This window comes from Phycodurus eques, chromosome 1 (genome assembly GCF_024500275.1).
Source record: "Phycodurus eques isolate BA_2022a chromosome 1, UOR_Pequ_1.1, whole genome shotgun sequence".
Classification (NCBI taxonomy): Eukaryota; Metazoa; Chordata; class Actinopteri; order Syngnathiformes; family Syngnathidae; genus Phycodurus; species Phycodurus eques.
The window spans coordinates 14,226,753-14,298,841 of NC_084525.1; the positions used below are offsets into that span (position 1 = coordinate 14,226,753).

The following is a 72,089-nucleotide window of genomic DNA, read 5'->3' on the forward strand; positions in this document are numbered from 1 at the left end:
ATTTCAACACCCTTAGAGATGACCAGGTCCAAGATGTGACCTTGAGTGTGGGTTGGACTCTTAATATGAGAGAGGTCAAATGTGTCTAGTATAGCAGAGAGTTATTTAGATTTTTTTTCCATTGTTATTGTCAACATGAATGTTTAAGTCTCCCGTTATGACAAAATAGCTGTAGTCAATACAAATAGACAGCAGTTCTGAAAAGTCCTCCTTAAATTTTCTATTGTATCTTGGAGGCCTATAAATTTTAAAAACACTAATCGTCTGTCTCGGTGGTAAGAGTGAGTCTCACCGGAGACTGGGGTGCTGGGGGTCATCTTTTCATGGCGCCAGGACAAGGGAGAGACGTGGGAGAGTCAAAGAGGGAGGGTGTGACTCTCGAGTTGGCGCTGCCAAATACAGAGCAGGGCCAGACGAAGCGGCAGGAGTCCTTGACACCATCGAGGGGCCTCATGACCAAATGCTGGATAGGGTTTGTAGAGCCTTGGTCGGTGTCTGAAAGGTGGCGTCTCACCGGTTTCTTCCGAAGGTGCCGGCCCCATGGAGTACTATTGTCGGTCGCCAATTAATTGGCGGGCCAACTGTGCTTCACGTCGGACGAGTGCCAACTCACCTTTGCTGTTGAAGGCGACTCTTGTCGGATTCCTTTGCTGTTAACTGTAAAATAAGTTTACACAAATGCTACTGCTTTTGGAGCATTCATCTTGTGACGTCTCAATTGTCGCTTTGAGCTGTCTGATGTCCTCAGTGGAGTTGCGCAGAAACCGCTCTGCGCACTTGTTCGCCACTTTGGTTTCGTGTAATTTGCCTTCTGAGGGGTGTTTTGTCAACTCCAGTGGATTGCTTCTGAGTTGCAAAATTTCAGCCACTGTGGTTTGCAACAGTGCTTCTTGCATGAAATTAGTTTGCAAAAAGCAATCACTTGTTTTAGCTCCTTCTTCTCACGGGCCAGCGTGATCGGTGCCGGCATTGGGGGTGAGGTCTGCAATGTTTGCTTCTGCATCCTCCAGCTGCATTTCAACCTCAATGAGGCCGGCCTCTGCAAGGTTCAAACAAGTGTTGGGCATTGCCAGCTGTGCCATTAAATTGACTTGTTTCTGCTGTTCAGCCTCGAGTCTGCGTTTCATTCGGTCATCCTCCAAGTCGCTCCCTTTTAATTGTGACACTAAGTTTAAAACAACGCACCCAAGCGTTCGAGGGAGGTTCTTATCTTTCAACGTTTGGTGTTCGGCATCGCTCATGAGTTGCGTTATGTTAGCATTGACGACCTCGAGGCAAGCGTGTTTGTTGGCTTGTGCATAGCCCGGGATGAGGACCTTTGTCAGTTTGCTTAAGAGCTGTTCTAAAGTTTCAAGTTTGTCATAGTGGCTGGGGTTTTCCGAAAGTCCAGCCATGATTGTAACAGGTGTGCTGTACCTGTTAGTTATATGCAACTAGGCTGTTAGTGTTGTAAGCTCGGTTAGACTTGTGAGTCAAATTGAGGTCTGATACACATGTTTTGTGTTCAACTAATTGTTAAGTAAATAACGTAGGTTTGAATTGAAGTGTGAAATAAATGGGGTAATTACTTGTTAAACAATTAAACATGGTTCACAAGTTCTGCTGCAATGGTTTATCACGTGACCCAAAATGCGACTGAGAATGTGAGTTGAAACAGTAGTGGAGTTACTGTGTTGAGAAATAAATGCAGTTATTTTTCTACACACAAAGATTTGTCGTGTGGGTGTTGGCAATTATTTTAATCGTTGAGGATTTAAACCAATTTCGATGGACACCATAGTGTTTTGTTGAGTAAATTGCTTCCGCTTGTTAAATTAATTTGAAACTTTGACTAATCTAATAAATGAATTAATTTAGTTTCAGTAAATAAATAAAATGTATTGATGATTAGGTAAGTAAATCAATTTAAATGTTTGTAATGAATTACAAATAGTGTGGACTTTTGGGTTAAAATTTAAAAGATTACCAAATAGATTAGGTGTAAAGGAGCTGTTTGCCTTTTGTCAAAGTGGTCAAAGTGTAGTAAATTCACAGCCTCGAACAACAGTTAATAAACTTCGCTCATGAGTGAGGTAATTCATTAATTAATTGTGCTGAATTATTAATAAATTATTATTGTTAATCATGGGTGGACTCCACACATTTTCAAAAACGATACCCAGCTTTGAAACTGTCTCAAGCAGTGATTAAGTAAACGAAACAAGTTTCTTTCAATCTTAGTTCGGGCATATCAAATAATATTGTTCAACACAATGTTATTTTATACGTTAGGCTTAAAACACTGTTGTACAGTCCTCATGAAAAGACTCATCACCAAACCTGCAAAATCAGCACATTAATGGCACAGAAATCAAGGTGCACATTCAGGGTACTCATGCAGGCCTGTACACATTCGTACAGACGTGGGAGTTCCTTAATTTCATTGTTCATTCTCGACACATATAATATCGGGTTACAAGGGGTCCATCTTGCAGTGTTCTTGGTCACCATTGGGTGGGTGATCGTGTTCTGTCAATGAGGAGTGACCCCTCGTTCTCACTGGATGTCTGGCCTGCTTCAATTTGCTGTGAGAGCATTTTGACTGCAGATCAAAACGGGGATCGTTCTTTGGTGAACAGTCATCACTCATTCTTCCTGTTTAAGTGTCCTGGTGAGTCAAGATAGACATCCTGCCGACCTGTGGGCCCCATTCAACCAATGCATGCTGAGTGGATTTAGAAAAGCAGGGCAGGCCAGTCTTTTGTAGTCTTTGTGTTGAGAGTCAATATCTGTTACACTGGCGATTGCCAATTTGACAGACAGGTCTGCGCCAAGCTGGGCATATACCGACACAATGAGGGTGTGTCATTTGGCATCTGCCTGGTGCATGTGACAATTTGGTGACTGTGGGCTGTATTTTCAGTGGCAAACACAAAAAGGGTCTTCCCTTGGAGATGCGCTTGCTGTCATGAGATCTCAGTGTCAGAAAGGCCGTCTAAACTTACACGTTCTCATACCATGTCTAAGTTTTGGTACAGGGTATCTAACATGATTTTGGTGTATCTGATTGGTGTACATGCAGGCAGATAGACATGCAAGCTCCTTGGACGTGTGGTGGATGTTATATTTTAACAGTGGACATCCAAACCCCTTAATCCTTGTCAAAATCAATTCATTGAATGCATCACTATTATTATCATCATTTTTATATATTTTTCAATCATACCACATACTGGCCGTTGCACCACTATAGGGGTCGTGGGGGCTGGTAATGAAGGATCCTTGGAGACAATACACATTTAAGTCACCAGCGGTTTTCACCAACTCATTCTGTATTTAAGTATATGCCTCTAAAGTTCAATGCTCCAGTCACGCATGAATTGCTGAGTCTTGTTCCGCATATGACATCACCATGCCAGACTATTTGCGGCGCTTTTAAAGGGGAGGAAATTACCCACTTTTAATTGAAGAGGATTGAAGTCGGCTGTGATGACGAACAGACCAGATATCCTATTTTAAATGCACTGGGTGTATGCTGGTCCACAAAATTACCAAAACCTGGTCTACCCTGCCTCCTCACAGAGTGTGACCACGTCTAAGTTCACCGTTGGTGCATTTGATCGAGGTACAGGCAGACAGATATGCGAGATATGTGGATGTGAGGGGTGGATCAGATGTATTCCATTCCTAATGTAAATATGTGAACAGCGGACATCGAACCCTCTGAATCCATCCATCCATCCATCTTCTGAGCCGCTTCTCCTCACTAGGGTCGCGGGCATGCTGGAGCCTATCCCAGCTGTCATCGGGCAGGAGGCGGGGTACACCCTGAACTGGTTGCCAGCCAATCGCAGGGCACATAGAAACAAACAACCATTCGCACTCACAGTCATGCCTACGGGCAATTTAGAGTCTCCAATTAATGCATGTTTTTGGGATGTGGGAGGAAACCGGAGTGCCCGGAGAAACTCCACACAGGCGGGGACGGCGATTGAACCCGGGTCCTCAGAACTGTGAGGCTGACGCTCTAACCAGTCGCCCACCGTGCCGCCACCCTCTGAATCATTGCAGAAAACAATTAATTGAACACATTATTATCATCATTATTATCACCAGGTTTAGCGTACTTTTATTTTGAAATCACCCCACTGGCCAGCACGCAGCTATAGAGAAAAGTGGGACACGTGCACAAACGATCATGCACGTGTGGGAATCGATACGTGGTCCACGGACATATTTAAGTCGCCTATCACCAGCTCATGCTGTATTTAATTACATTGTCTTTTGCTACACCGGCCAAGTGCCAATGCTACAGTCACGCACAGATCGCGCTCTCCATGCGAGACCGACATTGCACCTCACTTAATAAGAATGAATGAAAGAAGCTGTTTTGATTGGCAACGAATAAAGTCGGCCATGTTCACGCCCATGAGGCATTTTTAGGAATCCCACTCATCTTATAGGCATGACATACCCTGCTGCAGGATAATTGGCTGCAGGATACGTGCTTCTGCACTATGATTGGCAACTGTATCCGGGAAGCCGGCTTCCAAACGGGAAAAGAAAGTAGGTGTCTTTAGTGTGACGGCTTTATTATAAATCCCACTAACTGTAACTCAGCCTAACCCTTCATGTGTTTGCTTACATTCAGGGATTCTTAATGTGCAGCCAAACGCTAGTATTTATTGTAACGAAAGCCGCACAAGCCAGCAGCCAAGCAGTATGTTGGGAGGGATGACGGCTGGCTCATTTGCCGCCGTCTCAAATAATCTGATTTCAGCAGGACAAGAATTGGGTGCGTGAAGTGTGATATAGCACATGTTAAAACACCTGTGAATTGCTTTTAATTGTCTTAATTAATGCATGTTTACTATAAAGTCCTCAAATTAACACTAAATTCATCTTGTAGTCTAAGTTCTAAGTACACTGTTCTGTTTTTAACTCAAGTTCACATATCCAGGTAAAACATGCATGGAAAAGGACAGTTAATTGGAAAAGGCACACTGGGACATACTCAACCCATCACCATGCTGGATTGGGTTGTATGCGTTCACACTTGTGTGACACAAAATAACACTACCTGGAAATCGATATGTTTTGCTTCCATGTAGAGGGTCATCTATAAAAAGTGTGACCCAGAAAAGCTCACACTTCAACAGCAAAATGTGTTTTTGCCCAGAGGAAATAAGTACTGTACCCTTTTGCTATTGTGTTATATGTATTTTCTGGCAAAGAGATAGCAACTCCTTCACAATCTTGGATAGTAGTGTGAATAGTACCTGGTTTTAGCTCAACCGACCAGTAGTTGCTTATGATTGCAACCACATTAAATCTTTGTACTTTACTTTCATCCATCCACTCATCAATCCAAATTTCTGGCCACCGTCTCAGTCCCAGCCAACAATAAACAATAAAAGAAGGAATGAATGTACCCATAAATGGTGAGCTGCGTTAAGTCTCCGTGATGCAAATTGAGGTTTCGCCTTGTTGAAGCTCAGGCAAATAGGCAGGTGGACCCAACTGCAGGGAAGCAGGCAGAGACGTCGGGAGTTCATGAGAAATTCATACAGTATTTATCACAAAAAGCCAAACAAGTACAGAATCAAAAATCTATTAAGCAAAGTACAAAACAACTGAAATGGGAAAGTCTCAAAGGCACCTTATGGTGATATTGACTCAATTCATCAAAAATGAAATGATGCGCATTAACGTCGAACAAAAAGATGAACAACACAGATCCTGACATGTTCATTGTATTTTTTTTGCATTTTATTGCCATGTGTCGAGCATCTGAGGGCCCTCTGTCACAGTGAGGGGTGATATAACTGAATATTGTACTGCGATGTAGAAGCAGTAGTCATCTGAAATCTATGGTCATCTAGCACAACAGACACTCTAATCAAGGCTACACACACATCACTGTCACCCTCATTAATTTCCTTCTCTATTGACCTCATCTTGCACTGCTCCAACCGCACAATGGCCAATTAGTCTCTTACACTCACAGCACCAAAGATGAATCATTACTGTGGCTGAGGTGAGATGTACACTACTCTCAAAACATCAGGGATTAATGCGCTTTTAGGGGAAATTTCCGAATGAACCTATAATGCACTATAACCTTTACAGGTGAACTTAATTTGAACTTATCTTTTGAAGGCACATGTGGAACTGTTCAATGTTTCTGTACTTTTTGCACAAATTGCTGAATGACAAAATGAGAACTTTGTGTGACAAAAGTGTTTGATCAATGAACGCAGCATTACATTTCCTGGTTGACTTAGAATTGGTATTTAAACATTCCTCTTCATTATGCTGCTCAGATTTATATTTTTATTTTGGTATTTGTACAATGATAGAGTATTTAGGATTCTGTCACCACAATCAAATGTGATTAAACCATAGACTTTCAGCTTTAATTTAAGCGTTTTTACAGAAATATTTCACTTTTCATTTTGAGGAATTAGAGCCATTTTATTATTACTTATTATTATTTTATAAATACATACATTTACAAAGGATCCCAAGAATTTTGACTTTTGTCATATTTGTAATTATAACCTTATTTATATAATAATAAATACTAATAAATAAATATAATAAATATACTGTATTTTGCAATCAACAGGTGCATATAAGTCTGGAGCCCATAAGCATCACCAAATGCTGACTTTCCTTCCTGGAGATGTTTTACCAGGCCTTCACTGCAGCCACTTTCATTTGCAAATGAAAATTATTCTCAGTTGGGTTGCGATCTGGCCATTGAAGAAGATTACATTTATTTGCCTTGAGAGTCTTGAGTTGCTTTCACAATATGTTGGGCGCAATCCTATCATTTTAGAACGAGTATACTGCAGTACTGTCGTGTGTACTGTGTCCACTAGCCCTCACATCATTTTACTTTCATCAGCAGTCACTTAAATGAGTAAATACCAGTGAGTTTGTTCAATTAGCACCCATGCCTATTAGGGTTGGGCATTCAGAATCAAGAACCAATTGGAACTGGGATTAACGTTCCGGTTCTCCCGGAATCGTTCAAATTTAAAAATTGGGGTTCCCAGTTTCAATGCCTACAGTCCGCCCACCCCGAAGAAGAAGTGGCGAAAACCAATGAAGAAGCGGGAGGAACCAATGAAGAATGCGCACGAAGATGTGCTTTTGCCCAACGACGGCGGCGGGGAACAAAAGTGTCTCTTAACTTTGTTAAAATTAATGATCAGTCGCCTCAGTGCAACACTTGGAATAAGATTATATTGTGCAAAGGAGGCTTTCACGATGTGTAGCATCTGATGCGCTCCGAGGCTCAGCCTACACTGCGTGGAACTTCAGTGAAGTCAACTCTCAGTCAATTGGCTGAGTGAAACAATAAATACATCTATACCAACACTGAGGCAGCTAACAAGGTAAACGGTTGTTTGCACTTTTGCACTGATGGTTTTTAGCATTTATTTTACTCTTCAAACCAACGGAAGCACCGATGACAGAAAAAAAAGCATTGAGCTAAAAACTGAGCTAAAAACATTGAGCTAAAACTTCACCATAGCAACTTTACATCACAATGAATTGGAACATAATTCACATAAACGGCGCCTACCAGTGTGGTCGCCTCGGTAGCGCGCTCTCTTGTATTGTTTTTGTTTTTGTGTTTTTCGTCCGTCTTTGGAGACCTTACACGACTCACTTACACAAGTGGGGACCTGCTAACCATCAAGGAGGCTACTCCGGACTTTCTGTCACCAACTTTTGCAAATCCGCTCAGTTTTTTCCCCGAGTTACTCACCGGAGCAGCATCTGCTGTTTTCAGCACATGGAGACAGAAGCGGCGCCACAGAGGGAAGCGAGCTGGCGTTCAGGTGAAACTCCGCAAGTGAGGACACAGATTGGCGTTCCCGTCGATCCACCTCGCGAATGTACGCTCCCTACCCAACAAAATGGACGAGCTTCATCTTCTGTTAAAGACCAGTAAAGACTTCGGACGTTCCGCGGCCATGTGCTTCACGGAGACCTGGCTTTGCGACGCTGTACCCGATGACGCCTTCCACATTCATCGAGCGGACCGCGACATGGAATCATCGGGGAAAACAAAGGGCGGCGGGATATGCCTCTATATCAACGAAAAATGGTGTACGGACGTCAAGGAGCTCAGCACACACTGCAGCCCGCATTTGGAGTCACTGTTCTTGAACTGTAAACCATTCTACTCGCCACGTGAGTTCGCATCATTCATACTGGCTGGAGTCTACATTCCGCCTCAAGCTAACACGAACACCGCATTGCTAACGCTCGCCGAACAAGTCAACGAAATTGAAAAAAAAACACCCAGACTCACCCCTCATTATTCTCGGGGACTTTAACAAAGCTAAACCCAACCACGAACTCCCTAAATACAAGCAGCACATCGATTGTCCTACCAGGGAAAATAATACTTTCGACCACTGCTACACTACGGTAAAAAACGCATACCGTGCTATACCTCGTGCAGCCCTGGGCTGATCATTGCTTAATTATACCGACGTACAGGCAAGAACTTAAATGTGCGAAGCCTACAGTGAAAACAGTGAAAAAGTGGACCAATTAAGCCAAGATGGAACTTCAAAGCTGTTTAGACTGCACAGACTGGAGTGTCTTTGAAAATTCAGCTGGCAGCCTGGATGAATTTCACTGCTAAACTTAAGCAGCTTCGCCAAGCTAAGGCGGATGCATATCAGAGCGGGGACATGGCCCTGTATAATCGAGCTAGAAACCATCTGACTAAAGAAATTAACATTGCAAAGAGGAACTATGCAGCAAAGTTGGAAAAACAGTTTAGCGCAAACGACTCTAAATCAGTCTGGCATGCATTCCAATCGCTGACTAATTACAAGCGACGATCCCCCCAAGCTGAGAACAATAGCACACTCGCCAACGACTTGAATAACTTCTACTGCAGATTTGGAAAGCACAGTTTCAGCTGCCTTGTGTCAACCGTCGAGACCTTCAAGTTCCTGGGAATTACAGTCTCTCTGGACCTGAAGTGGGCGACCAACATCAACTCCGTCCTCAAAAAGGCCCAGCAGAGGATGTACTTCCTGCGGCTTCTGAGAAAGCACGGCCTGCTACCGGAGCTGCTGAGAAAGTTCTACACAGCGGTCATCGAATCAGTCCTGTGTTCTTCCATCACAGTCTGGTTTGGTGCTGCTACAAAAAAGGACAAACTCCGACTGCAACGGACAATCAAAACTGCTGAAAGGATTGTCGGTACCCCCCTACCCACCATTGAGGACTTGCACGCTGCCAGAACTAAGACAAGGGGCACGTATCCTCTCATATATAAAATCCTCTCGGACCCTCCGCACCCCGGTCACCAGCTCTTCCAGCTCCTTCCCTCAGGTAGGCGCTACCGATCGATGCAAACTAGAACTAGTAGACATTCCAACAGCTTCTTCCCTCTTGCGATCAACTTCTTAAACACCTGACCTACAATTCCATTACAACATGCTGGCAATTTTTTGACTTGAGTTCGTTGTCACATTTCTGTGGGGCCAATTATGTATTACTCGTGCACTCACTGTAGTTGTCTCGCCATGCTGCATATTTGCATATACTGGCCAGAGTAGCATCTGGTCCATTTGCACACTGATTGAGGAGTATCTGTAACATTTGCACAACCAACATTGTCCCAGATTATCGCACTACTCGTCACTTTAAACCGCATACACTCCTTGAAGTCTCAGCGCCCTTTGCACATTGGTCATTGGACCGGACTATTGCAATATTAGTCATTCGAACTTCTCTAAGTGCTAGAGGACTCGGCATCTTTTTGCACAATTGTCAAAACAAAAACAAAAAACAAAAAAATGAACCGGCATTACCAGAGAACTAGCAACCCTTTACTGCTCAGTGACTGTTTGTTTTTTTGTCAATGTCTTTCTGTCTCCAAAGTGTTCTGTCAATTGACTGTCTGTTGTCGTACTAGAACGGCTCCAACTACCGGAGACAAATTCCTTGTGTTTTTTGGACATACTTGGCAAATAAAGATGATTCTGATTCTGATTCTGATTCTGATTCCGAATTGGGTTGCGATCTGGCCAATTTTTTGGTTTTATTATATAATGACATTATTTGATAACAGTTTTTTGGTTACCTGGAACCAAAAGATTCTCCTGTCTCACTGCCTTTGTATTCAAATTACAGCCCCATCTTCCTCATAATTGCAGCTCTACCGAAGCAGAGGGCTGTCATTTGAGCTTAATAACATTTTTGTAGCTGTCAGAAATGATCAGCTCTTTCTAATTGCTTTGCATGACAATTATGCATGTGGTTATCAGGTCTTCCAATATGTATTGTTCTTTGAGAAGTTGTGGCAAGAGATAATGTGTGTGTCAATTCTGTGATTGACTGGAGACTCCAGCTTTCTTGTAACCTTGAACAGGATAAGGAGTAGAAAATGGATGGTTGGAGAACTGGATTTGGATTCCTAAAATGGGAGCAATTCTGCTCTGTTGTTTTACGAGCCCAGCATCTGTAGTTTTATGAGGCCAAGCTGAGCTAAGCCACTTGTGCCGGCTTAGCTCCCTGCATAGTGAGTAGAACGTTTTTAGTTGAACTTCCAGAGACCTGTATGAAAGTGTCCTTGACTGAGCTTCGTATTTTATGGAGCTGGTAGGCCCCATGTATATTATTTCTACCAGTAGTCTATTAATGCGTGTCAGTATGGGAACACGGTAAGGTACTTTGGGCTGCTAAGAGAAAAACACCTTACATATTTATATTCCATGGGCTACACCAGGGAGTAGCAGTCAGACATATTCCAGAACAAATTTTGATTTCATGGAACCCTATGATCCATGAATGAAACAAACTGTTAGCAAAAATGAATGCTTCCCATGTATGCAGAAAGGCAACTACCAATGTAACATGGACAGAATTATAGTAATGATCATTTGTGTCCTGTACTTTGACTTTCCCCAATAAATGCTTTACTCCTAATGATGCAGTGAATTAATTTAATATTTATTATTTTTATTTGGTAACTGTATCAACCTTGGTGACTTCTGTATTTTTTAAGTTTTCCTCACTTTTGATGTATACTGTATGTGGAGTCTTCTAACACCATATTGAAAACAGATTTAAAAAATTATACTGTTTTGGGCTGTCGTTTTTATAACAGCAGTGTTTTTGAAGCCTTAAAATGAACTGAAATTCCTATTTAGATGCTAGGGGTTGAACGACTAAGATTAACTGCAATTTGATGAAAGTCAAAGTTATAGTCGATTTTTTTAGCACAATATGGTGATCCCCAACCTTGTTTACGCCATGGGCCAGTTTCATGTATAGACATAGTTCAAGGGACAGGCATAGAAATGAATTTTTAAAAAAGTTTAAAAATGCAACTCACCATTACGCTAATTATAGTTGTACTTATTGGGCGCCCTGCGCATGTTTATCTCCAACAAACTTGGTGGTCTTATCTTGTGTTCCATAGAGAGGACGAGCTGGTGTGAGTTGTAGCAAACAAATTCAACGTGAATAAAGTTCTTATTAGTTCTTATTAACACACAATTGTATGTGCATTATTGTTTGCACACAAAATTTGGGCAGCGACAATGGAGTTTCCCTCGTTCCTCGATGACCATCCTGAGGTACCACTGGTATGAGTCTTTTAAGACTAGCAGTGATCAGAATAGCCGAAAGTAATAAGGCTAAAGCGATTCCCATCCACCACCAGTATATTTTCATACTTTCCGACCTGCATGTATGTACAACGTATGAGGACTGTGTGGCCTTATTGGCCTGACATCTCGTTGCTCCAGAGCGTTAGACTCCTTTGACGGCAACAGAAGAGCGATTCCAAAGTCCTCTGTAAATTGCCCCATTGGAAGACGAGATGCCAAAACCTGTGATGAGTTTTCTTCAAGTTTAAAATGTCGACACGCATTACTAAAGTCGACTCATCGACTAGTCGACTATTTGGTTAAACCACTACTAGACACTAAAGACGGTAGTCTGTAAAACATGAGTTCATCATTTGTTTGTGGGGATAAAAACGCAAAGAAATCTGTTTTTTGCTTGATCGTTGTTTTATTTATATATATATATATATGCAAATGCCCTAAGACAATTCTCCGTTTGATTTTTTTCTCCTCTGCACATGAAAACACAAATACTTGTGTTTTGCTAATCCAAGCCTGCGTGTCACTGCCACGATTGGCTGAAAGCTGATGACTCATTTGAAAAGGTTTGTGAGGGCCTGGCAAAATGAAGGCGGATGGGTCGGGGGTGCGAAGGGGGAAAAGGAGGTGGGTGTGTAGACTTCACCCACAGCCTCTCCAGTTAGACACCAATGTTGTTTGAACAATCACACACAGGGAGATTTGCAAATGGAGAGAACTTAATGTAAATACATATTTCCAGACGTGAGAGAAAGAGAGAGAGAGAGAGAGAGACAGGGAGAGGGAGGGATGGAGAGAGACTGATGACAGCCTGCAGCCCCAGCTTCCCCTCTGCTGTTGCGACACTTAGGTGCGAGGGAGCCCCGGCACAGCTTCTCCTCGTCTCCGAGACTGGAAGGAGGGAGAGAGAGCTGTGAGCTGTGCGTGCGTTGCGGTGAAAAGCCAGTCTGTCCATGGGTATGAGTCCAGTGTGAGCGACTCGCTCCAACCCACTGCGCCTCTCAGTCGCTGGGAGCTGCCATACAAGCAGGTGAGTCTCCGCAGCATCTTGACACGCTCAGCAACCTCAGCCTCACTTGCCGATTCAATAATGAAGTGTACATTCTGACATTCTCGCAAATAGGGTTATTTACAAGCATGCCTTCAGTTAGGAAATGACATTGCTGAAAGTTTTCCCATTGAAACAGGTGCATCCATTATAAGGTGAGAAAAGGAGGCATATTTTTTCATGTGAGTGTGAAGGCTTGTTTATCTCATGAGTGACATGTGAAAAAGACCAGTGGGACTTTGGGAAAAGCATGGCCTCTGATAGGAGTGAATCTGTCTGATATCCCGTTTCCCCCTGTGTAAATCCATGTGTCCCTGAAAGAGGGAGTGAGTGGAGTGGGAACGATTTCAGCAGTGGCTCTTCCACTGTTATCCCAGCTTTGCATAGAATCCAAAAGGGAAAACATAAAGACTGCGCTGTTTTTAATGCTGCGCTTTAGGCAGAGAACATTGTTTGAAGCATTATGCACACACACTGCAGCTCACAGCGTGTGGACACAGTAGTAAAATCGACAACTGTCTCGGAAATCTGGAAGTGTTTACATTTCAGATTTTGCCTGTTATTCTTCAGCTTACTGCCTTTAGTCAGAGATACACAAGAGAATAGTTGGATTCATCCTTGTTTGTTGTTGCATCGACAGGACACAATCTGTTTAGTAAAAGAGTATCTAATCTAACAACCTGCCCAAAAACATTGGCTTTATTCCATTAGAGGGACAAAATGACCCATGTGGTATGGAATATCTTGTTTTTGTGTTTTTAATGCATGATATTGCATGTCAAAGTCCATCCATTTTCCACACCGCTTATCCTCAGTAGGGTCACGGGCGTGCTGGAGCCTATCCCAGCAGACTTCGGGCGAGAGGCGGGGTACACCCTGAACTGGTGGCCAGCCAATCGCAGGGAACATATAAACAAACAACCAGGCAATTTAGAGTCACCGTCTTTTTTGGGGATGTGGGAGGGAACCGGAGTACCCGGAGAAAATCCACACTAGCACGGGGAGAACATGCGAACTCCACACAGGCGAAGCCGGATTTGAACCCGGGTCCTCAGAAATGTGAAGCAGATGTGCTAACCAGTTTCCACCGGCATGTCAAAGTGACATTTGTTAATTACATGATTGAGCTCATTCTAACACTCACTGTCTAATTCAGCCTCTTCTCCTCCATGTTAGAATTCTTGTGCTGTTGCATCAAGGGAAATAATGGTGTGCAATGACAGTCTATCAGTGTTGACTGCAGAGAATCGAGCGGGTGCAGAAAGAATGGCTTTCAGCTTGCAACTTGTCGGAGTTGGCTCTTTTTGAACTTGAATGTGTCCTTATTTTGTGACAGGCACAGAGGAAAGAGTGGTGGGAGGTACAGTATTAGTAAAAAGGTCCACATGGCAGGATGAGATTTCACAGGAAAACCTGATCCTGAAGGAGTGAACATTACCCCTCAGTTTTTGTGACTCAGCGGATGCCCTTTTGAACGAGTGTGCCAAGCTGTCAACGACCATGATGTCGGGGAATCAGTCGCAGCTCCCTGTTGACCCAGCCACGTCCTTTTATCAAGGATCCATCCATCCCGCCATCATGTTGCTTCCACCAGATTTGGAATGTTTGTCTCTTCACTTTGAGCGAGCACTACACCCCCTCCCACCCCCTCTCACCCCCACCGCATCACCACTCTCATCACCACAGAAACGGCTGATTCAGGAAGGGTGGGCGGGTGTCTCAGCGTTCTCGCTGCTGTGCCCCATACGGTGCTTTCACAGTGCGCTTGTGCTTGTGTGCTGCTTTTATGTGCCTAATATGCTGAAAGTTCAGGTGGCTCACTCATATGTTACACAATTATCTCAATACAACAAAGGCTATTTGTTCACCTCTCTCAAATGACGTGTTTGGTATTTGGTTGAATTACCTTGTCAACACTCGGTGTATTCTGACATATCCCAGATGAGCTCAGTTTGTCTTTTCCTTGTTATAGTGGTTATTGGAGATAATGACAGTATCTTTCTTGACTTTTTTGTTGTTGTTTTTTGCTTGATTGAGAGTGCTCAGGTTGATTTTCTAATTCTTTTAACACTTATGACATATGGATCTGGGGTCACCCGGTGTGTGTGTGTGTGTGTGTGTGTGTGTGTGTGTGTGTGTGGTGGTGGTGGGGGATGGGTTGGGTTGGGGGGTTGGGGTTAGAGACGACACTGCGGTTATTAATAATGGATACTCCTATGACCTGGACCTTTAATAATAGATATACCATGACCTTTTGCTTTTATAAGCAAGATAAATCAGAACATGTACAGGTATGACAAATGAGATTCAGTTACAACATCTTGCATTTGCACCATGAATGATAAATAGCAGCTGGAATTGCCTATTGTTTTTTGTCATTGTTGTTTAATCCAGGTAGCACGGTGGATGACTGGGGCGGCATGGTGGTTAGCTACGACTGGTTAGCACATCTGTCTCACAGTTCTGAGGATCCGGGTTCAAATCCGGACTCGCCTGTGTGGCGTTTGCATGTTCTCCCTGTGCCTGCATGGGTTTTCTCCGGGTACTCCGGTTCCCTCCCACATCCCCAAAACATGTATGGTAGGTTAATTGATGACTCTAAATTGCCCTTAAGCGTGAATGTGAGTGCAAATGGTTGTTTGCTTATATGTCCCCTGCGATTGGCTAGCCACCAGTTCAGGGTGTACCCCGTCTCTCGCCCAAGGTCTGCTGGGATAGGCACCAGCACGATAAGTGGTTCAGAAAATGGATGGATAAACGTTTAATCCTTGTTGTGGCATGTTTCAGATTGCTTTTGTTGCCATGGTGATGGTTGTACAGTCACTTGAAACACAGCATTTTCTTAAAGGTTTCAGAACAAGAAATGAAAGTTGTTTCCACCGCATCTTAGCCAAGCAGGACCCCAGGAGCTCGTCCTCCAATGCCAGATTAAATTAAATTGGGAATTTGTTCTCACCAAGGAAGTTATGATGGAGAGCAACTCGGTCTTCACATATAAGCTATGCTATAAATTCAGTTCTCAAACCTTCTCTTGATTGGAGTCACACTGTTGAATAACCTTCTATTAAACTTCTTATCTACAATTGCATGTACAGAAATAGAGGACAATGTCTAGTGGCTCTCAGTCTGTAATTTAAAAAACAAAACTAGTCAGAGAAAAATTGGATATGTTTTCTCCCGAGTATTAATATGTAGGTAGAAATGTAAGCAAGCTGTGAGCAGAGATTTCTCCACACTGCAGTGTTCAGCAGCGGTGACGCAGCCCGAGACTGCAGACACACCACGAGAGTGCTAGAACAAAGAGCCCACACTGTCATCTCGGAGACAAACTCACCACAGATGATAACAAAGATGGAGCTTTTTCAAAGTGTATCAAAGAGTTGCAGATTGGGAGAGTGTGACATGACACCTGGATGCACCTGTTGCTATCAGCTCGGATACTGGAGGGGCCTCTCTGTGTCCCCCCCCCCCCCCCCCCAGGGTCACTTTGTTGTTTGTGCATCTACGTTCACAAATAAATATGCAGAAGTGGATAGAGTAGGCAAAAATTACACTCAAGTAAGAGCACGGACCCTGGGAATACTATGACTCAAGTGGAAGTAAAAAGTAGTCCTCCAAATAATTACTTGAATAAAAGTAAGTACTCAGTAAAAGACTGAGTAGCTTAAAATTATTTTTTCAATCAGAGAATGAACAAATACACAAAAATATAGACCAAGAATGTGCAGCTTCAGATAGTGGCCAAGAATTTCACTTTAACAAACACAATAATGAAATCTATATTTGTACGATAATATAAATTAAGTTGAATTCAGCCACACGAAATGGTATTAAATTCACTTTATTTGTTTACACTCAGCACAACAGGCACACCAGCGAGAGGCGGGGTACACCCTGAACTGTTCGCCAGCCAATTGAAGGCCACATATAAAAAAAAAATAATTTAAAAAACATTCGCACTCACATTCACACCTACGGGCAATTTAGAGTCTTCGATTAACCAACCACACATTTTTTGGGCATTTTTTTAAGAGGAAACCGGAGTACCCGGAGAAAACTCACGAAGGCACGGGGAGAACATGCAAACTCCACACAGGCGAGGCCGGATTTGAACATTTATCATGACTTATCATTTGTAAATATTCAGTTTTGCTTGTGAATTGTTGAAGGTGCGTTTGTGCATCAGCTGGCACGTGCGTTTATAAATACATAAATTGACCATGGCTGACCAAGGTGGACAATCAGCAGCCCCATCATTAGCCAGTAAAATATAGAGAAATCACTTCCCTCATCTGTCAGTAAGATACAAAAAAAAAAGCTTATTATTACAGCGTTTCAATAATAACATGAATATATATATATATATATATATATATATATATATATATATATATATATTCATTCATTTGCAAAACACACATGTGAATCGGGGATACATTTATGGATTTTAAAAACATGTGCGAATAATTTGATCTCTCCCCATTGATAATTAGGTAAATGTAATGGAGTAAATGTTGTGCAATACTGCCCACCTCGATAAATTTGAGTTTTGTGGAGGAAAAATTCTCAACTTGCTCACACTCCTATATAGAGCGCTTGATGGATATACAGTAGGATTGCAGTCTTAATTTGTAAGACACACAGGACCTGATTTACTAAGATCCATCTATAGCCATCATATATATATCATATATTTTTGGGGAAGCCAGCAAGCGCATAAAAGCTATGCTTTTTTGTGTGTTTTTGAAAATCTATTCCATCCCAAATGCGTGGCAATTTGATGTATGTGACCATCCTGCGTAGCACTACATTTAAAACTTGGGACAGCACAAAAGTGCAGTGGGAGAGGCCAGCACCAACTGTCACAGAGCGCTGGTTGACCCAGACACAAGGAAATTGTAAGGAGTTGTAAGGAATTTAGTCTTAGGAGATGTGGCATGACTCCTTCTTGTCATTGTCTCCAAGTCAGCCCTTACATCATTCATAAGCTCCAAAATGTCATTGCTGAAAAGATGTGTTGATATCATTTTAAATCTGGTATTTCAAAAATGTTTTCCACAAGTGAAAGGTTCTCCAACCTCCACCCCGCCTCTTATTTTGCCTACCCGTTAAAAGACGCCTTCTGAGAAGTCACAATTTTAGTTGTAATTTGTAATTATCTTAGGTTTGATAAATCACATCGCATGCTAAATTCCTCCATTTGCGTAAACCCCTCGCAGAACACGCAAAATGAACTTTGTGGCAAATTTGCGCATTTGGCAGACGCAATCTTGGTTATGCCCCGTTAGTAGATGATCCATTTACATGAGCAATGAAGTTTGCGTCTGTTATCGCACGTGTAAACCTTTTGCCAAATCTTGCCCTTAGAATCTAAGGACTTGCTCAAGAAAGGGGGAGAAAAAAAACAACCTCCTGTAAGAGAATTCCATAATTTGACAAAAAGCTCTGTGTCCCAAATTATTTTGACCCTCTCTCAATAGATGCATAAATGTTCTAAATGTATGGTTACTTAAAAGGCTCCATATCAGAACATCCCAAAGTGTGAGGTGTGACCCCACATAGAGCTATTGAAGAAAGCGTACATCAAGGCTGGAAAAGTGACATGATTGAGTCATTTGCAAATGTGGCAAAAGAAGATGGAAGTGGAATCTGCAAACAAGTTAACAGCCTTTGCACATATACTGTTTGAAATCATTGATATTTGCTTTGGGAAAAGTCGACCTTTAGACTGTGTTGGTGTACATGGGAAACAAGAGGGAGTGCACTTTTGCATTTCCAGGTTTTTTGAACATTAATCAATGAGCCTAATCATTCTGTTGCATAGTTGTGTATACACTGGGCATGGGCAAGTTAAGCATGTTTTTAAAAAGAAGAAACATCTTTATCATCGTGTATTTTACACCTACTACTGTATCATATTAAGGTCATTTTTCCTTGAGATGTCTGCTGAAGATTTTGGGCTATCCATCTGCATTTTATATTATTATACACTTTGAGTAAGCAACAACCACAACAACATAATATTCGTCTTTTTCAGTGTATGAATGTGATGCCGAGGAAAGAAGTTAGGCATCCAAACTTTTGCAATTTCTGACTTCACTGAGAACTTGAACCTGTTTCTTTTTTGTGACACTGTTTTGTCTCTCAGGTAATTTGAAAAGTCCTTTGCTCCTAGGACATTTGTGCATCAACGTTACTACTCCTGGCCGCTATGCCCATCTGGAATAGCCCTTTGAGCCATCTCCCCCTCTCCTCGCCTACTGTCTGACCTCAATGACAGTTGATGGTGGCCCCTTTACTCCATTTTTGGATGAACAGAAGAAAAAGAGGTGAAGCTAAAGTACGGGGAAAGGATGGCATAGTGTCAGAAGAAGTGCTTAAGCCTCGGCTTTAAATGTGATTGACCGCAGCGTGTGGCAGTGTGTGTATCAGCATTTTCCAAACTATCTCTGGAGCCCAGGAAATGCTGACTGGATCAATGTGCAGTTTATGCATGGTGAGAGGGAGACTACCCCCGCCAAAAAAATTACAATTTGCATCCAGGGAGGAGTTGAGCGAAAGCAAGGAAGCCAACACAATTGTGCTCCAGTCGTAGCACAAATGTGGTTTGATCCACGCTCAGCCAGCCTGACAGTGGGATGTAAATATTTTGGCTGCCTCTGGTCACACAGAGTTGAGGTAATCTTCTGCTAGTGCTACGCTGCCCTGAGGTTGCGGACTCACTCTATCTTCAAACTGGTGACATCATTACTGGGGTTCTTTTAGACATGTAGGCACTCTCATTCCAAAGGTCATTCGAATAGCCCACAGCCAGAGAACACGTCATCACCCAATGAACCGACTGAACCACCCACAAGATGCGTGTACGACCGCATGTGACAAATACCAAAATACAGCCGTAGTAGCATTTATCCTTCCACCCCAGTCAGCCAGAACTTTCTTGAATGTCTACTTAATGTATCACTTTATTCAATCTGAGATTAGGTAGAGATTTTTACTCCGTTTATGAAAACTGTCATAAAAGATGTGAGTAAAGGTAGATGATTTTAACCCTCCCCCTGGTGGCTGCCTTTATGAATTCCATCCCCGAGATGATTTCTACTGATAGCTGCATCCTACTGCCACTACACAATATCTTGTCACTATCATATTTTTTTTTATCTTACCCCACGCACTGTTCATATTGAGTTGGGAGATTTATGTTGGTAATACATTTTTAATAATGGCTGCACGGCCGTCGAGTGGGTAGCAGATCCACCTCACCGTTTTGAGTTTGGGGCTTTGAATCTGGGCTGCAGCCTTACGTTACGTCTTACGTTAGTGGAAGATTGTAAATGTCTATCGATGTGAGTGTGGATGCTTGTTGTTCTATATGTGCCCTGCGATTGGCTGGCGACCAGTCCAGGGTGCTCCCCAATTCTCACCCAAAGTCTGCTCACCCTCAGCTCCAATGACTCGATAAGCATATAGAAGGTGGATAGATCAATACATTTGTACTAATAAGGCTTTTACCTTTCTGTAACTATTCAGGAATTGCGCCTTGTTTTTCCCTTTCTGGAAATAATAGATTACTCGCTGCTAGTTTGACTTTATGGTTTGGAGCTGTAGCACCTGCTGCTTTGGCATGTGCTTGATCACCTGCACATTTTTTCACATGGACATTTTTATTTATTTATTTTTTTCAATTCAGTGTCTGGGCTTACTTTGTTTTTTCAAAAAAAAAAAAAAAAAAACTAACTCATGTTGCTGTGGACAGCCTTGTAAATATCTATGAATCACTCAGACAACAAATGTAGATTATCACCAACACCAGCATAAGCCATTAAATACGCTATTTGAGAGGCTTTTGAGAAAATGACTAAACTTTTTTTGAGGGGCTTCCCTACTTGAGATTTTAATTACTCTCGATGACTTTGATTAGTAATGCGAACAAAGATGCTCTCAGCTGCACAATAAGATCACTGTTCCCACTGTTCACATGTCAACCTCGGGTGCACTTCCTCTGCAGCATTCCTTCCTACACATCAGCAGTCTAAAACCTGGCCTGCAGCCTCTCTAGTGCTAGGTTACTCACAGTGTACCCCACGTTTTAGGACAGAAGGCAATGTGTTTTGAGCTTTTCGAGCTAGCCCTCTCTCCCCTCCTTGTAAAAGCAGAATTCTACAAAGTCACTGTGACCTCACAAAGGCTGCCGCTGGCCATAACTTTGCATCTAATAGGATAAAGTGTGAAATTGATGATATTTGATTCCCAAAAGGTCAGCTCATAATGTTCCACAAAACACTTGGCTGGCTTCTATTTTGCCAGGGAAAAAAAAGACGTTTAAAACATTTTAATCTGGTCTTTGAGTCTTTCGGGGACAAAAAGTAAAACCAGAGCCATGATAAAACTGGAACACAGTCAGAAATCAAGGCTTTTTTTTTTTTTAACTTGGGCTTGATTTGTCCTCGTGCTATTTTATGACCCCTACATGTGGCTCAGACTCACTCTGATTGTGTTCCACCATCTTGATGAGTGCTCCTTATTCCTCGTAGCTTTGCGGCGTGGCTAGAAAATGACCAAGACAAAGCCTCAATCATTTACTAATGGCTTTGGAGCAACTATGTTCTGCTCATTGTCTGTACAGCAAAGATTTAATTTCACATTTGTGCAGGCTTCACTGAGAAGATAGAACCTAAATTTATTTCCTCTAGATGAGGTCCTCATTGTTCATTCCAAATGAATAGATTAATCAACATGGGCAGTGAATGAAAGTATCATAAAAATTGTTCAAGTAGTCTTTTTTTCCTACATCAGCTGATTTTTTTGACATATACAAGCGATTTTGGTCATTTTTTGAAAGAACAAAATGAGTAGAGTGTGTCCCTAAGTCGTGTTAAGGCGTCCAAATTTAGAAATCAAACGCGCTCAGAATATAGAGACACATTTTAATTGATTTTGATACTGGATTAATTGAGTGTGTAGGAAAATACCGGTAATTGTAAAATGTTAAAGCTTTTTTCTTTCGTGGCCCCAGACAGACTGTGGTTTGCAAAGCTGCTCTCATATTCAAAAGCTTCAAGGATGACTGCCTTCAAATCTGCAGTTGGGTAATGAACGAAAACTTTCCCCCTTGGACCCTTTTGTCTCTTCACCTCCATTGTTATCCTTTTACCTGCTTCATGTCACTGCACGTAATATGAATCTCACTTGCCGTCCTTCCTATCGGCAAAATCCCTCATCTATTAACTTGCTTTGTATATTGATTTATTTTGCTCGCTAAAAGCAGTGCCGATCAGCAAATGAGTGGGTATGATAATTGTTCTTCTTTTCTTCATGCTCAGTTCACACACACGCACACACACACACACACACACACACACGCACGCACACAACATACTGAGCTGCAGCCCAAGTCGGTATGACATCTTGTTGTTGCCCTTCAGCTGTACAGATTTGGTTTTTCTCATTAGTAAAAAAAAATGTTGTGTGATCATGTCAACAGCTTTTTGCTTAAATGGTTTATAAGCCACAGGCGACCAGCCGCCTCTGTACAAATATATTGTATCTGAATCGTCTTCTCCGCTATTTCTTCATTCACTCACTCAGTTTCATGATTGTCTGGTTGAACTTTGCCACATCGCATTTTAACGTGATACAGCTCACAGGTCAGTGAAAAGGCTCCTTTAGAGATAATGGCCGTCTGCACGGATGTTAGCCTCACGAGTTCAATGTTCTTTTTGTCAGTCATTGTGGTGTTGATGTTTGAGAATTTCAGTGAGATAGCAGATAAGCGTGTGGCCCGTGAAAGCAAATCATGTGCCAATTTCATGTTTCTTGCTACAGTAGCAAATTTGTAAATTGTCAACCTTTATTCATGTTGAGACTTGCCAGCCTTTTTCGCTACCAGTGCCCCTTTTAAAATAACATTTATAATATTGCAACTGTTTTGATTAGTTTCTCATTTCAAAAGTAGTTATCCATCAATTTGATGTGTATTTGTAAGAATATGAGGCAATTATACATTTATATGGTTTCACAGTCATAGAGGCCCTCTGAGGGAAACAGTCACTTCTATGTGGCCCATGACAAAAATGAGGTTGACACCCCTGCCATTAAGGTTTTCATCCCTTCAAAATCTTAGTCTGACTTTAGCTATTTAAATCTATCCTACGTTGTCTTTTTTTTATCCCTTTACAGTCAGGTTTTTGCCTTTGTTCATTTTGCAACAACTAGTGTGAGTCATTATTCGATTGTTGATTACTCTAATGCACAAAAGAGCTTGTTTTAATTTTTATTTTTATTTTTTTTAAACAGGATTCAGCAATGACAGAGGGAGTAGAATGAATCATACCAAGAGTGGCTCTCCACTCATTTTCATTTTGGGTTCATTATCATGAGTATTTCAACCTTTCTGAGAACCTGAAGAGGTGACTTGTCTTTCAGTAGATCATTGGGACAGAAGTAACTTTGCTTTACAGTAGCTACATTGAAGTAAGCGAAAATGTAACCCATCTGGTGCACATCCACAGAGCTGCCGAGATGACAAACACATCTGCAGCTGGTGTCCCTCTGCCATTTGTCATAGCTTTTTGCCCATATGAACTTCACACATTGAGTCACAAAAATAAAAATATTATTTGGTCTCAAAATAAAGCACAAACAAATGTGTAATTATACAGTAGGTCAATAATGTCAAGTAAGAGCTGCTCTATTAGCAAACCCAGCTTTATTATTATACTGTATTGGGTTGGTCTAGTTCAACCTTTAATGAGCTAAGGCACATATTTTACAATGAAGAAAAATCTCAGGGCATATCACCAAACAAAAACCTCCTGCCATTTAGTAGAAGAAGATTTAATTGTTCAGCCTGTCACTATATGTTAGCGGAATAGATACAAACCCCAATTCCAATAAAGGTTGCGTAAAACAAATAAAAACAGAATACAATGATTTGCAAATTCTTTACTATGTATATTTCATTGAATACACTACAAAAACAAGATATTTAAATTGTTAGAATTGATACACTCTATTGTTTTTTTGTTTTGTTTTTGTGTTTGTTTCCAAATACTCGCTGCAACACGTCCAAAAAAGCTGGGACAGATGCATGTTTCTCACTGTGTTACATCACCTTTCCTTTTAACAACATTCAAAAAGCGTTTGGGAACTGAGGACACTAATTGTTAAAGCTTTGTCGGAGGAATTCTTTCAGATTTTTTCTTGATGTACAACTACAGTTGCTCAACAGTTTGGGGTCTCTATTGTCGAATTGTGTGCATATTAATGCGCCACACATTGGGACACAGGTGTGGACCTCTAGTACTCACACTCTTTTATTACAAAGCTACGCTGTTGTAACACGTTCAGAATGTGGCTTGGCATTGTCTTGCTGAAATAAGCAGGAACTTCTTCTTTTCCTTTTGGCTTGTCCTGTTAGGGGTCGCCACAGCATGTCATCCTTTTCCATGTAAGCCAGATGTATCTCCTGCCTCTTCCTCTCTAACACCAACTGTGCTCATGTCTTCCCTCACGACATCCATCAACCTGAAATAAGCAGGAACGTTCCTGAAAAAGACATTTCTTTCAGCATTAATGGTGCCTTCACAGATGTACACGTTACCCATGCCATGGGCACTAGCACACACCCATACCATCACAGATGCTGGCTTAAGAACTTCAGATGGTCCTTTTCCTCTTTGGCCCGCCGGACACGACGACCCTGACTTCCAGAATCAATTTGAAATGTGGACTCGTCACACCACAGCACACATTTCCAAATTGCATTAGTCCATCTCAGATGAGCTCGGGCCCAGAGAAACCAGCAGCGTTTTTGGGTGTTGTTGATATATGCCTTTTAACTCGCATTTGTAGATGTAGCGACGAACTCTGTTAACTAACAATGGTTTTCTGAAGTGTACCTGAGCCTACGGGGCTTATATCCTTTACACAATGATGCTGGTTTTTAAGGGGATCGAGGGTCACCGGCCTTCAATGTTGGTCTTCTGTCTTGCTGCTTACGCGCAGAGATTTCTTCAGATTCTCTGAATCTTTTGATGATATTATGGGATGTAGATGATGAAATCCCTAAATTCCTTGCAATTTTACATTGAGAAACATTCTTAAACTGTTGGATTGTTCACAAAGTTCACCCCTTTCTCGCCCCGTCCTTGTTTGTGAACAAGTGAGCCTTTTGGGGATGCTCTTTTTATATCCAGTCATGACACTCACCACTTTCCAATTAACCTGTTCACCTTTGGAATGTTTCAAACAGGTATGTTTTTTTTTCTATTTGTTTTTTGAGCATTCCTCAACTTTCCCAGTCTTTTGGTGCCCCTGTCCCCGCTTTTTCGAAACGTGTTGCAACGGGCATCAAATTCAAAATGAGACAATATTTTGCCCAAAACAATAACGTTCATCAGTTTGAACAAGTTTGAAAAGCGGACACGCCCCCTTCATTATTCGACACAAGCCTCGAAGACTCGGCACAACCCCTAACATCACTCATCAGCACTAATTTCACGTTCACAATGATTGTGTGGGACACTTTGACCAAATAAACATTAAGACTTTCAGCAATATATATTCACTTATCATATTTACTTGTAGTAAAACATTAAGTTGCACAAATACCTATAGCAAGAAAAAGCTACAAAGTGTTGTTTTCTCAGTGTTTTGGTCAAAATAGGCTTTTCAAGTCCATCTATCCATCCATTTTCTACCCCTTATCCGAGGTCAGGTCGCGGGGGCAGTAGCTTTAGCAGGGACGCCCAGACTTCCCTGTCCCCAGCCACTTCATCCAGCTCTTCCGGGGGGATCATAAGGGGTTCCCAGGCCAGCCGAAAGACGTAGTCTCTCCAGCGTGTCCTGGGTCGTCCCCGGGGTCTCCTCCCGGTGGGAGGTGCCCGGAACACCTCGCCGGGGAGGCGTCCGGGGGGCATCCGAATCAGATGCCCCAGCCACCTCATCTGGCTCCTCTCGATGTGAAGGGGTAGCGGCTCTACTCTGAAATCCTCCCGGATCACCGAGCTTCTCACCCTTTCTCTAAGGGAGAGCTCGGACACCCTGCGGAGGAAACTCATTTCGGCCGCTTCGTATCCGGGGTCTTGTTCTTTCGGTCACGACCCACAGCTAGTGACCATAGGTGAGGGTAGGAACATAGATCGACCGGTAAATTTCAAGTCAATGGATTTAAGTCCAAGTGAAGTCACGAGTCATTGCTGTTCAAGTCCAAGTCGAGTTGCAAGTCTTTTAACATATTGTCGAGTCGGAAGTCATCAAATTCATGACTCGAGTCGCGCCCACACCTCTGGCATACGCACACACCCACTATACTTATATAAATTGCGTCTTCAAATGAAATGTAATTATGTTCTCATATATATTAGTACTTCTCAGTAGTGCTACATACTTTTGCTGTCCAATTGCAAACCAAACCATTATACCAAGTTAATGTTGGACAAAATTCAACCAGTGCTTGGATTCAGCAATACAACACCGCAGTGACATTGTCCATCCATCCATCCATCCATTTTCCGACTCACTAGGATCGCGGGCGTGCTGGAGCTTATCCCAGCTGACTCTGGGCGATAGGCGAGGTACACCTTGAACTGCTCGCCAGCCAATCGCAGGCAGAGACATTGTTATATATCTAATTCTGGAATTTGGTAAATCAAAGGAACAAACCAATTTAAAGGAGAAATGCGAGCCTCTAAGTGCTTTTTAGTGTGGAAATGTTGTAGACAGTAGTATGTGCTCCATTCCTCTTCTCTGCCATGATGTGTTTTGTGTGACCAGTGGGAGGACGTGTAAAAATGCATAGCAACAGACTTTTTCTCTTCTGTCCTCTTTCTTACAAACGCACACTCCCACGAAAACACAACCGCACGCACACACAAAACGATAACAGCCTCATACGCCCTCAAGCAAAACATGTAAATGGCTTCGCACAAGAGGATTTGTTTCTGTGTGTGAAGCAGCAGTCAAGGGAGCACATGCACTGCTAACCCGCCCCTCACAGATCACAGGTTGTTTGTCACCGCGCGCACCGCCACTCTCTCGTGCCCGGCTCGGCCTCGCCTGCCATTACATCTGATCACGCCTGTCAAGTCCTCTGATGAAATCCCCACAAACGGAAAAGGCTTATGAGCCCAGGAGCTATTCATTTCTCCCTCACAAGCTTGCGGGGTGTGCAAGCAGTGTTAGAGAGTGCTGTTGAAAGGCTGCAATTCTATTTCAGGCCATCCCACACACGGTGGGAGAGGGGCTGAATGTGTCAGCCTTTAATTACAGCATTTCAGCTCCTTGTGAAATTTTGTACATCTGTAGCTAAGAGAGCCCTACTTTGGATTTCAGGAACACACCTCCAGCAATTAGCACATCTGGGTGTGTGTGTGTGAGTGTGTGCGCGTGTGTGCTCTTGCTTTACTCGAGTCACCTGTCCATGCTCCTAGATACAGGACCCAAACATTCTGTCCTTCCAGCTACTGATGACAACATGTGAGTAATGCGGGCGGCCAAGTCGAGTGTGTTATGTTCCCAATTATATTACCAGTATTGTCACCCACTCAGAGCTTTTCTCAGCCTGTTCTGCCAGCTGAACCGCGATCTTAATTCCTACTGGGTCAACCCCCTTCAATTAATTTCTTGTTAGTCCTGATCCAAATAAGCCACAGTAAGAATGTAATCCTCATAACGGGATTATGAACTGATTGGTGCTACATGAGAGCCGTTTGTTGTTGAAATAAAGGGTGACATTTGTCAGGTTTTGGTGACAATCAGTCCAGGCTGATCAGTGAGTTCACTTCTGAAAATTGCCGTTCAGCGAAAGGCGAGTCGCTTCTATTAGGAGACAAGATGAGACTCTCATGGCTGCTCACAGCGACCTTGATAATGATTTTTCACACAGATCTCAGTCGCTCACACACATATACACACATAATTGCACAACTCCACCTCTTTGCGCATGAGGATTAAGAAACAAAATGGAGGAATGAAGAATGCTTAAGCGCTTGCGTTGAAATAAACAACATTTTAACAACCAGTCTAATAAGAAATTGTGTTACCTGCAGTCCCCTGGCCTTTACATATATTTACTCGACTAGGCTGACACCATGGTGACCGGCTCTGGTGACATTCTCATTTTTGGCAGATCACTGTGCTTGCAAAGGTTGGAATACCGAGTAAATGGATCGTGTGTCTCCAAACAGTTATTATCATTAATCAAACATAACTGAGTTCAGGAAGGCGGGCAGAAGGGCTACAGATTGAATTGACATTTTAGTATGCCGTTAGGTCAGTAGGGAGGGTCACACACAGACGCGGTTTAGTGCTACATTCATGGCACGGCATTTAAAAAAAAAAAAAAAAAAAAAAAAAGTGAATAAAAAATCTAATTGATAGTAGAGATGTCCCGATCCAATTCTTTCACTTCCAATCCGATACCGATATTGCAGCATTGAATTTTGGCTGATACCGATATCGGTCCGATCCAATATCAGCAATAATCATCCATACTTCACTGATTGTGTAGTATGAAATGGTAGAAAAGACTTGATGAAGTGATATTACTCAAACAAATAACAACAGTTGGTATGAGAAAAACTGACCCATTTATTGTTAACCAATGGGTTACTGTACATGCGTAACTTTAAAAATAAGAATGTACTAAAAAGGAATAAAATAAACACAAATTATATTAGGAAATGCCGAAAAATAACTTCAATGGCAATATGTAAAATGCAACATAACCACTGCTTAACTGAAACATGAGCATATTCTACATTTGAATAGATTAAATAACAAATAAATTAGAAAAGCATCCTTCCATCCATCCAACCATCCATTTTCCATAGCGCTTGGTGGGACATAATTTGCTTTCTCCACATGTGCGGCAATACACATTTGAACTTCTTGATGCCACTGGGGTTCAGTTTTATTGTCAATTGCTGTCCCTGCTGTGCACGTCTTGGCCTCTGAGGGGCAGTGTGGTGCACGCAATGAGATCAACGCTTGCAGTCACAGAGAAAGTCACGATCGAATATTGTGATTATAACTCATTTTTCACAGAGTTTGAAGAATATATGCCAGTATTGTTGTATTGCCTATTTTATGTGTGGTTATACAGCGTTCGTGTACCAAAATTCATTATTTTAAGACGTGCCGCAAGCTCAATGCTAATTTTCATGCCCTCGTCAATTGTGTTTTTCATTTGTCGTGTGTTAGCTTTGAGCTAGCGATTTTTATGAACAAAAACGAAGAAAGAAACGAAGGCTGTGATGTATTTGAACATTCAATTGGTGTAATTATTTTCTTATGTGACTCTAGTTTTACAGTTAATTTAAACTGGCGTGTCTAAGGCTTTATGCAAGCATCATTAACTCTTACTCCTTGCTACCATATTAGCACCTTAGCAAACTGTTGCTGTGATCATGTGGAATCTTCATGGCGTCTGGGTGCTGTTGGATAGAAGTGCTGGAGTGGCGCATGGAATGGACTGCTTGTGTCAGAGTGGTAAAATCGGGGATTTTAGATCCCATCATATTGGATATTTGTCTTTCTTGCTCAGATCAGACCAATTTCTGATCTCAAAGATTGGATAGGACTCCCCAAATTGATTGTTCAATTTACAGTGGAACCTCCAAATAATAAAGTACTGTACTTTTACCATTACCTCTAAAGTCGAGCACCCTAAATGTAACCGACAATTTAGCATTCAATTATGAAGGTAACGTATGGGACATAATTAATGATTATCTCTTCACACACAACTGAAACGCTCTCATACACACTACTGATTTTTTTCCGCTCGTATACATTATTGAAATACTCTCACAAAGCACTGAGGGTTTTTTTTCGCATGTACCCTACTGAATCAGAATCACCTTTATTTGCGAAGTATGTCAGAAACACACAAGGAATTTGTCTCCGGTAGTTGGAGCCGCTCTAGTACGACAACAGACAGCCATTTGACAGAAAATACTTTTGCGACGTAAAAACATAAAAACAGAGTATGGAGTGTCACTGAGCAATGAAAGGTTACCAGTAAGGTGGTACGTTTTTTGTTTTTTTTTTGACAATTGGGCAAAATGATGCAGAGTCCTCTAGCAATTTATAGCAGTTTGAATTTACTAATAGAGCAGTCTGGTACAGTCACAATTGTGCAAATGGTGCAGAGACTTCAAGAAATTTAAAGTGACTATAGTAGTGCAATAATCTTGAACAGTGTCAATTGTGAAAATGGTGCACACACTGAAACGCTCTCACCCACACTACTAAAATATACTCTGACATACTACAGATTTATTTTCGCTCACATACACTACTGAAACAGACACACACACACACACACAACTGAAACACTCATGCACTGCAGACATGTTCTCTCACACAAGTAAAAGGCTCTCAAACCCTATTTAAAAGCTCATACACATTCTACTGAGACACTTTCATGCACTACTGAAATACTCTCACACACACTCTTAAAAGGTTGTCACACGACTGATTTGTTTTTCACTCATATATATTACTGATCGCACGCACACACTACTGAAATGCTCTCACACACGGCTACAATTTCCTCGCTCATATGTACTACTGAAACTTACTCACATTGAAATGCTCTCACACACAACAACTGAAACAATCCTACGCTAGTGAAACACTCACACTCACTACTAATACACTTGAACAACCTACTAAAAAGCTTTCACCCACTGCTGAAACAATCTCACACCCTACTAAAAAACTCTCACACACTATTGACACAGTCTCTCACACACTACTGAAACTCAAACAGCATACACTACTGAACACTCTCACACACACTGCTAAGAGGATGTGATACACACTACTGCATTTTTTGCATTTTTATTTTTGGGATGTGGGAGGAAACTGGAGTACCCCAGAACTGTGAGGTAGATGTGCTAACCAGTCGTCCACTATGAATTATAATTAAATCATTATTTAAGTCAGGTTTTTTTCCAGTATCCAAGCTCAGTATTGATGCTTAAACTGTGCATCATGTTATAGTGGCTTACAATAATTTAACATAACTTTTCAGGAATACATTTCTGATTTGCACTTTGGCCTACTGTATTTTAATTAATGGTGGTCATGACGGTGGTGTTTAGAAAGGTAAGTATTTTTAGGTGGTACTTGGAGTAAAAAGTTTGCCAACCAGTGCTCTTTTACCTAAAAATATATACTTTACAGTTTTGTTCTCAAAAAAGCCTCTTCAAATATATATATATATATATATATATATATATATATATAAGGCTCTACACGATCAGGATTGTTTTTTTCAATGACGTCATTGATCGGACCGGTGAATTGTGACATTAAAGCCTATCAGCCGATCAGCATAAAATGCTAAATATCGGCCAATACCAATCAGCCCGATAACATCAGTGTAAAGTCTAATATATATAAAATATCTAATAAAATAATAACAAATATTATGGAAGGTAAGACATTTAACTTCAAATTCAAGAATGCCAGTGTCAACAGAGTGGAATTGCTTATTATGTAACTGTAAAAATAAGCCACCAGGGGTAGACGTTCTAGATAGTAAATTGTTAAACCCTGTTGCTTCTATTATTGCTCTCATGCTAGCGCATATAATTAAGCAATGTTTTAATAAAAATGTGTGCAAGGATGGAAAATTTCTAAAGTGGTGCCAATACCTAAAGATTAAAAAAAAGTCTTTCTCTGGTTCAAATAGTCCACCAGTGAGTTTATTACCTCTGATGCAGAAGATGATAGAAAGAATAGTATATGAGCAAGTTCAATCTTATTTCCTAAATAATAAATTAATATCAAATTTTCAGCATGCATATAGAGAAGAAATTCTCCAGCCACTGCCTTGTCTCAGATGCTTGATGAAGCTATGGATGAAAAAAAAAAGTAACAAGAGTAATATTGCGGGTTTTTTCTGATGCATAGGACATCATAGATCATGAGTTACTGTTACAAAAATTGAAATGTTATGGTTTTTGCTGGGCGGCACGGTGGCCGACTGGTTAGTGCGTCAGCCTCACAGTTCTGAGGACCCGGGTTCAATCCCCGGCCCCGCCTGTGTGGAGTTTGCATGTTCTCCCCGTGCCTGCGTGGGTTTTCTCCGGGCACTCCGGTTTCCTCCCACATCCCAAAAACATTAACATTAATTGGAGACTCTAAATTGCCCGTAGATGTGAATGTGAGTGCGAATGGTTGTTTGTTTGTATGTGCCCTGTGATTGGCTGGCAACCAGTTCAGGGTGTACCCCGCCTCCTGCCTGATGACAGCTGGGATAGGCTCCAGCATGCCCGCGACCCGAGTGAGGAGAAGCGGCTCAGAAAATGGATGGATGTTTTTTGCTAAAGCTACATTGCAATGGACCAGTTGTTATTTATTAAGTGATAAGAGGCAAACTGTATTTCAATGGAAGTTTTTCCTATGTAAAGATGGTGAAACAGGAGGTAACTCAGGGAAGCTGCCGAGCCCACTCCTGTACACAATTTTCACTAATGACCTTCGCTGTTTTAGAAAAAGCAGATATTTCAATGTACGCTGATGATTCAACTAGATATCTATCAGATATTAATATTAATAATGTCCATTTTAATTTAGAGATAGACCTACAGTTAGTGGTATACCTTATAAGTAATAAAAGTTAAATATACCAAAAACAACTAGCATAGGAGTTGGAACTGCTAATTGCCTATGTTCTAAATCATAGGTTGAGCTCAGAATAAACCAGACTTGATTAAAACAGGTAGATGATGTCAAACATTTAGCTGTCATGATAGACTACTAGTAGACTGACTGTCTTGGGACAAGCAGGTGCAAAAATTATTGATTAAGATGGGAAATACCTTGTCTCTTATCAAAAGGTGTGCAAAGTACTTCTCACCAAAAATCGTGGTACAACTAATTCAGGCTTTGGTTTTTCTTCCCCTCATCTGGAGTACCGCTTTGTAGTCTGCTCCTGCATTTCCTTCAGCAATACCAAAAAACTGCAGTTGGTACAGGATAAAGCTGCACGTGTGGCCTTCTCATGTAGGTACAGATAAAATATCGGGAAAAATGCATGAAAATCTCACATGGTTTGATGTCAAATACAGATTTTTATACACACGTATGATTTTTTATATATATATATATTATATATATATATATATATATATATATATAGAGAGAGAGAGAGAGAGAGAGAGAGAGAGAGAGAGAGAGAGAGAGAGAGAGAGAGAGAGAGAGAGAGAGAGAGAGAGAGAGAGAGAGAGAGAGAGAGAGAGAGAGAGAGAGGCGGCACGGTGACCAACTGGTTAGAGCGTCAGCCTCACAGTTCTGAGGACCCGTGTTCAATCCCCGACTATGTGGAGTTTGCATGTTCTCCCCGTGCCTACGCGGGTTTTCTCCGGGCACTCCGGTTTCCTCCCACATCCCAAAAACATGCATAAATTGGAGACCCTAAATTGCCCGTAGGTGTGACTGTGAGTGCGAATGGTTGTTTGTTTGTATGTGCTCTGCGATTGGCTGGCAACCAGTTCAGGGTGTACCCCGCCTCCTGCCCGATGACAGCTGGGATAGGCTCCAGCACGCCCGCGACCCTAGTGAGGAGAAGCGGCTCAGAAAATGGATGGATATATATATATATATATATATATATATATATATATATATATATATGAAAAGCTCTCCTTTAGTACAGATGTACATCATTACTCTAGCAGGCACGCTGTGAGGGGTTGTTTCATTTATCCCAAAGTAAAGATCAGCTCAGCACTTAGTCATATAGAGAGCAATGCAGGAATGGAACTTGCTCCCAAATTATGTTAAACAACATAAAATTCTGGATATATATATATATATATGGATGTTATCTCCTCAGAAACGTCAGCATGCTGATGCTAATTCAGAACACCTTGACAATCACATGGGCTTGCTCAATATCTTGTCTTTGGAGTCGCTTGGAGCAATTGTAGTGTCTTTGTCTTGATTTTATTTTGTTTGAATTAGTTGTAGTTGTTGAACTGTTCATGTTGGTGAAATGTGTCTATTATTATATGTGTGTGTAATGTTTTGGATTGCATATTGTATTGTCACAATGTAAATTGTGGACCCCAGGAAGAATAGCTTTACAGCTTCTGCTTAAGTTAATGGGGATCCAAATAAAACAAACAAACAAATAAAGGTGACTAATAAAAGTGGAAAGGCAGCTTTTTAATGTTTTTCTCAGATCGTTTAGTACATAACACAACTAAACATATTACAACTTTGAGTCATATTGTTTGTGTAATATTGCACAACAGAGCAATAGTATTTCAAATTGCAGTGTGATTTTGATTCATAGTGTGCTGTCATTGTAAGATACATGAGTAAAAAATGAAACGGGCCGATGAAAACATTCAATTCAGAAGTGCGTCGCCAACCTTCATTCAGTTTCAGCATGAATTTGTAATTTTTCACAAATCGACCTTTCTCTACGTCGTCACGTCATGCACTTGTGAGTCGCAGTAATCCCCTGTGAGCATGTTGTTGAAGTGTTTGATGCTTAACAGTTTTGCAACAAGGTCCTTGGGGCAGCTGAACCACTGTTACTGCATAAACATTTCAAGTAAATGTGAAGCAAGCAGAAATTATGGAAACCTCCTTACAATGCTTTTTCTTTTCTTTTTTTTTTTTTTATGTGCTGGGTCTGGAAACTGGTGCATCTGAGTCCTGCAATTACCAGCAGAGATGGCTAAAAATCATGACTTTGTGTTTGTGATCCCATTGGGACAAATTGTTTCATGAACAAAGCTTGTGATTTGAGAGCATTCATAAATCCTGAATGTTACTGGATCCTCACCAGGAGCGACACGATAAAATTCTGTGTGTTGGAATGATAATTACACACAGCAGTTGTTGACAATGGAATAATTGCCTACATGCAGCTATGAAATTAGCTGACAACCAATAACCCGTCAGTGGGATTTGCATTCTCTTTTGTGTGGCAGTCAGGATCTCAGGCATTCACTTGAAAGTTAGAAAAGTTGAATAACTTCATGTTCAAGAATAAAGTGGTATATGATCAATATACCCCTTTATAATAATATAGTAGCTTCACTTGACTATTTATCCGACTAATTATATGATAAGATTGCAAATCAAATTTTAAGGAGAAGCACTGCTCTCAGCATGAGGAGGTAAAATAGAGCTTTCGGTCAGGTTGTGTGCTTCAGCTGAGCACCTCCTCTAATGTCAGCTTTTACATAAATAAGAGCTTTTTCTCTCCATCTCTTTCTTTCATGCACACCCACACAGAGGCTGTCAGAGGCACTTGAGGATGGGAGGAGGAAGGAGGGAGGGAGGTGGGTGAAGCATGACACGTGCAAAGGGACCAGCGTTGCTCATAACGTTGCATCTACAGGCCTCTCTCCATTGTTTCTCTGCTTCACTTTCCTCCCCTCCTTTTCCATGCACATCCATAATGTGTTCCGACGCCTTTTCTCTCGCAGAAATTCCAGCTATTGTCGATTTTTTTTAAACGCACAAAGCATCTCACCATCTTCCTGTAAAAAGATACCTTATCTCCTATGAATCTCTTCTCCCCTCAGGCTCAAAGATGATGATTAACTGCCGTTAATTTATGTGTAAATGAAGGCAGTGCTGATTGGATCTAACGGAAGGTGAAGCAAATCATGATCAATCTAAAGATGAAATGGGGATTTATGATCTGTAAAACATGATGCGCTTCTGACACGTACATCGTTCATTAGAGTGAATAATGCCAGTAGTGTGTGTGGACACAGAAGATGCATTTTTGCGGGTCTCTCAGTCAACGCATACATGTCTTCACATACCAAAATTACCAACTGGTTGCTACGGCAACTAAGCTTTATCTGTCTCTCCCCAACTGATCCACCATCTCTACTATCTCACCAAAGTCCAGTTTAGATGAGCAGTCATCTCCAGTCAGTGGTCAAAGCAGAGCCGTAAAAGGAACTGATCCTTTTTATTAACTACTATTTCATGTTCACATGATTTCCCCCAAACTCATCATTAACTATTTGAACTATATTATTTTACAATCCCTGGCACATAAACCAATGAATGATTGTCGCCATTCAGTAGCATCACAAAATGGTAATCCACCAAGTTCAGTTTTTCAATTCCTATTTATTTTCTAACCAAGTCTCAAAGGTCATCACAGTAACTAATCACCAAATCCGTCCTTCAGCAGATTATTTGTTCTGGTTTACGACGAGTAATTTGAGGTATGAGCGCTGTCCAGCAGCAAAGTCAACTTAACTCACTTCATCACAAGCAGCAGTTTGGCAGATAGCGAACAATTTTTCAACGGAAAAAGTGTATTTAAAACAACCACATAACTTTGCCTATAACTCAGCTCGCTTAAAGCTCAAATATAATGGAAAACGCCATAGACGGGCTAACGAATAGCATCTATGTGGTGTTGTAATAATGCTTTAATGAACACCAAACAGTGCAGGAACACATGTAGACAGACAATATAAAAACAGTCACAGACGTATTCTTTATCCGCTACGACAAATGACTAATATTACTGCAGCTTACTAGGAAAGGAGTTATGGAACGCTTCCTCGTTTGTGTCGGTGGTAAACTTACACACACCAGAAGGAGCCATTATATATATATATATATATATATATATATATATATATATATAGATATAGATATAGATATAGATAGAGAGAGTGAGTGAGTGAGTGAGTGAGTGAGTGAGTGAGTGTCACTGATGGTGTAGTGGTACACTCACCTGACTTTGGTGTGGGCAGCGTGGGTTCAGTTCCCACTCAGTCCAGTGTAATGACCATTGTGTAAAGGGCGCAGAGACTTCAGGAAATATGTGCAGTTTAAAGTGACTAGTAGTGCGATAATCTGGGACAATGTCGATTGCGTAAGTGTTGCAGATGCTACTCAGGGACATGAGTGGCCAGTATTGGTCAACAACAGATATAGAAATAGTGCAGCGTGGCGAGACTACTACAGTGAGTGCACGAGTAATGTACAATTGGCCCGACCTCAAGGGTGGGAAGGGGAGTAGCGACAATCTTTTCAGCGGTTCTTATTGTCCGTTGCTGTCGGAGTTTGTCCTGTTTTGTAGCAGCCCCAAACCAGACTGTGATGGAAGAACAAAGGAATGATTCGATGACGGCTGTGTAGAACTGGCTCAACAGCTCCTGTGGCAAGGCCGTGCTTCCTCAGAAGCCGCAGGAAGTACATCCTCTGCTGGACCTTTTGGAGGATGAAATTGATGTTGATCTCCCACTTCAGGTCCTGAGAGACTGTAATTCCCAATATATATATTATCCAGGTGGAGAGGCTGGAAGGGATTAATGACCTTTCCATTTATATCAATAGTAGTGGGGATGATTTGGGAGTGATATGAGTGGTTTGAGTTGCGAGCATGGTCACAGAACGAAATAAACTGAGATTTCAAGGCACCACTGTAATCGAACAAAGACTTCATACAACATCAATATTTTAATTCAGCATCACGAACCCACAGTTCACAAGCACCAAGTGATTGTTTTGGTTGTTTTGGTTCTGATTTGTGCAAACATACACTGTTGGTTTATTGGGTCGAAACTTTCTAAATGCAGTAGTGAATCATTAAAACAAATTGGAAAGCTCTCGGGTGATTCAAGATGTAGCAATGCTTCAGTTATTTTAAGTGTTATTGTTATTTGAGTGAATCTAGTGCATAATGCCAACAAATGTTATCTCAGACCAGACTCAGACTCCTGCTTTTAATTGCAATGATGATTAATGTAGTAGAGTTGAAGTGTGGAGCTTAAGACGCAGAGGTTTCACTTGAATCAAACCGAAATCTCTGTAGATCCTTGTTTCATATATCTATGTTGGGACGTTGTGTTAAACATAAATAAAAACAGAATACAATGATTTGCAAATCATGTTCAACCAATATTTAATTGAATACACACCATAAAATTCCAAGTTAATGATTATTTGCTAAAAACAATCAAGTTGATCAGTTTGAACATGAAATATCTTTGTAGAGTATTCAATTAAATATAGGTTGAACATGATTTGCAAATCATTGTATTCTGTTTTTATTTATGTTTAACACAACGTCCCAACTTCATTGGAATTGGGGTTATATATATAACACTTTAACAACAAACACAGCTGTAATAAGAATTCTGTACATGAAACATAAAAGACAATCATTCAAATAATCATGATGCAATCATAAATAATGAAATAAAACAAAACAAAAACAGAAAAAGGCCTCCTTGACCCAGTTAGTGAGGGATTGCACAATCTGAAGTGCGGCTTAGATGCTCGCTGACAAACTTTGCGTCTCACTCGTGTTTGAACAGGAAACATGGAAATCAACTTTAAGTAAAAAAAAAAAAAAAAAAAAAAAAAGCAAAAGGGAGGAAATTCACAAGAAACCATTCGTATATTCTGACCTATGCCCTGCCATTCCAAATGAGCACACATTGTCATTTACAGCATTTTTTGCAGAAGACAAAAAATGGTCAAAATGCAAAAAAGGTCCAGTGTTTTTATGGTCTCTTAATGTTTTGTTGTTGCTGTAAATTTTTTGGGTGATCTTGTTTTTTACTTTTTTTAGATTTATTGTCATGCTTTTTTATTCTTTTATTGATCTCGTAGAGATGCTCTGCATTTCATTGCTCTTTACAGTTAGAGGTATAGTAATGACAAAATAAACGTTTTGGGAGGAGGTGCTCAAGCCAAAAAAGGGCACCCATCACCAAATGTATTCATACAAGTAAGAAAAATCGTTTGTATTTATTTAACTTCAGTATTTATTTCTGTCAACACAGTCAATAATACAACCATTAAAAAGGAGGTGAAGGGAAGCTACAATGGATATAAAAAGAGTACACACCCCTGTTCACCCCTGTTTATGTGATATACAAAAGTGATGCTGATCTAGAGGAGTGTGGACTTTTTATATCCACTTTATATTAGTTGATGATATTAACTCATTCATTCATTAATTCATTCATTTTCCGTACCGCTTATCGTCACTATGATCGCGGGCGTGCTGGAGCCTATCCGGGCTATCTAAAGGCGAGAGGTGGGGTACACCCTGAACTGGTCGCCAGCCAATCACAGGGCACATATAAACAAACAACCATTCACACTCACATTCACACCTGCGGGCAATTTTGAGTCTTCAATTGACCTACCATGCATGTTTTTGGGATGTGGGAGGAAACCGGAGTACCCGGAGAAAACCCACGCAAGCATGCGGAGAACATGCAAACTACACACGGGCGAGGCCAGATTTGAACCCGGGTCCTCAGAACTGTGAGGCAGATGTGCTAAACAGTCCCCCACTGTGCTGCCGATAATATTAATTATTTAGCAAAATTATTACTAATTTGTAAAACTTAACTGTTGAAGTATAAATGCTGGGATAAAGAATGTCTTTTTGCGTAAGGTGCATTTTCCTACACAGAACAGAGTTTTGGTCAGGTCTGTTATTAAAAAATACAAATGGGCAAAAAGGCAAGTCGTTGACAGCTCCTCGTGGCTATGTGTGCACGTGCCTGAATAGAAGTATTGTAACGCTAATAGTTGCTCTGTGGGAATCTAATTGGTAGCTATGCTTTAAACAAATCTAATATTTTTCTGACCAGATTTCAATGAAGATTAATTTGCCCCAATAACAGGAAATGTAAGTTGATGCCAGTATGTGTTGCCATGTTAGAGGCCTGAAATTTTGTACTACCCGAGAATGCGGCATTCAGGAAAAGGATTCGCCTGTTCATAAAAAAACATAAGTTTTACGTTAAGCCTGGCCTAGCACAATAATAGAAGCTTATGAAGACAACTAGCAAAATATCCAGCAAAAGTAGCTTTCCAACACCAAATGTAATTCATGACAACAAACAAAACATTGCGTAGTTGTCTGACAGATGTTTAAAACCAACAGCAGCTGCGGAATAGTCAGCTTCTTTGTTGATGACACAACAACATTATTTGCTGACCAAAGGTAATTTAGGTGGCATTTGTAGGCTACATTTTTTTTTCAACAATTACTTTGAAAAACGTTTGTATGTGAAAGCTTATGTTTGTTTCAGTTTACCGAAACAAGCTCAGACAAAGTGGAGGTAAAGGTCTGTTGAAAGTAAACGTGTTAAAACATTAATTTGGTTCTGTTCCTCAACCTCTCCGTGATCCGAGTTGCATTTTGGCAATTGTCGTCACTTTTGAGCTGCCAAACAAACAGTAGGCTTGCCAGTGGGCCCACTCTCGTTGCACTAAAGAAGAACAGCCTCGGGCTCAAGGTTGCAAACCTGCCATCTTCCCTGACAAAGAAATGTTAGGGGGATAAACACTTCTCAGCTTTGCTTGGACAGGGGCAGACAGACTTGCTCTTCACGTGGAATTATCTGCTGTCACATTTGTGGAATAACTTTGTGTGTGAATGCTTTGACTGGTTTGATGTTCTGCGCTACACTGCATAAGCTGGATTTAGCTACTCTAAAAAAAAATTAAACGGGCGGCCCGGTGGATGACTGGTTAGAGCGTCAGCCTCACAGTTCTGAGGACCGGGGTTCAATCCCCGGCCCCGCCTGTTTGCATGTTCTCCCCGTGCCTGCGTGGGTTTTCTCCGGGCACTCCGGTTTCCTCCCACATCCCAAAAACATGCATGAATTGGAGACTCTAAATTGCCCGTAGGTGTGAATGTGAATGCGAATGATTGTTTGTTTGTGTGTGCCCTGCGATTGGCTGGCAACCAGTTCGGGGTGTGCCCCGCCTCCTGCCCGATGACAGCTGGGATAGGCTCCAGCACGCCCGCGACCCTAGTGAGGAGAAGCGGCTCAGAAAATGGATGGATGGATAAAAAAAAAAAAAAAAACGACCGCAGAAGACCTACTTCAGAATTTAAGTATTTGTGAACCACAAATGTCAGAGTCAGGGTCGCTTATTCTTGTCTGTGATGGAAGACTTGTTCTTGTTGATTGCCCTCCAATACCCTGCATGCCACCAAGGAGAAACTGTTAACAACAGCGAAAACAAATTCTGGCTCTTCACTTTTATGTTAATGATCTCTCCACTCACCATGGAAAATTGCTGTACTGTAGTGGGGATTTTGCATGTGAACTCTTGCTAGCATACAAACGCACACAACAAAGAACATTAACCCATTGGCGGAGGCAAACACACCGTATGTTGTTTTGGTTCATATTTTGTATTATACTGTACCTGTTTACGTTATATTCTTTTGTATTATTCTCCTCACATTTTTGGCACTTAACCACTTCCATATTCCAAAGATTCAAAAAAATCTGTCTTGCCCAGGGTATTATTTATTCATATGCTATAAATTCCCAAGTGTCCCAGCATTCCACAAACATTATTCTATCCTCCCTCCACATTTCTTGACTGACTCAAACCATTCCAACCTTTGAGCTCATTCGCAACACATCTTCTGAACTATTCCCGCTTCCCTATTTCCCCAAATATTCCAAATAAAATTTCAAATTGAGAGACACTTCAAATTATTCCCTCCCCTTTCCACAGCATTTCTTGACTGACTCAAACCATACCAACTTCAAAATATGCAGCTCATTCGAGCTATAGTATCTTGGGAACTATTCCATTTTTCCAAATAAAATTCACAAATTAAATTATGATTTGTATATATTTACCTCCAACTTCCACATTCCTTGACCAATTAAAACCATTCCAACTTCAAAATGTTCTGCTCATTAAAAGTTCATCTTGGAAACCAGTCTCATTCCCAAAATTGTCAAAATAAAATTCTAAATTACGATATATTTCACATTATGTCATCATTCCATATCATCCTGTATCATTCCACATAATTTCACAATTTATTCCACAGCATTTCAGTTCATCCTCACCTTTTCAGCATTCACACACAATTTCTGTACAAATTGCATCGTGTAGTTCTGATTCATTCATTTATCCATTCATGTTCTATAACACTTGTCCTCATTTGGGTCGCAGTTGAGTTGAAACCTATCCCACCTTACTTTGGCAAAAGGTACCCTCAGCTGGTCACCGGGCAATTGCGCGTATAGCCAAACAATCATTCACAGCTCTGGAAAAATGCAGTTAACTTAACATACACATTTTTAGAATGTGGAGGGAAGCCGTACTACGCGAAGAAAATGCAAACTCTACACAGGAAGGCTGGAGTCGAGATTAGAACCAGAAATGTGAGGCAAAATGGAGTGCACTACTCAGCCTGTGATATTGAAGAGGCACATTGTTCAGTAAAATGTGAATTCCATCTCAGTAGTCTTGTTTCCCAACCTTTTTGAGCCAAGGCACCCAATTTACATTAAAACAGTCTCACTGCTCACACCCAACACAAAGGTGTCAAACGTGTTGTATACTAAAATAATAATGATCACATCTCAATTTACTCACAAATGGAATCATTTAGTTTAGTTGAACACAAAAATGATATACTCACAGGAAGCCATCATTTATTAGGTTTCGTGCACCTTCTGCCATCTAATGGAAAAGCATTCATTTTTCTGCCTGTCACTATATGTCGCTCGCATAGATAGATCAACAAAGCTATATTTGCAATTAATACATTTCTTTTATTTTATTTTTTGGACAAATTAAGTGAAATTGGATAATTTTCTGTGGCTCCCCTGATGATATCGCTCAGCACACTAGGGTCTCATGATGAAGCTGCAGATCGCAATCACGTGATCCTGCCTCACCCTTCTTTGTCGTAGTTATAATGGTTTGTATCTATTTTTTTTCACATTCGAAGGTCTCGTAGCATACAATGTCTTGCCAGTGTCATCTTCTCTCTTCTTTGTTGGCCAACCACTGCATCCGTGCCAGCAATTTTGATCTGTGCATTTAATGTAAAAATCCAAAAGCCTCCTTTGTGTTCGTGGACATCTGTAGAATTGGCAGCACAATTTGGCAGGCTCTACAAACATTTTGGTGCATTTAATATTTGTCATTAAATCTGTGTGGTCCACATTTTACCATGTAAACCGAGAAGAGAAGATAAACACTCAAGCAATGCCATAGTCTCTCCTCTTTTGTTTTCATACTTTTGATTTCCTTTTTGCTTGTTTTATTTTTTTCTGTAACAGGTGTCTGAGCAACGTGTGCAACAGAGCATGTTGTGACAGCCATGTCTCTGGAGATGGAGAAGACCATCACCAAGCTGATGTACGACTTCCAGAGGAACTCGACCTCTGATGATGATTCCGGTTGCGCTCTGGAGGAATACGCCTGGGTTCCCCCGGGCCTCAGTCCAGAGCAGGTACAGGGTTTGATTTTCTCCGTACACATCTTCAACTCAAATGAAATGTTCATCTCACATTTGACACCCCTGTGCCACCACTCCTGCATGCTCCATTAGCTAATGTGTTTCTGTGCTGGAGCCAGACTGTAAAAAAAATGAACTAAATCACGAAGAGGAATTGAATTATTTGGGCGATCAGTGGCATTTTGCCAATAGCACTAAGATGGTTAATTCACTGATTCCCTTCATCGTGCTTTAAGAGTCTTAGTGGGGGTTGTGACAGGGGTGCGGTGGGGTGGGGTCAAAGAAATCACTGCAACAAAGCTGCCCGGTTAATCGTGGAAGAATAATTGGGAAGACATTTTTTAGCTGCCAATGTTAAAGATGACACTGTGCAGGAACTAAGTTCACATTCAGGCAAAGTGACAAGCGTGGCCGAATGTTAAAAAGCAATCCCATACTGACTGACTGATTACAGTGTTTGAACAGAGGATGTGATGCGTTGAACAAATGCTGTCTGGATCGTTCTACTGAAAAAGCAATTTCCCTGAGAAGCAACTGCACAATTTGTATCAGAATATGAGAGAAACACATCACTTCAGAAATGAACTGATGATTCCTAGTTTCAGTGTGATTCTGTCTGTTAAAGTAGCCTTTCAAAATGAAACCCAAAGGAAGGAAAGTTTGTTTGGATACATTTAATTTAAAACGTGTGTTAATGGGTTTATGCGTTCAGGTTCCACAATGGGCTCATTTGCAGTTTAAATTCCTTTTAATTGTATGCATGACCAAGCTCATTTCATTGATTGCATGGGAAGAAGATACAGCACATGTTGCTTTCATCAGTTGTGACATTTGACAAACAGGTTTTGTTTAACTATGAGTGAGGTTTGTCTAAGGGGTTTTGGAAATGCTCACTCCGACACTTTCTACGGGAATAAATTACAATTGATGGATTTTATTGTAAAATTTTTGGTTACTACTGTAACATGTACAACCACAGTAATAAATATTCAATTTGGTCATAAATGATATGCAGAAAAAGATAAAGATTTATTTTTTTTTGTAATCCCAAACGTGACTATTGATTCCTTGGCTTATTCGTATTTGTTAAACATTTTTTGGCCTGTCTTGCAGGCAGTGTCGGTTCAATTCCCACTCAGTGACAGTGTGAATTATTGTCCTTCTGTAAATGTGCCCGGTGTTTAAGTAGAGGCCAGTCCAGAGTGGATTCAGCTGGGACAGGGTCCAGCTTCCTGCAACCCTGAACAGACAAAGCGGTATAGAAACGGGCGGATGATAGATTAAATACATGGAGTATACTGTATTTAGGCAAGTGCTGAAGGTTATACGGTGAGAAAATTTTAAAGCGCATTTAAATGACCTTAAAACCAACACTTTACTCATGTTAATTCACATTTGTTACCAACTTACATTTCATTAATAGCTTCCTGAATTTTGTGTCAATAGTAGCAGCAGGGGATTTGTACAAATGTACTTTGACTCCTTTTTCTTAATCATCATAGTAAAAATAGCCTCGGCATGAAATGATAATCCAGAAAGTATGCGTATTTAATGAACTTCTTTTGGCCCTTCTTACAATTGTGTCATTTAGAACTAATATACATTTCCTGGAAATAATACACAACCTCTTGTCTGTATCAGGTGCATCAATATTACAACTCTTTTCCTGAAGAGAAGGTTCCATACATTAACAGCCCTGGGGAGAAATATCGCATCAAACAACTGCTTCATCAGCTGCCCCCACATGACAATGAGGTAAAGCATTTGCAAGTGTAACAGCAAAATCCTTTGTATTATTCTATGTAAACGATGTACTGTATTGTTGTCGACATGATGTTGTGTATAGTGTTCCCTTGCAATATCGTGGTCATATTCGTAACTGGGGGGGGGGGGGGGGGGGCTTGTCCCGAACCTAACCCCCGCGATAAACAAGAGATTACTGTAGTCCAAAAGAATTGGGTGGCTTTAATACGTTCGTAGCAGCCACTTATTGTTGAACTGTGTTGTTCAGGTTCGTTACTGTAACTCTTTGGATGAGGAAGAGAAAAGAGAGTTGAAGCTGTTCAGCAACCAGCGCAAGAAGGACAACCTGGGCAGAGGCAACGTCCGTCCTTTCCCCTTAACCATTAATGGCGCCATCTGTGATAAGGTATGAAGAATCAAAAAGGCTTACTATGAACCTGATGTCATTTAGTGTACAACAATATACTTCAGGAACAATGTCTTTTTTTCTGTATGCACTCCATTCAAAAATATATTTGGGCTTGCTTTTTGACCTTTCAATAGATAAGTGAACGTTAGGGATGGGTGATTTTCTTTTTTTAATTCGACAAAAAAAAAAAGATCTTTTTTATCTGATAACATACCGATACTTTTTCTTGCAGTATTATGCATACCGATACCGATGCTGATCATTTCTTTCTTTTTCTTTTTTCGGTGCAAATATTATAACACTTGTCGCATGACATTTACTGGACATTTATACCAATGAAGTATCATCATAACTAATAAAACAAAAAGTAAACTAAACTGTTCAGCTTTTAATAAGCTTTTGCCTCTTACTTATCCACATAGACCTAATTAAATAAAGAGTTTTATCCCTGGCTCAATCAAGTGTTCAGACTCCTGAATGCATAATTGCACTCTTACAAATGCTATAAAGTTTTGATAACAGTAACTTACTGACAACGGTGTCAAATCAACATTTCTATTCATGCCCTAAGTAGGCCAGGTAAAGCTTATCTTAGCATCCTGCTGAACTGACCAGGCGGTCACTCTGTCGCACACAACCCACAAGCTGGGTTTCACGGGCAAAAGTGCAACATACTTGTAACCCGGGAGTTAAATAAGACACACATTCAACGAACTACGGGTAACATAAAAACACATGATCAACGTTACGTTAATCCTTATCGTTCAATGAACATTAAGGATTAACGTCATTATTACGGCAACAGTTTAACATTATATAGCATAATGCATGGTGGGATCACACAGTTTCACAATGCTGCTACATGCTAAATACAGTTACTCTGTGTGACATCAACCAAAATCCCACGATGCAGTGGAAACTGTCGTTAATTACTGTAAAATCACTTTAAAAAGTATCTCGGAATGTGTGGCCTTCAGGTGTTTGAAGGAAATGCTTGTGTTGCTGCTGTGTAAAACTGTTGAGTCACACACTTGGGAACTTGCCCTAACTTTCTCAAGTGGTGTTAAATAACGGCACACCACTTCCCCACTCCCCACAACAATTCTGGCAGTGCCGAAGTCCCACAATTGACATCAAGTCTCAAGTTTCCTTGTCATGTGACACACAGTAATTGAAGTAAGCTATCCAAAACAGTTGAAAGGGATCAGTTCTTATTTGTTGGGTAATAATACATTTAAGGAAACCAACGCCAAATTAGTATATCGATACGGCCATGATGAAAGTACCAAGAGCCTAAATTACTTTCAATTAATTACATATTCTTATTTTTTTCCTCACTTTTTGTCATGAAGTTGTGTAAACTTTTGCTTCCCCCCTTTCGTCCCTAACAGTGCGGTGGTCCGGTAAAGGGAGGCGACATTGTGCTGTTTGCCGCCAGGGCAGTTCATGGAAAATGGTGGCACCCAAATTGCTTTGTCTGCTGCATGTGCGAGGAAATGTTGGTGGATCTCATCTACTTCCACCAGGATGGCAAGCTCTACTGTGGCCGGCACCATGCCGAGAGGCTGAAGCCCCGCTGCTGTGCCTGTGATGAGGTGCGCCTCTCCGGGCCTGGTGCCCTTCGCTGTTGGAAATGGCTGAATGCTCGCAAGCTCAGATACTTGGAACTGGTTGGAACTGGTCTGGTGTGAATAGATGGCACAGTGTTCATGTTCTGTTCGGAAAATCTGCTTGTGTTTTTATGTACCGTATGTGAGGCAAGCAGGCAAGTCACGACAACAAATTGTCGACATCCCTTTTCACTAATTAAAGTCTTGTAATAATAATAACACTCATTTTATACTGAGGGCGGCGAGTGGTTAGCACATTTGCCTCAAGTTCTGAGGGTGGGTTTTTGAATCTGGGCTCCAGTCTTCCTCTGTGGGGATTGCATATTCTCCCTGCGCTTAAGTGGGTTTTCTGCAGGTACTTCGGTCTTCTTTCATCTTCCAAAAACATTCATCTTATTAGGTTCATTGAAGATTCTAAATTGTCCATAGGTGTGAATGTGAGTGTGAATGCTTGTTTGTCTATATGAAGAATTCAAATGTAAAAGCAGACCTCTCCATTTTGTGAATTAAGTAAAATTAGTTTCTTCATTCCTGGTTTCAGGTTAAATCTAAAAAAAAATAATAATATTTGGGGTGTTCTAAGATATAAATTAAGTAATTATTTAAGAGGCTAATTTAGAAAAAAAAAATGCTTTTATTTAAAATGTTCTTCAAGACGTCTGATACAATTTCAACACAAAACCAGACAACTCCAAGAAAATAATTTTCTTCAAAAACAGAAAAGTCCTGGCCGACTGGGTAGAGCGTCTGCCTCACAGTTCTGAGGACCGGGTCTCAATCCCCGTCCCCGCCTGTGTGGAGTTTGCATGTTCTCCCTGTGCCTGTGTGGGTTTTCTCCGGGCACTCCGGTTTCCTCCCACATCCCAAAAAACATGCATGGTAGGTTAATTGATGACTCTAAATTCCCCGTAGGTGTGAATGTGAGTGCGAATGGTTGTTGGTTTGTATGTGCCCTGCGATTGGCTGGCAACCAGTTCAGGGTGTACCCCGCCTCCTGCTCGATGACAGCTGGGATAGGCTCCAGCACGCCCGCGACCCTAGTGAGGAGAAGCGGCTCAGAAAATGAATGGATGGATGGACAGAAAAGTCCCAAAGTTTCACATAACTATAAAATTACACTGCAATTGTAAGCATTATGATTTCTGAATGAAATTAATAACAGGTGAGTGTACTAGAACACCAGTCTCTTCAACTAACCCAGCCATCCATCCATCCATTTTCAACACCGCTTATCCCGGTTAGGGTCGCAGGGTGCTGGAGCCTATCCCAGCTGACTTCGGGCGAAAGGCGGACTACACCCTGAACTGGTCACCAGTCAGTCGCAGGCACATATAAACACGGACAACCATTCGCACTCACATTCACACCGTCACTGAGTGGGAACTGAACCCACGCTTCCCGCACCAAAGTCAGGCGAGTGTCCCACTACACCATCAGTGACTAACCCTTACCCTAATTTAATTTTAACCCATAATTGTAGTCTTGCTTGGACAGAGTCACTTCGCTTCTTCGTTGCTGATATCCTCGAGATATTGTCAACCGACTTGGTTGCGAGCAACATCGGCTTCTGTGAGAGGCTTCTGTGGACCTGAACACTAACAGGAATCTCACCGATCAGTTTCATGACATCATATTCCTTGGACTTTTTCACACAATAATCATACATACACTCACTTTAAAGCACAATTGAAACTAAAATAACAGCGAGTTAACGACAAATAAAAGGCGCAGAAATATTTGAAGATGTACGTTAAGAGTGACAGGTTTGTAATGATGGAAATAAATAAGGGCTCGGCTTCAATGGTGATGAACATATCTGCAGTAAAAATCTGTATAGCGCTTGTCAATTTCTGAAATAAAACCTTTACTGTCGACAGATTGGATTTTTTTGGGTTTGGCGGGGTTAGGAAATGCAACATTAAATGGTACTTTAATAAGCAGTCATAGTCTTTTAATCTAAATGGTGCTTATCTGGTTTTGCATTTTCACTTGTCAGATATGCCCTGTGATTGGCTGGTGACTAGCTGTAGGTGTACCTCGCCTCTCATCTGAAGTTAACAGGGATAGGCACTAGTTGTAGAAAACATTTACGTATGGATTTTAATTTTTTTTTTTTTTTAATGTAAAGAAGGAGTGCCAACAACGTTTCCCTGGGGTTCCAAATGATATTTGAATAAAATGTAACGTGTTGTTCACGCAGATCATCTTTGCTGATGAGTGCACTGAGGCGGAGGGCAGACACTGGCACATGAAGCACTTCTGCTGCTACGAGTGCGAGACCGCCCTCGGGGGCCAGCGTTACATCATGAAGGATGGACAGCCGCACTGCTGCAACTGCTTCGAGTCTCTTTATGCAGAGTACTGTGATGCATGTGGAGAACATATAGGTAAGCAAAATGTGTTTCAAATAACCTGACCTGTTACCAAGACATGATTATTTTTTTAAACTCACACCAGAGAAAACCACTAAAAGACGTTGATTTCAAGACTGCATGACATAGGCCCTGGACTGCTATACCCCAGCTGTGTTGCGGTAGAGTCAGGTGGTTATGAAGTAGGATGGATGGGATTTGTGAAAGATTATTGCTTGAGATCAGCAGCAAAGCTGGAGACATGTATTTGTACTTTGTTATAAACTGACAGATCACAAACGTTTCTCTTGTAGAGACACAAAAAAGTCAGATTCATTTGAATAATTGCTTAATTTTCATTAACATTAATCGCTGCCATCATAATTACTACTGTAAGACTTGGAAGCTTGAACTTCTATTGTTATCCACTGTGTGTTATTACTAAAGGCATTGACCAAGGCCAGATGACATATGATGGACAGCACTGGCACGCGACTGAAGAATGTTTTTGTTGCGCTCATTGCAAACGTTCTCTACTCGGCCGTCCCTTCCTTCCAAAGCAGGGACAGATCTTCTGCTCACGCTCCTGTAGTGCCGGACAGGTAATTATAGTCATTGACAAATTGATACCACATGACTCCAGTGCAGTGTTTCTCAAACCTTATTGAGCAAGACAATCTTTCAAAATTTCACGGCACACCACCAAACTTAAATATCACAAAAAGTTTACTGAAATATAGTTTACTGAAATAATGATGATCTAAATTTTCTCACAAATGTACAAAGCTATCATTCTGTTGTATGAATAGCAATAAGTGGATACACAGGTTGTTCTGCCTGATAATATACTGTATGTCTGCATACATACTGTGTATCAGGTGTGCTGCATAAAAATGATCCAATTTCAACCTGAGTATCTTTCTAACTGCTCTAAGTGCTAGAGGACTCTGCATCTTTTAGCACAATTGTCAAAAAATAAATACAAAATGTACCGGCATTACCAGATAACTAGCAACCCTTTATTGCTCAGTGACTGTTTTTGTCAAAGTCTTTATGTCTCAAAAGTGTTCTCTTTCAATTGACTGTCTGTTGTCGTATTAGAGCGGCTCCAACTTCCGGAGACAAATTCCTTGTGTGTTTTTTGGCCATACTTGGCAAATAAAGATGATTCTGATTCTGATGTCACTGATACCCAGTAGATAGATGAGCAAAGATAACTTATTTGTTGTAAATGGATAATAATTGTCCATCCATTTCCATCCATTTTCCATACCGCTTATCCTCACTGAGGGTCCCGGGTGTGCTGGAGCCTATCCCAGCTGACTTTGGGCAAGAGACGGGGTACACCCTGAACTGGTCGCCAGCCAATCACAGGGCACATATAAACAAACAACCATTCGCACTCACATTCACACCTTTGGGAAATTTAGAGTCTTCAATTAACCTACCATTCATGTTTTTGGGATGTGGGAGGAAACCGTAGTCCCCGGAGAAAACCCACACAGGCAAGAGGAGAACATGCAAACTCCACACACGTGGGCCCGGATTTGAACCCGGGTCCTCAGAACTGTGAGGCAGATGTGCCAACCAGTTGTGCACTGTCCCACCGGATAATAATTGTGAAAAATGAAATGTAAAAACATTTTTAAATTGGATAATCTTCCGCAGCACACCTGATGATTCACACAGCACATTAATGTGGTTGGGAATCACTGCTTTCGAGAGTCAGATTTATTCGCAGTTGCTGATCGTTTTGTTGTTTGAATCAGGATCCAGATGAGTCCGATTCGTCAGACTCTGCATTCCAGAGCGCCCGATCCCGTGAGTCTCGCCACAGCACCAAGATTGGTAAAAAGGAGCGCAGGAATGCTGAGCAGGAGCGAAGGAGTGTTGAGGCCCGCCAATCAGCTCTTCACCCCATGCCTGACCGTCTGTCAGCTGAAATTGATCCACTGACTGTTCAGATGGACCGTTTAAGTGTATCAGCCAGCCAGACCCCGAGCAGAACACCTAACCGCACTCCCAGCCGCACTCCAAGCCGCACTCCAAGTCGCGCTCCGAGCCTTAACCAGGTGTGGATGAGCCGAGATGACCCTTACGTCCCTGCTGCCTTTGAGGGCCCCCAGCGAGAATCTTCTCCCACGCCCCCATCTATTCATCTTTTGGGTCAGTGTAATGCTAGGCAGGGCTACAATCCCAACTCAAATGTGCATCCTCCAGCCCAGAGTCCCGTCAACCCAGGAAAGCGGCCTGATTCCTGGGGAAAAGAACAAGGCAAAGCAAACAGGACACCAATGGCTGCCCTGAGGGGTCACTCCTTTAATGATAACTGGATGCACCATAGCCAGGATGAGTTCCGGCCCAACAAGTTACGCACCCAAATGAGTTTCAACGAGATGTCAAGCCAGAACCAAGGATTTTCTGACAAAAGGAGCATTAGCCTGCATGGATTCCAGAGAGACGGGAGGCCCCCACTAACCAGAAGAAACCCCATCAATGCCATGAGCTTCAATGAGCCTCTGACTCCAGTGGAACAGACACCTCGTGGCTCCGTGGACTCCCTCACTGTGTCGAATGCTACAGGTAAAGATTGTGCGTCTACAACGAGTGCATTCTGTCATCAGTCCAAACGGTATGTAAATGTGAAATGTGCTTTATCATTTAAACAGGCAAATCTCTGGATGGGGTCAGCAAGCGTCAGGAGAATTTGTCCAGGTTCTCCATGCCTGACCTGAGCAAGGATTCAGGTGTAAACGTGTCTGAAAAGAGCAACATGGGAACGCTTAGCTCTTCAGTCCAGTTCCATAGTACAGAGTCTCTGTCCTCTTCTCGTCCCTTTAACAACAACATGTACACCCCACACAGCGTGGGCTACCCACTGCAGTACTGGGATGGCCCACGGCCACTGGGTTTTGATAGCAAAGGTCATGTTGGGGTTATGGGAAGCAGTGGGAACTTGCGGATGGCTCCCATGAGTGACAGAATACCCCGCCGACTCATAAACGGGCAGGAACTCTCATCCCAGAATCAACAGCCTCAACCGAGACATCGCAAACACCATCGGGGAAGCGGGCAACACCGCAGCGCGCGCCACCACAAACGCTCCCGTCGTTCTCGCTCTGACAACGCGCTGCACCTGGTAACTGACCGACCTACTCAAATGGTGGAGCTGCCCTACCATCGTGTCCAGGAGGATTACGATCGCCTCTCTTCTGGTCACGCTGCTAGGGAGTTGTTTGGGCCGGAGCCAGGCGGATTCCGACAACAACCCCATCGGCCGTGTCCCCGCACCACTTCTGATCTCACCCTGCAAAATGCTGGCTGGCAGCCTGTTGGGTTGGGTGGGCCACGCTGGCACGATGGGCACATGCAAGCCGCCGACCCATGGTGCTCCAGCTGCTCCTCTTCCTCTGAATCGGAGGAAAACGAGGGCTACTTCATGGGGGAACCCATCCCTCGGCCCGTGCAGCTGTGCTACATCAACAACGAGGAGCTACGCCATCGCTACAGCCCCTCTGCAATGGGCGGCCACCACGGACCTCTGCACGGACCCATTCATGGCCAGCTCCATGCCCGCCAGAGGAGGAAGAGCAAAAACTGCATCATTTCATAAATTTAGAAATAAATTATGATGCGGGCACAAGTAGGGATGTGAAGGAGATAAAAGAGACAGGGGAGGAGACAATAAAAGCAACAGAGAGTGGGTAGCTGAGTGTGAGATAGTGACAGATAACAGTGTGTGCGTGTGTGTGTGTGTGTGTGTGTGTGTGTGTGTGTGTGTGTGTGTGTGTGTAGGGGTGGACGGAAAGAGGCCTATTTTTCATGCTGTGAGGTTACACAACTCGGTAGTGTTTGTGTACACCTACACAGAATGATTTAACAACAAGAGGAAGCTCAGTTGTCTTACACAACACAAAACAAAAAGAATGTTTACACTGAACCTCTGATGGTACCAAGAAGCACTGCTTAATTAGACTACTAAATATGAATGTGGTCAAGGTAAATAAGACGTCTGTGTGTGTCTGTGCTTGTGTCCATGTTCTAGGGAGATTGAACAATGAATTCCTTAACAGGTCAAAAGGGAACTGCAGTGGTGTCACAGCTCACAGGTCTCACAAAGCCTTTGGCATTAAATGTATCAATGTGGACAATGCAGAAGTTGTGTCGGGCAGGTGAAAGCTCCATGCTAGATTCCAAGCTGTCATTGTTTTACCTCACTGGAATCTAAATGCGGCTGGAATATAGTTTTAGCTTGCTAGCCCAGTTAGCACCATGTACAAATAGTCTGTTGAACTTTGTGCTCTGCATAGCCAACTCTCCATGCTTTACCAAGGACAGAGCGCCAGGTGGCCTATACAAACAGCAGCCCATACTATGGGGTGTCGTTTGTAAAGCTGCTCACGCCAAAAATAACGGCAACATTTTAGCTTCAAAACGTGTTTAAAAAAACTGGTGTGAATTTTCGAGAGTCACTTTTCTGCATATTTCTGCATATGTTCTGCAATATTTGTCAATTTAATAGTTAAATCCAAATATTAAATGTGACACCTAAATCTGAAATCTAAATGTTAAATATATATTTAAATGTTAAATATATATCTAAATATAAATCTTAACTCTAAATGGTAAATATATGTATAAATGTTAAATCTATAAATACTGTATAAATCTTACATATCTTATAATCTTACAATATAAATATTCAAACTAAATGTTAAATATAAATCCATCCATCCATTTTCCGTACCACTTGTCCTCACTAGGGTCAAATAACAACATAAACACTTTTTTTTTTTTTTAAAGAAAAAAACATCTTATACAGGGAAATTGAGCCTTGGAAATATATTATCACTCCCTGAAAAAGTAACACTAAACACTCAAAGTACTCGTCAAATAAAGTTTCCCTAACTGGTTTGTTATTTCAGGTAGTGATCATCTATGTTCAAGGGTCCATTTCCCTGTATAAGATGTTTTTTTTATATGTTATTTGACACGACAAACACACAGCTTTTATTTTGGTACTTCCATTTCTTGGCTGTGTGGAATTGGATATTAGCTAAATATTTAGTTTGACCTCAAACGTTTATATTTAATAATTATAATTAAATATGTATTTAGGCGGCACGGTGGCCGACTGGTTAGAGCGTCAGCCTCACAGCTCTGAGGACCCGGGTTCACTCCCCGGCCCCGCCTGTGTGGAGTTTGCATGTTGTCCCCGTGCCTGCGTGGGTTTTCTCCGGGCACTCCGGTTTCCTTCCACATCCCAAAAAACATGCATGAATTGGAGACTCTAAATTGCCCGTAGGTGTGAATGTGAGTGCGAATGGTTGTTTGTTTGTATGTGCCCCTGCGATTGGGGGGGGGGCACATACAAGGGTACACCCTGAACCAGTTCAGGGTGTACCCTGCCTTCTGCCCGAGGATCGCTGGGATAGGCTCCAGCACGCCCGCGACCCTAGTGAGGAGACGCGGCTCAGAAAATGGATGGATGGATATATATTTAACATTTAGTTTTAATATTTACGTTTAAATGTAAGATTTCTATTTAGATATAGATTTAACATTTAAATATAGATTTAACATTTATATATTGATTTAATGTTTATTTTTCAGATTTATATTCAAATTTACATTTCAGATATGTATATATATAAAACATTTCTATTTAAGATTCATATTTAGATATATGTTTAAATATAGATTTAATATTTAAATATATATTTCGATTTGAGATTTAGATGTAACATTTAATGTTTGGATTTAACCATAAAGTTGACAAATATTGTTCTAAATGTGCAAAAAAGTAACTCTCGAAAATTTGCACCATTTTTTAAAACACTGTGTGAAGCTAAATGTAACAAAAATGTTGCCGTTATTTTCAGCGTGAGCCGCTTTACAAACGGCACCCCATCGGCCTCTGCTCCTTGACCATTCAGGCACAGTGGCGTCAGGTATGGTCCCGTTTTCTCTTCTGCAACATGCTTTGTTTTTTGGGAGTAACTTATAGACGTGTATAAATAAAGATAATAATCCTAACAATAATGAAATAAAAAACAAATAATGCAAATAATAATCTTATGGACATTAAAAAGAATACCTATTAAATGTTTATATAGTAATACACATATTAACGCAATGGATACAGTAATGTAAATGTCATGTATATATGGTCTTAAATATCTCTATATTTTGTAACTAAAGAACCATTATTTGTATAATATCATTTAGAGATAGGGATACTTGCATGTCATTTTGTTGTTGTCGCATACTTAAAATAAAGTGTACTTCTATGAACACCCAATGAGCCATATTTTATATTGAAATTGTGTGTGACTCCCCTCGGATGCTCAGGGACGAATTACTAAATCAATAGGATTTTCTGACATCATTTGAAGTCACTGACTAGTCAGACATTGCTCTTAGCATCAGTTACAGTACAATCAGAAAGGCCTATATAATCAAATTGTGTCCCGAATTCAGGACTCTATGCTACACTAACAATTAACCAACACATTTTAGGAAACTGGCTGCTGTTGGTTTATTGGCAGTATAATTTAGTATTATTCATTGAGTAGTATCTTTGTTCCCCACCTATTTAAAGTGGTACTGCAGTGGTACGTCTTTCCATTTATGTTCAGTTTTGAATTCCACATGCTGTATTCCACTCTTCAGCATTATAATGCACTTAATGCATTTTAATAATGCATTTTTGTTTCTTCACCTTAGCTACAGGTACATGAAAAGGCGCAAAATGTTATAAAAAGAAATAGAAACGGCTTACAGTATGATGACGTGCAGTTGCACACCAATGGAAACTACAACTTCAATAAAACATATTGTCACTCATTTAGTTTTATTAGCTTTGTAAAGGAAACTTCTTAACTTGACTGTGCAACTCTACCTGATTGGTTAATGGCTTTTCCCACAATTAGCAACTAAATGCGTAAACTACCGTTAACATTACATGCAAACATTATTGTCGCTTTAGCAGATGAATGAAAATCTCCAGGGATTCAAAGCGATATACTTGATCACCTGGAAAAAAGAATCTTAATGCTCACACCAGAAGGATCCATGCGCGGAAGGCAGACAGCATCTTATGCCCTGTGAGTGAGTCTTTGTCCTCTATAAATGTTTCCATGGCATCCATGCAATGAGTGCAGATTTGCTTGCAGTACCGACTTAATAGGAAGCTTGTGCTGTTGTTGTTTGCAGACAGGTTTTGATCATTCTACTCGTTGTGTGACCAGGCGGCCTCTGTTGCTCTGCAACTGTCAAGAAGTGAAAGGAGGCCAGCTTGCCTACCGAGTGGGTGGAAACACACGGGCACACCATAACAAGCAAAACACATTTATCCTTTGCACTGGAGTTGGTATTCAAGCATATGTATGTGAGCTTTGTGGTGGGACAAAACAACAATGTTCTCTCACAGTCCAATATTGCATGCAATACACTGGCAACAAATATGGATACTGTCCAATGAAACCCAAGCAAGTTCAGATGTTAATATGATGTGGCTCTCAATATTCTCTCCTGTTGCGATGCAATGTTTTGAGCAGCGATAATATATATGTATATGTATGTATACACAAATACATATGCCCAATGTGCTGTGACCCGACTTATGAGTTTTTCAGGATAACAAACAGTTGTTTGCTTGATTTTTGCTTCGACTTGGAGGCAAAAATTTGAGATACGAGGACCGTATGGCTGCAGTGAACTCAACTCAACACAGCTCACTTCACCACAAGCAGCAGTTTAGCAAACATGCTGTCACTATACCATTGTACTCTGGAGGGACGTTTTGATTCAAACTATGGCTAAAGTTTTGATGTTACCTTAATGCAGTGATTTCCAACCTTTATGGGTCCAAGGCACATATTTTACAATTGAAAAATCTCACGGCACACCAACAAACAAAACTGTCACAAAAAGTGGATACATTACGCACTTCCTGCTATCTAATAAATCTGTCACTATGCCTCACTGGCATAAATAGATGAACAAAGATACATTATTTCTTGTAAATAAATAATTTTTTTTGAGCAATTACATAAAATTTTATAATTTCCCACAGCACACCTGAAGAGCGCTCATGGCACACTGGTTGAGAATCCACTGCCTTAATGTATGTGGGAGATTGAGTGCAAGAGACAGGTCAACACTCACATTTACGCTTTTACTGTTTGTACTATTATTTGACCATGTCATTGTGATACAGAAAGGAAAAGACAGCATTGAATAGCACCAAAAAAAAAAAAAGTAGAAATGTAAACATAAGACAATCTCCTTCGAGGAAACTCTACATGCAGTGCTGTAAGAATGGCAATGCGGTTGAGAACATGGTGAACAAGTGTGGCTCTTATGTGATCAGGAATGCGCATTTGTCCTCGGCCTGTCCTGCTTCTTCTGTTTTGCCTCACTCCTCTTCCTTTACTTTTTCTCTCTGGCTGTTAACCCCGTCCTTATCCTTTCATTGTCAGACATTGTAACATTGTTGAGCTTTAAGTAAGCTCCGGCTATGCCGTATATACCGTATACTTGCTAGTTGATGGTTCACGAGATGCATATTTGAGCTATTTGAGAAAACGGATTAATCATTGGTTGCTCCAATGCTTCACACATTTTTTTTTTTTGTTAGCGAAAGTCAAGAATCACCTTGCAAAAAAGTCTGATAGAAACGTATGGAAATATGCTTGACATATGGCAACTTGTTTGACTATTTTGCATGTTAAGACTTACGCGATGAAATAATGCCTCAATGTTGTGGGGGGTGAGACTATTCAATATACATTATAATATATCCATCCATTGTCTGTACCGCTATATTTTATTTTTATTTTATTTCATAATACATGTTGATCAAGATGACATAAGGAATTGTTAATGTCGGAGACAGCAGAGTATTGTACATAATCATTTGCTTGGATGAGGCAACTATCAAGGCATTTGTACTTTGTTCAAAAAAATGAAAAACTTCTTTTTTTATATGCACAATGTGACAAAATAATGTGAAGATTGAACAAGTAGTTTTGAGAATTTTAATTCTGATCTGATAAATGTACCAAAGTGACTGAGAAAAACTGTATGTTTGTTTTTTTTCAACCTCCATTTGTCATTTTGCACCTTGTGTGATCAATGTCTGAACTGTATGTAATTCTATCTGAAAAATAATGTCAATGTTTGAGTTTCAATTTTGTTTCTTAGGTTTGTTCCTTTTTTTACCTAAAATCAAGTGGCTCTTTTTATACTTGTATTTTATTACATAGTGTGATACTGTGTTTTCACCAACAGCTGAAACGCTTCGCTTTCACTTCTTCCATTACACGGATATCGTGATGTACTGTATCATAGATATTCTTCCAATTTTGCGAGGTGGCAAAGCATGGTAAACAAGCAAAATAAGTAACACGTCCAAATAAAAGTGAACTGCCTCAGGATAAGAAGAACATCCACATCAATATGAAGGCTATCTGTTCATAACTATAACTTCTTGCAAATTGTGTTTGGGTGTGACGTACTACCTTATCCATCTCTCTCTGCCTTTCGTGCTCACAGTTGAAGGGATCTTTGGTTTCCTGTTCTGTATTTGCTGCCTTTCTTTCGCTGCGCTCGCTGTGATCTCTCCTTCCCGGCTTTGGTTTGTGGCTCCTTTGAGGAACCTCCAAAAGAAAATGGTACAAAACAGTTTGACGGTTTCAATCAGACAGTTGGCTAGAGAGGGAAAATGATGAGCTGGTAATGACTCAAAGATGATGAAAGTGAGGCACCATATGTCGACTTGCAACAATGCTCCAGTGAATTCTGAGCTTGTTTGATGGCACATTCTGTACAAAACATGTTGAAGAAAAAAATATTCACAGGAGCTTATATCAAAGTGCATTAAGACATATCTCCCCAGAAGGCTTTGGGCCTCAACTCTGAGCAAACATCTATTGAACACAACAGATATTTGGCCTCACTTGCCCCAAAAAGGGGCTGTTTTGTTTTGTGTGGAATCACTGTTTGTTTTGTTTTTTATCACTGTTTTGTTTTGTGTGGAAAAATTGCAAATTATATTTCCTTGATGATGTTTTTTTCTGCTCAAATGAACTGACATTAAATCGAAAAGGAAAAGTATGATAGATTTCTTTTTACAAAAAAAAAAGATGAGTGATGGAGGGTGGTTCGCAATTGTCGCGAATAATGTCTCACCAGTTTATTAGCCTCTCACAAGCCTAACTTGCTCACAAAAACAAGCATTTCAAGTAAGTGACCAATCATCTTGAGAAGCTGATAACGGAGACATTATAAGGACTTGTGTATTTTGATTGTTTTTGGACTTCTATGAAATTGTACACAATTGGGCCAACCATTTTCATTGTTATTGTTTTTCTTATTGACTGAACATATATTACAAGGGAATTATTAGTGTGAAACAGGGAATCTTTCTCTCCATTCATTTTCACCACAAATGAAATAAATAAATAGCAATCAGAGAGAGAGTAGCCCATAGTTTTGGGCAATGAAGCAGATGGTGACGCTTTTGAACTTCCAATGAGCTGATTGTCCTTGTCTCTGCTGGAGGTGCAGTTGGAAAGAAAAAATTCTCTGAGCTGGAAATAAGACAAAACCCAAGGTCGCTATTACACAGTAGTTGATAAAGTATATACTTTAAAAAAATATATATTATTTGATGGCTCTTTCTCTATCATACCTGTCTGTGTTTCACTTGTTTCCATGGTATCCACCTAATTAGAAAACTAAGGATGGTTTTGCGATGAAAAGCCAAGCAGAATGCGTTGCTATTTGAGACTGCAGTATTCTTATGCAGGACACAGTAGCGTTATGGCTCACTATATACAGCCCGCTCGTCTCTCACCCTCTCTCTTATATACAGTACACACATATCAGCGATGAGTCACCATCATCGCTCCATCACTGGTGCACACACACAAAAAACCTGTCCCACACTCACACATGCACAAACACCTCCACAGTGCTGCAGTGTGTGCACATAAAGAGCCAGAGTGCAAGAGAGAATGGAAGAAAACATGCGGCTTCAATGCAACATTTTAATGCTGTTTGGTACTACTGGATTTCACAAGTAGAGAGAGTAGTCTTTTTACATTTCAACCCAAATTAATCGACCTATAACTAATTTCCTAATAACATGGACTCTACATTTTTACCAGGAGCTTGGCAATTGTACAATGTTGACATGGGGACAAGGTACTCAGCATTATATAATTCTGCTTTTTTTCTGGAATGTGGCTGCCTGCCAACCACTACAACCTCCAGCAGCTGGGGCGCTCCAAATATTTGTAATAAATTGCGCTCGGAGGAACTCACACTGCCATCCAACAGCCATGCGAAAAATGCCATACAGAAGCTGCACATTATATCTGGTGCTGAATATGTGTTATTAAATATTTCCATTGAACAAGTGGGTTGAGACATTTAAAAAATGAATCCATTGCTCCATTTAATGTCTTGTTTGGTTATGTATTGTGCAGTAAACAGAATCAGTTTGTTGATTCAGTAATAACAGTATGTGGGTCAAGAGGCTATTTTGGTGCTTCATAATGGTTACATCACTTTACCACTTTGTCTTTCTGGGGTTAATGTACTTTTCATCAATTTCAAGTACTATTCTCAACCCTCCCCTTTGTCCTCATTCTAATAACTCTATTACGTCTTAAAATAGCTGAGGTTACAGTCTGTTCTATGTAGTCGCTCATGAAGTTACTAAGTGAATGAACAACACTGCCTACTAGACAAACACATCTCTTTTTGTCAATAATTATATCCATCATTTGCTATCGAGTCGGATCAATAACAAAGTATGGTAATAACCAATTTTGGTAAAAGATTTATTTTCTTTTGGGCATAAATTTTAGAGCCCACTGTTTTGGACTATTGCAGGGACAGGCTATGCATTTGGTACCTGGAACTGCTGGAGACTTATACGACTTAATCCACCTTTTAATACAGTCACTTATTGCATTGCAATTGCATTGCAATTCTAATTCATCAAAACAACATGCAACTGTGCCATGGACATCATCTGGAGGAGTTCACAATCAATATTTATCTGATAACATCACAAAAATGGACAACATTTACATAAAATACACCATACTCACCAGAGATGCTGATTCTCAAATGTGCACAAATCATTGTTTTTGGAGTCGAACTTGGCTTGCTCTGACCAACCAATCAAGGGACAGAAAAATGCTGATGTCATTTAGGGTCAGCTCGCTGGCCTTGGAAAGACACATTTGAAATCTGATTGGTTAAAGAAACTCTCATTGCTAATACTGTATAGTTCAAATTACATGAGCAAGCACAATTGCACATCCACTGCAGTAGATGGCAGTGGTGCGCTTGTTGCGCTCGCTCTTTTCTATTTCAGGGAAATTGATGCACTTTATTTTCTGTTACAGACTGAACACAACATTAATAAATGTATTCTTTATTGAAAATTGATCTATATCCTTCGCTTGTACTTTCTTCAATGTTTATAAGGAATATATTAGATTATCCTTTATATCCAATGGTATATACAGGTGGACTCGCGAGGGCTGCGGGTGGGGGCGTCGCAATTTTTTTTGTCCTTCCTTGGGGGGGGTCGTAACAGAAAACAATTGAGAAGCACTGCTGTAGGGGGAGCCCTGGCGCAGCAAAACAGTTAACCACTTGTAACTTTTCTGAAGGTGTTCTGAATGGGAACGAGCTCGGCACTGAGTGTTTTTATTTTTTTTTTAAAAAGGGTCAAAAGCTAAATTGTTTTGATGTGTTTGTTTTACAGATGATCAGAGAGTGACTGAGGCCACATCACCGTTGTACTACAATACTGTTTTCCCTACAGTATGACAAACAGAAATCAATCATGAAGACCTCCATTATGATTACATCAACTAAAGATTGGAACAAATGTCAGGAAAAGTGGGAATTCCTATGAGTAATCAATATGATTCATAAGATTATAATTATGTTGTATGTGACTATACAGTACAATAAACAGCTGTTTCTGGAGCAAATGTGCATAATAGCCATAACCATTGGGAAATGAGCATTGCACATCAAAGAGATGCTTTTTTTCTCAAAAACAAAGAATGACGACGAATAGCTGAGGGCCACATGACATACAGTACATTGAGTGTTCCTCTTCATTTCCTCACAGCTTCAGTCTCCACCCTCTGGCTCCACCCTTCTTACCACTTCACTTCCCACCCTGGACTCTAGGCCAGTAGGAACATTATTAAAAACAGACTTGAAACAGTATGGTGGTTTGTCTTCGATGTGTGGCTCACTAAAAAAAATCCTCAGCTGCACATTGTTCACAAAGGTAATTCTATATTATATAGGCACTACTTTTGAAACCTTTTGTCCTTGAAACTGTGACTGTGAGTGTTTCGGGTTAGAAACTTGTTGGAGCAGGTTTTTCCTCTTGTTGGGCTGTGTCACACTTTTGCTGTAAGAATGTAGTTAGGCTCACTTTGTTTTCTCTCTGGCAACATACGGCTATGGTAGACATGAGGAACTAGACTTCGCTTATCTCAACCAGCGCAACGGAATATTTGGATGTACAATAAGGATAAGTAAATGGAGGAGAAAAGATGGAAAAAGGGGGATAGACACCAACGTAACTGCTTCAGTTTCTTATTCATCACCCAGAGGTTTAGTTTACTTTCTAAGATGTGTTTTCTTTTTTACAGCATCAAGACTAAACCTGGTAATAATCACTCTTCAACATCCTGCTTGAGTTAGTGCTTCACGGCAAGAACAGATATGAGGTCAGGCTCATAAAAATTCACTCCGATATTTTCAGAATATGCTCAAGGATCCGCTTTCCCTATTGTCAGTAAAAACCAGTGGAGGGACATACTACAACACAAACAGACAGACAGACAGGCCGATGTTAAATGATGTTAAAGACCTGTAGTGTTTGAAACTCTGGATAGTGTTTTGCAGAATTTCTAAATTTTGGGAATACACATTTTAAATCTCAAAGTGATCAAATCTGCTATGGGCCAATTAAACTAAGGTTGACCTTTTTTGGTTTCTATTAGAAAAAAAATGTAAATGGAAGGAAAGGCCTACTTGAACATCTGAAATCTATTTGGATTGATAATGGGCACTTCAAATGTTAGCAGGACTTCCATTTAACATGAGTTTGAATGTGATTAATTCTGAACACAGTCATATCCACAGTTATAATAGGGCATGTACACTTGTGCAACCACATGATCTCACTTGTTTACTTTTATTTAACCTCTCTAAAAGTTTTTTTTTATTCAATTCAATTGGGTTTTACAGATTATAGGGCACGTTACTGGATCTTGGTCTCTTTTTTATGTTGAAAAAAAAAAAGGCATTTGAACAGGGGTGTGTAGACTTTTTATATTTACTGCAGAAATGATGTTAAAGCCCAGTGTATTTTTGCAGAGTGCAGACATTTTCAAAAGTACAGATCCTGCGCAACTTTGAGTCTACATGCCAGACACTCTCTGCTTCTGACAACAGAGGGTTTAAGCAGGAACTTGAGGTAACTAGTCTGCTACATTAAAGTTCAAACTTTGTTTTATTTTTTCCATGTCTAAGCAAGAAACTTTTCAATGTTGGTTTTGAATGACAAAGGTCAAATTAGAATGTTTCTTTTATGTGTATGAGTGCTTCATAAGTCATACACTTTAACTGTCACCATTATTAAATTATAAAGTCAAAACAAGAAAACTATGACTATTGAACACTTTCATGGATAGAATGGGCACATCTCATTGATGCTTTTGTGAAGGGGCTGAGGGATGTCGGCAAAGATCTTTCAACCGAGGCGGCGGGCCTGGAAGCTAACAAAGAAAAGAATCGATACCCGTACATATTACCATGTAAGTGCATAACATACAGTAATAGTATGTTCAACAGTGTTTATGACTTCCATTCACCTACATTTTTCTCAACCGCATGTGACTATAGATGACCACTGCCGTGTGAGGCTGTCCATTCAAAACTCCTATCCCAACTCGGATTACATCAATGCCAATTTTGTACCTGTAAGAGTTGATTCACACCCCTAAATGAATACTGCAAGATCGATTTACGTAGAAGTACGGGTTTGTCCACATATGTGTGCAGGGTGGAGGATCTGAGCGAGACTTTATCTGCACCCAGGGTCCCATGCGTGACACCATAGACGATTTCTGGAGGATGGTGTGGGAGCAGAATGTCAAGATAATTGTTATGGTGACAGCTCTGAGATATAGGGACTTGGTGAGACACACACATTCCCTCTGTGTTAGTGTGTGAGACAAGATCTCTGTTCATCTGTGAGCCCTCATGGCAAGAAATACATTCCTTAACAGAATCAATACATTGTTGCGAGAGGCTCAATGAGAAGATCGCTCTTTCTTTTCACACCAGGAAGCCCCTTAAATCCAGTGCAGTGTTATGCTCCCGAGCTAGAATTTTTTTTTTGCATGACTATAGGTGCAGGATAAGTTATGGTATTCTAAAAGCGATACTGAACAGCTTTTTCCTATCAATCTCTGGGTTTTGCTCTATGCAGATTTTTTTATTATTATTCATTGACGATAATTCACCACGAACATTCATGTTCCCTCATCTCCTTTTTTTTTATTTTTGCATTTCAATAATTTCACCAATAACCTTTTATAGTGTCCACATCAAAATGCTTAGAAGTTACAGATTTTAACTGCAGAATAGTTTTAGTGCATTTTAATTACAACCCCAATTCCAATGAAGTTGGGACGTTGTGTTAAACATAAATTAAAACAGAATACAATGCTTTGCAAATCATGTTCGACCTATATTTAATTGAATATACTACAAAGACAAGAATGCAGCCCTATGGGGGGCACAACCCAGTGCAAACTGTAGGCCGGTCCCAAGCCCAGTTGGCTAAGAATGTCTTGGAGGTGAAAAGAGTATCAGATCGAGTAATGAGGTTGAAACTTGAAATTGAGGGTGTTATGTATAATGTGATTAGCGGCTATGCCCCACAGGTAGGATATGACCTAGAGGTGAAAGAGAAATTCTGGAAGGAGCTAGACGAAGTAGTTCTGAGCATCCCGGACAGAGAGAGAGTCGTGATTGGTGCAGATTGTGATGGACATGTTGGTGAAGGAAATAGGGGTGATGAAGAAGTGATGGGTAAGTACGGCATCTAGGAAAGGAACTTGGAGGGACAGATGGTGGTAGACTTTGCAAAAAGGATGCAAATGGCTGTAGTGAACACTTTTTTCCAAAGAAGCAGGAACATAGGGTGACCTACAAGAGCGGAGGTAGACGCACGCATGTGGATTACATCTTGTGCAGACGATGTAATCTGAAGGAGGTTACCGACTGTAAGGTAGTGGTAGGGGAGAGTGTGGCTAGACAGCATAGGATGGTGGTGTGTAAGATGACTCTGGTGGTGGAGAGGAAGATTAGGAAGACAAAGGCAGAGCAGAGAACCATGTGGTGGAAGCTGAGACAGGACGAGTGTTGTGCAGCTTTTCGGGAAGAGGTGAGGCTCTCGGTGGACAGGAGAAGCTTCCAGAAGACTGGACCACAGCTCTCCAAGGTGATCAGAGTGGCAGGAAAGGAGAGGAGACTTGGTGGTGGAACCTCACAGTACAGGAAATCATACAAGGAAAAAGGTTAGCTAAGAAGAAGTGGGACACTGAGAGGACCAAGGAGAGGCAAAAGGAATACATTGAGATGCGACACAGGGCAAAAGGTAGAGGTGGCAAAGGCCAAACAAGAGGCATATGATGACATGTATGCCAGGTTGGACACTAAAGAAGGAGAAAATGATCTATACAGGCTGGCCAGACAGAGGGATAGAAATGGGAAGGATGTGCAGCAGGTTAGAGTGATTAAGGATAGAGATGGAAATATGTTGACTGGTGCCAGCAGTGTGCGAGCTAGATGGAAAGAATACTTCGAGGAGTTGATGAATGAGGAAAATGAGAGAGAAGGGAGAGTAGAAGAGGCAAGTGTGGTGGACCAGAAAGTGGCAATGATTAGTAAAGGGGAAGTTAGGATTAAAGAGGATGAAAAATAGAAAGGCAGTTGGTCCTGATGACATTCCTGTGGAGGTATGGAAGCATCTCGGAGAGGTGGCTTTGGAATTTTTGACCAGCTTGTTCAATAGAATTCTAGCGCGTGAAAAAATGCCTGAGGAATGGAGGAAAGGTGTGCTGGTGCCCATTTTTAAGAACAAGGGTGATGTGCAGAGCTGAGGGAACTATAAAGGAATAAAGTTGATGAGCCACACAATGAAGTTATGGGAAAGAGTAGTGGAGGCTAGACTCAGGACAGAAGTGAGTATTTGCGAGCAACAGTATGGTTTCATTCCGAGAAAGACTACCACAGATGCATTATTTGCCTTGAGGATGTTGATGGAAAAGTACAGAGAAGGTCAGAAGGAGCTACATTGTGTCTTTGTAGATCTAGAGAAAGCCTATGACAGAGTACCCAGAGAGGAACTGTGGTACTGGAGTGGCAGAGAAGTATGTGAGAATAATACTGGACATGTACGAGGGCAGCAGAACAGTGGTGAGGTGTGCTGTAGGTGTGACAGACGAATTTAAGGTGGAGCTCGGACTGCATCAGGGATCAGCCCTGAGCCCCTTCCTGTTTGCAGTGGTGATGGATAGGCTGACAGATGAGGTTAGACTGGAATCCCCGTGGATCATGATGTTTGCAGATGACATTGTGATCTGCAGTGAAAGCAGGGAGCAGGTGGAGGAACAGTTAGAAAGATGGAGGCATGTACTGGAAAGCAGAGGAATGAAGATTAGCCGAAATAAGACCGAATATATGTCTATGAATGAATGATCTTCCCCCACCACCCGGAAGAGTGAGGCTACAGGGGGAAGAGATAGCAAGGGTGGGGGACTTTAATTACTTGGGTCAACCGTCCAGAGCAATGGTGAGTGTGGTCAGGAAGTGAAGAAACGGGTCGAAGCAGGTTGGAACGGGTGGAGGAAGGTGTCAGGTGTGTTATGTGACAGAAGAGTCTCTGCTAGGATGAAGGGCAAAATTCATAAAACAGTGGTGAGGCCAGCCGTGATGTACGGATTAGAGACAGTGGCACTGAAGAGACAACAGGAAGCAGAGTTGGAGGTGGCGGAAATGAAGATGTTGAGGTTCGCTCTCGGAGTGATCAGGTTGGATAAAATTAGAAATGTGCTCATCAGAGTGACAGCCAAGGTTCGATGTTTTGGAGACAAAGTTAGAGAGAGCAGACTTCGATGGTTTGGACACGTCCGGAGGAGAAATAGTGAGTATATTGGTAGAAGGATGATGAGGATGGAGCTGTCAGGCAAGCTAGGCGAGCTAGAGGAAGACCAAAGAGAAGGTTGATGGATGTCGTGAGGGAAGACATGAGGGCAGTTGGTGTTCGAGAGGAGGATGCAGGAGATAGGCTTACATGGAAAAGGATGACGCGCTGTGGCGACCCCTAAAGAGACAAGCCGAAAGGAAAAGAAGAAGAAGACACTACAAAGGCAAGATATTTGATGTTCAAACTGATAAACTTTATTGTTTTTAGCAAATAATCATTAACTTAGAATTTTATGGCTGCAACAGGTTCCAAAATAGCTGGTACAGGGTCATGTTTACCACTGTGTTTTAACAACATTCAATAAACTTTTGGGAACTGAGCATCCCACCTTGTAGGTGGAATGCTTTCCCATTCTTGCTTGATGTACAGCTTCAGCTGTTCAACAGTCCGGGGTCTCCGTTGTCAAATTTTACGCTTCATAATGCGCCACACATTTTCAATGGGAGACACGTCTGGACTCCAGGTAGGCCAGTCTAGTACCCACACTCTTTTACTATGAAGCCACGCTGTTGTAACTCGTGCAGAATGTGGTTTGGCATTGTATTGCTGAAATAAGCAGGGGCGTCCATGAAAAAGACGTTGCTTGGATGGCAGCATATGTTTCTCCAAAACCTGTATGTACCTTATAGCATTAATGGTGCATTCTCAGATGTGTAAGTTACCCATGCCATTGGCACTAACACAGCCCCATACCATCACAGATGCTGGCTTTTGAACTTTGCGTCCATAACAATCCAGATGGTTCTTTTCCTCTTTGGCCCGGAGGACACGACGTCCACAATTTCCAAAAACAATTTGAAATGTGGACTCGTCGGACCACAGAACACTTTTGCACTTTGCATCAGTCCATCTTAGATGAGCTCAGGCCCAGAGAAGCCGGCGGCGTTTCTGGGTGTTGTTGATAAATGGCTTTTGCTTTTCATAGTAGATTTCCAAGTTGCACTTACGGATGTAGCGCCAAACTGTATTTACTGACAATGGTTTTATGAAGTGTTCCTGAGCCCATGTGGTAATATCCTTTACACATTGCATGCAGTGCCGCCTGAGGATCGTAGGTCACGGGCATTCAGTGTTGGTTTTTGGCCTTGCTGCTTACATGCAGTGATTTCTCCAGATTCTCTGAACCTTTTGATGATATTAGGGACCATAGATGATGAAATCCATAAATCCCTTGTAATTGTACGTTGAGGAACATTGTCCTTAAACTGTTTGACTATTTTCTCATGCACTTGTTCACAAAGAGGTGAACCTCGCCCCATCTTTGCTTGTGAATCACTGAGCATTTCAGGGAAGATCCTTTTATACCCAATCATGGCACCCACCTGTTCCCAATTAGCCTGTTCACCTGTGGGATGTTCCAAACAGGTGTTTGATGAGCATTCCTCAACTTTCTCAGTCTTTTTTTGCCACCTGTCCTAGCTTTTTTGGAACGTGTTGCAGCCATAAAATTCTAAGTTAATGATTATTTGCTAAAAACAATAAAGTTTATCAGTTTGAACATTAAATATCTTGCCTTTGTAGTGTATTCAATTAAATATAGGTTGAACATGATTTGCAAATAATTGTATTCTTTTTTTATTTATGTTTAAAACAACGTCCCAACTTCATTGGAATTGGGGTTGTATTATTGCTATAATTGAACCAGTATAAAATAATTTCATTAACTGTCATGATATTTTTTGCTTTGGTAGTTTAGGCCAATGTTGCCCAACATTTTTTTAGCCAAGGCATGTACTTCACGTTAGAATGATGTCACAGCAAAAAAAAAAAAAAAAAAAAAAAAAAAAAAAACAACTGTCACAAAATGCATATAAAGTTCAGTTTACTGAAATAATGCTGATTTCCTCTCAATTTACTAATAAATGTACTTACAGAGAGTGAAGTCTGGGTCAGTTTAGTTGAACACAAAGCTATTATTCTGTTATATGAATAACACCAGTTGGTTAGGGGTTAATTGCCCTTCTGCCATCTGGTGGAGGAGCATGTAATTGTTCTGGAAGTCACTATGCATTGGTGGCATAAATAGAGGAAAATGTAGTCAATAATTATTTTCTTACCAGTGAAATGAAATGGGGTCATTTCTCACAGTATGCAGTGTTTCAGCACAGTTGTTGGTAATTAGGTTCTGGTTTAGGCTACCAAATATGTCTCCTTGCCCTATACAGGTACATTGAAGGGCTCCCCTATCTTTTCCACTGTTACATCTTCTCATGTCTTAAAGTTAAACCAATGAGAAACTACTGACTGCATTCATTAGTCTTAATTGATGGTAATCATTGCAGCTATCATCCAACCTAATGTTGAATTTCTAGCCAGGCAGTGTACATAATCCAACAGTTGGGCAAACTATTCATGTAATGTATGATCAAGTCAAATGTTTCTATGGGTGCAGGTACTATGTGATGAGTATTGGTCTCTGCAACCAGGAACAGTTTATCACGGACCTTTCCAAGTAACAACAATGGCTCGGAAACAAGGCCCAGACTATTTTATCTCCACCATTAACCTCAGACAGGTATGAAAAATGTGTCTTCCCTTTTGCTAAATTTAAATCACCAGTGTTGACAGAGGTGCGCGCCTCCCGCCAAGGTGATGACTCAAAACGTTTACGTTAGATTAAACGCTGGTGCTATGTGTTTCAGAGAGACTGTCCTACAGATCGGATCATAACACACTATCACTATCCATCCTGGCCAGACCGGGGCATCCCTAAAGACCCGTCCTCACTCAGTACTTTCTCAGATCACGTGCGGCAGCATTTGGAAGCCATTCCACATTTGGGGCCGACTGTTGTGCACTGCAGGTCTGACCTCTGCCTATCTAGTCATGCTGGAATGATGAACTCCTGTGCCATCCAGAGGCTTGTACTCATTCACCGTTGTATATCAGTGCAGGCGTAGGCCGATCGGGGACCTTCGTCACAGTGCTGTGGCTGATGCAGCTGTGCGTGAGAGGCATCCAGCCCGATGTACGAGCTGCTGTGGCTGACCTACGACAACATCGAATGTGGATGGTTCAGAATCTGGTATAAGCACAGTTCAGATATCAGAAACAAATGATGAACGAGACAAAACAATTATATGAAATGTAATCACACAGAACTGCTAAAGTAAGGAACAAAGTGTGCAGCACAGAGACTGAAAATTATTTATTTATATTTACCAGCGGCAGGCCATGCATTTGGTACCTGAGTCTTCAGTAGGGACTTAGCCAACCTAATACACTTAATACCACCACTATCACGTCACAATTATAGAAAACATCTATAGCAGGGGTCGGCAACCTTTGTGACATGGAGTGCCAGATTGAATTTTTCTTCTCTGCGAGTGTGCCATTACGCAGGGTTAAATTAGGACACGAACTACAAAAACATTTCCAACGTACCTACATACATCCGGTTTCCCATGCTGTACAATGTAATCCGCAATGTGATACCTTGCTTCTGTCCCATGATTTTTAAGTGTTAACTTTGAGGGTGGTACTATAGCTTGTTGAACATACTATAACATACACCATTAATCGGGGGGGGGGGGGGGGTTGCTTACTGCAAACAGATAATCAGTTTATGAATGGAAAACCAATATTCATTCATCCATTTTCCAAAGCGCTTATCCTCACTAGGGTCACGTGCGTGCTGGAGCCTATCCCAATATATGATCATATAAATCAATACTTTATGAACTGATAACCAGCTGATGAAAAAAATTACCTGGTTATTTATAGTTTTACACAAAAGTACTTGAGTTCATGTGGACGTGAAAGGACCGGTTCAACTGGGTTTACCTTGGATCACACCACTGTGCTTAGCCAGCCCACATAACCAAACTGTGACACCGCTGTGGTCCAGTGGATCCCTCAGCTTGTGCTTTGATTAAGAAGCCACCTAGCGGGCCAGCTGGCGGCCCAGGTAGCTGCAGGAGGATTATTGGCACTTCAAACGTATCTCGCGGTTATGTTTAACTGATGCGGGCTGCATACAGACAGACTCACCAAGCCTGCAGCCTTTTCTTTATCGAACGATTGTGAGGGCTGGTGGCTGTTCAGCTCCCCGCATGTGAATGCCTGTGAGCGTGTCTTACGAGCCTGCAGTGAGCTGAACTGAACTACCCCTCAGTAGCGGCGAGAGGGAAATATAAGATGACCACACAATTACAAACCATACGCTAGATGTTATTATAGCGCACGTACTGTACACTGCTATCTGCCACGCTCGCTCGCATGTCACGTGACCCTTTTTCCGACTGAGATATATAGGGCGAGTTTTGTAAAAAACAAAAAATTATAATAATAATAATAAATAAATAAACATCCACCAGATTTCTGGCACTACGCCGGAGTACTTTAAGCTATGCTCTTGCCCTTTACAGTAGAAATAAAAATCCAGTACGACGCTTTGTCCGTCCGCCGTGACGAAAAGAGAGGGGAAAAGCTGGTTGGGGCTACGCTATTACGTTATCACGGAGGGCGAGGAGTGGTTAGACAAAGACGGAAAAGCATGATGCTAATTGCTAAGCTATCGTGTCATGAAGTCGCAAAACACCGAAATAAATTATTGGGTTGTACAGGTCACTTGTCACATAGGTCTTTCTGGAACCGCATTGTAGCAGAGAGTAACCAAATATGAAGAACAAAATAACAAGCCAAATAATACGTATCTGGAGATACACAAGACGCCCGCTGAACCGGAAATGAATTAATACGTCACTGG

General features: G+C 41.2%; 2 protein-coding genes and 1 long non-coding RNA gene across 5 annotated transcripts in view; 2 read left to right on the plus strand and 1 right to left on the minus strand.

Moving 5' to 3' along the window:
- Positions 1-12,585: 12,585 nt before the first annotated feature.
- LOC133403792 (prickle-like protein 2) lies at positions 12,586-53,483 on the plus strand. The gene is made up of 9 exons (XM_061679056.1): positions 12,586-12,660; positions 42,759-42,931; positions 44,579-44,692; positions 44,949-45,086; positions 46,481-46,684; positions 48,900-49,086; positions 49,498-49,652; positions 50,820-51,633; positions 51,720-53,483. The coding sequence occupies exons 2-9, from the start codon at positions 42,800-42,802 to the stop codon at positions 52,661-52,663; spliced, it is 2,688 nt and encodes an 895-aa protein (XP_061535040.1). The 5' UTR covers positions 12,586-12,660; positions 42,759-42,799; the 3' UTR covers positions 52,664-53,483.
- Positions 53,484-62,271: 8,788 nt separating this feature from the next.
- The window catches only part of LOC133403821 (receptor-type tyrosine-protein phosphatase dep-1-like), an 11,428-nt gene continuing 1,610 nt past the window's right edge, over positions 62,272-72,089 (plus strand). The window contains exons 1-9 of one of the 3 annotated variants that reach the window (XM_061679128.1): positions 62,272-62,380; positions 62,751-62,828; positions 63,481-63,580; positions 63,830-63,920; positions 64,009-64,085; positions 64,168-64,302; positions 69,774-69,896; positions 70,024-70,184; positions 70,271-70,406. In XM_061679128.1, coding sequence (XP_061535112.1) covers positions 62,824-62,828; positions 63,481-63,580; positions 63,830-63,920; positions 64,009-64,085; positions 64,168-64,302; positions 69,774-69,896; positions 70,024-70,184; positions 70,271-70,406 — 828 coding nt within the window. In that variant the 5' untranslated portion in view covers positions 62,272-62,380; positions 62,751-62,823. Of the gene's footprint in view, positions 62,381-62,546; positions 62,678-62,750; positions 62,829-63,480; positions 63,581-63,829; positions 63,921-64,008; positions 64,086-64,167; positions 64,303-69,773; positions 69,897-70,023; positions 70,185-70,270; positions 70,407-72,089 lie in introns of those variants that run through there. The other 2 variants (XM_061679145.1, XM_061679136.1) reach the window with 2 other exon arrangements.
- LOC133403834 (uncharacterized) lies at positions 69,264-72,085 on the minus strand. Its single transcript, XR_009768739.1, has 2 exons — positions 70,544-72,085; positions 69,264-70,370 (listed from the first exon to the last, which is right to left on the minus strand). It is a non-coding gene; the product is annotated as an uncharacterized LOC133403834 (long non-coding RNA).

Bases quoted from the DNA above. Each gene is read 5' to 3' on its own strand.
- LOC133403792 (XM_061679056.1), top strand. From the start codon at position 42,800: ATGTCTCTGGAGATGGAGAAGACCATCACCAAGCTGATGTACGACTTC. The intron at 44,693-44,948 runs GTAAAGCATTTG...TGTGTTGTTCAG, and splicing joins TGCCCCCACATGACAATGAG to GTTCGTTACTGTAACTCTTT. The intron at 45,087-46,480 runs GTATGAAGAATC...CGTCCCTAACAG, and splicing joins ATGGCGCCATCTGTGATAAG to TGCGGTGGTCCGGTAAAGGG.